Source organism: Silene latifolia, unplaced genomic scaffold (assembly GCF_048544455.1).
Source record: "Silene latifolia isolate original U9 population unplaced genomic scaffold, ASM4854445v1 scaffold_296, whole genome shotgun sequence".
In the NCBI taxonomy this organism is placed as follows: domain Eukaryota; kingdom Viridiplantae; phylum Streptophyta; class Magnoliopsida; order Caryophyllales; family Caryophyllaceae; genus Silene; species Silene latifolia.
This window is the reverse complement of record NW_027413233.1, coordinates 105,980-178,068: the sequence shown is the minus strand read 5'-3', so window position 1 is coordinate 178,068 and position 72,089 is coordinate 105,980. Positions and strand designations below refer to the sequence as shown.

Here is a 72,089-nt window from a genome sequence, read left to right as displayed (position 1 = left end):
ACTCTCATATAGGTTATAATGTAATCTACGTGATAATTTAGAAGGCAATTACATACCCATTTATTAGAAAATGTGGTTACTTCTGAAACTGAAACCGTGTGTTATTCCATTATTGCTCTATTATTATCATGTGTTATTTCATTGTTACTCTAATATTCCGCACAGTTCTCATATTCCGCAACTGAAGTTTGGGAATCAGATTAGCACAGTTCTCATATTCCATTATTGCTCTATTAGATTAGCACGGTTCTCATATTCCGCACAGTTCTCATATTCTATTATTGCTCTATTATTATCATAGAATCGGATTAGCACAGTTCTCATATCCCGCAACTGAAGTTTGGGAAATTGTTGCCAGTTTGTATTACTGAATGGTGGTTTGTTATGTGAAGTTAAGACTTTTCATTTTGAGGATTGCTGATGATATTTTCATGTGCTTCACTAATAAATTTGTCGGTTTTATTCGTCAAGTAGTGTTTGAGTATTCCCTTGTCCATTCATTTGTTTACCTTAAATTAAGATAATGCTCACAAAGAATAAGAAAGGTAAACAAATGATTACGACGAAAGGGGTAATACTAAATCACTACTCGATGATATCCATTCGAGTTCCCGGAGAAATATCGAATGAGCTAGAATCGCTAGTAGAATAACCACTGTTTTCTTTATATTCCTCAATACAGAAATTATACGTTATTTGTTAATTTGTCTTGAATCGGGATCTAAGTTTTGAGACCGTATACCTACACCCTGTGTAGTTCAATATGTGCAAGCTCACGAGATACCTTGTGCAAAATTGTATTTACATCATCATAAAATGTATCTAGAATTTATGTAAATAGCATATCTATAATAGTGTAAAGTGTGTCTCGATTTACGGAAAAAAAAAAGCGTATCCGACATGTATTTTAATGTATCTAGTAACTGGAAAAAAAAATGTATCTAGATTGTTATAAATGTATCTAGAATTCATGAAAAAAGTGTATCTACGAGTGTCTAAAGTGTATCTGAGATTTGGTAAAAAAAAAAAAAAAAAAAAATGTATCCGACATGTATTTATGTATCTAGTAGTTGTAAAAAAATTTGGAAAAAAATGTATCTAGATTGTTATAAAGTGTGCCTAGAATTCATGAAAAAAGTGTATCTACGAGTGTCTGAAGTGTATCTGAGATTTGGTAAAAAAAAAAAAAGAAAAAAAAAAAAGGTGTAACATATATTTTCTATTGTATCTAGTTCGTTCTCACCGAGTGTTCGTTCTCACCGGATCTTATCTCTTACATATATATATATATATAGGAAGGATCTCATAAATCCAACCTTTAGTATTGAGTCCCAAAGTCCTCTTATAGGCCCTTAGATCTAAAGATTGAATGGCTGAGATTAAACCCAAAAAATGATGTTTAATTACTTTCTCTCTCATATCCACCCTAATTAATCATTAATCCATTAACCCACCCTAATTAAATCCCTCACTTTCTCTCATTCCTCTCATTCCCACAGCCCACCCCCCCCCCTCTCTCTCTATAACACTCTCTCTCACTAAATCCTCTCATTTCAAATACCACAAAAAAATAACAAAATAAATCTCTTCTTCCCACCGCAACTATCCCACCGCCAGGCGCCAACTGTACCACCACATTTCCCTCTAAAACCGACACCCTCTACCTCCCCTCCACCACCACCCGACGCCACCTTATGAGCCGCCACCACCCAACGCCATATCCTCTCTCTCCGACGCCACCACACGCCTTCCTCCTCCGTCCTGCCGCCCCGACAACCAACAACCAACAAACCTCACTTCCTCTTATCTTCCTATTTCCGGCCACCCACAACAACTCAAACTGCCACCACCGGCGACCAGATCTGCTTCCACTCCCCTTTCTCAAACCGCCACCACCCACAACTCAAACCGCCACCCACGCCTTCCTCTATCCTTTTTCGGTTTCAGATCTGTTTTTCTTCCAATTTTTTTAAAAAAAAAAAAAAAATAGGTTGTAATGATGGTTGTTCTAATGTCCATGTTGTTGTTGGTGGTGTAGAGATGCTTTTCTCATTTTGTTTAAATTCTCCTGTCAGTTTTGTTTCTTGTTTTGTTTCTCTGTTTCTCGTTTGATTTTTTTTTTTTTAAGATTTGTTTATATGCCCTCGTTTTTGTAGTTTTAATCTCGTCTTAGTATCTATTTTTTCAAAATCTCGTCTTGTAAATTCGTCTTGTTATGTATTTTTTTTAGATCTAATACTTTTTCAGATCTAATTCGTCTTATTATATTTTTTTTTTAGATCTAATATTTTTTGTTGACGAAGTACTGTTTTTTAAGATCTTTTTGGTAATTTTATTATGAGATTTCCTTTGTTTTGTATTTCAAATATCGTTTTGTTAGATATTTTTTCAAATCTGGTATTGTTTAACATTACGTAACTTCAATGACATTATGTGAAATTTTATTACACATTTTGACAAACTTTAATGTCATTATGTGTAACTTGATTACACATTTTGTGTAACTTTAATGTCATTATGTACAACTTCAATGCCTAATATGCGCAACTTCAGTGACATTATGGACAATTTCAATGCCTAATTTTCGCAACTTCAGTAGCATTATGTAAAACTTCAATGTATATTATGCGCAACTCCAATGACATTATGCGCAACTTCAATGCCCATTATGGGCAACTTCAGTGGCATTATCAATTTATATAAACCTGTTATAAAATTTTGGACTAAAGTTATACAGTTTTGGACTAAAGTTATACAACAAGAACTAAAGTTGCAGTAAGACAAATTATATAAACTTGTCTTGAAATTAAATAAATTTCAAGTAATTTTTGACTAAAGTTACATAAATTTGGACTAAAGTTGCACAATTATGAACAAAAATTATACAAAAATGACTAAAAATACAATATGACTAAATTAAATAAATTTCATTAATTTATTAAAAAATACTAAAGTTACATAAATTTGTCTAAAGTTACACTCTTAAAACACAGGAGTTATACTCTAAAAAATACTAAAATGTCGTAAACTTATCTTAAAATTACAAAAAGTCAAAAAATATCCGTCAAAATCACCTTTTAGTATAAAGTTACACTATTTTTTATTAAAGTTTTACTCAGAAAACACGAAGTTATACTCTAAAAAATATTGAAAAGTCGTAAACTTGTCTTAAAATTATAAAAAGTCCAAAAAATATAATTCAAAATCACATTTTAGTATAAAGTTGCACTATTTTGGATTAAAGTTATACTTGTAAAACACTGAAGTTATACTCTAAAAAATACTGAAATATTGTAAACTTCTCTTAAAATTACAAAAAGTCAAAAACTATCCGTCAAAATCACTTTTTAGTATAAAATTGCACTATTTTGGATTAAAGTTATACTCCTAAAACAAAGAAGTTACACTAATTAGCATTAGAGTTATACTCGTAAAAGTGTCTTGTATAAAGTTCAAAGCATAAGAAGACAAAAGATTAGTTTTAAGTGGGTAGAATAATAGATTAGTGCATGTTTAATTAAGTCTAGAGAGAGAGAATGCAATTAATTAGTGTTAAGTATGTTTTTGTGTGTCAATCTCAACCATGCATCTACAATTTCAATGGCTTGGATGAGAACTTATGGACGCAATTCTTTAGGTGGATTTACTAGAACTGTTCTCTTTCTCTCTCTCTCTCTCTCTCTCTCTCTCTCTCTCTCTCTCTCTCTCTCTCTCTCTCTCTCTCTCTCTCTCTCTCTCTATATATATATATATATATATATATATATATATATATATATAGGGGCGGGATAACCAATGTACCATACGAATTGTACGAACTGCCATAAATCAATAAAATACGCGCATAAGAGCATCCACAATGGTAAGCTAGTTGCTACTAGCTTACCTTTGGCACATCAACTTTTTAAGCCACAACAATTTCAAGCTACAATTTGCTCCAATGGTTAAGCTAATTTACTTGTAGCTTAATTGAACTCGCTTAACACACCCTCTATTTTTCTATTGGCTACATTCTTCTTGTAGGACCATTTGAGCTACTAGCTCCATGGAGCTACTAGCTCAATTTAAGTTAGTTTATGTAGAGTGCTCCAATGGTTAAGCAAATAGCTTGAAATCTTTTTTATTTGCAAGCTAGTCCTTTTAAGTAACCATTGGAGATGCTCTAATTCCCTTACTCCAACACCAAACTCAACGCCCTGACTTCTTTTCTCATTCTTATCCGCCATTACCACCACACCCGACTTCTCCCTTCCTCATCTACTACCACCACTGCCACCACCTGTCGGAGCTTCCATACGACCGTCGGAAGTGGTGCTATCTGTCCCGAGTTTCCTCTACACTAATTCCATTGTTACACCTCCATTATCAGAATTCAGAAAAGGTAAGCTTTAATTCCGACTTCTATTTCCTTCTTTAATTAATAGTATCTAGAAAAAATTAGGTTTTACTAAACAATTGGAATTCGAAATATTAGGGTTTACTAATTGATTTGAGATCGTATTTTGTCAAAAAAAAATTGTGATTTTGATGGTAGATACTGCTAAACTCTCATGGCTGCACTGAATTGTGATCAGTTGAAAGAGGCGTGGTACTGATACGAATTATAATATGCGGAAGCGGAATAAAATACACGAACAGAGTTTGAGTTTAGTAATTGTAAGGATCGGATAGATAGTTGAAGAATTAGACCTATAATTCTACAACGACGAACGAACTCAAGACCTATTGAGTACGAACAAGTTAAATATTCAAAGACGCGTTTGAACAATTAACAAGGAACAAATGCCAACAAGCAATTTTGTGAATTTTGATTAAACTTCTGAATGATCTGAAAAACCATGAAATTGAAGACTATAAATAGCCTTTCAACTAGCCGTACAAGGCTATAAACAAAAGCCACTAAAGACAAAACAAATCCTTAATTTAGGCCATAATTCTAGCAGCTAAAGGCCATTAAACACGCATAAACAACACTCACGAAAACAGGGAGAACAATCCCTTAATTAACTAAATTTAAAGTGGAACTTGAATATTGTAGGAATCTTGTAACTAGGCAAATCCAACGTATGAAATCAAGCTCACGAACTGAGACGCCGAGCTTGAAAATAACGAGACTTGAGTAGTGTCATTTGGAGTAGTGTTATTCGGATCCGTACCCGTATCATCCCCTCCCCCTTCGAAAGGAATTGACCTCAATTCTTCAAGACCGTCATCATCGACATATGGGGACAAATCACCCACGTTAAATGTGGCATGAACACCGTAGTCTCCGGGCAATTCGACCTTATAAGCATTGTCATTAACACGAGAAATTACCTGAAAAGGTCCCTCGGCACGAGGCATGAGCTTATTTTTCCGCTTACTCGGGAATCGTTCTTTCCGTAAATGGACCCACACTAAATCACCTTCTTCAAAAACACGAGGCCTTCTATGCTTATTGGCCTTTCGTTGGTAGGCAGCATTAACTTCAATAATTCGGTCACGGACTTGTTGATGGAGCTTCATCATAGTTTTAAGTTTAGAATCAGCATCCTTATGCACTAGTTCCCCTTTCGGCATTGGAATGAGATCGAGGGGCAAATAAGGATTAATACCATATACGACTTCAAATGGTGATCGACCTGTCGCATATGTAGGGGCACGGTTATAAGCGAACTCGGCATGAGCTAGCTTAATATCCCAATCTTTTTGTGTCTTACTTACCAACCCACGCAATAAAGTACCCAAGGTTCGGTTTGTGACCTCGGTTTGCCCATCCGTTTGCGGATGATGTGAAGTGCTAAACAAAAGTTTCGTACCCACCTTTCTCCACAAAGTATTCCAGAAATAGCTCAAAAATTTAGAATCACGGTCGGAGACGATTGTCTTGGGAATACCATGCAAACGAACCACCTCCTTATAGTACAAATCCGCGACATTACCAGCGTCGTCGGTCTTGTGACACGGAATAAAGTGAGCCATTTTCGAAAACCGATCAACAACCACCATAATCGCATCCTTACCTCTTTGAGTACGGGGCAATGCAACAATGAAGTCCATAGAAACGTCCTCCCAAGGTCTTACAGGGACCGGCAATAGAATATACGGGCCTGGTTTGAACGCACTCTTGGCTACCTTGCACGTCACACACTTAGCTACGATTTTCGACACATCCCCGAACATTTTAGGCCAAAAAAAATGTTCTTTAAGCAACTCCATGGTCTTAGCTACACCAAAATGTCCCGCCAAACCACCCCCATGAGCCTCCCGAACCAACAGTTCCCGAATTGGATGTCTCGGAATACAAAGACGGTTCCCCTTAAATAAGAAACCATCTTGTAAAATGAACTCACCATTGACTCCAACCAAGCCTTTGCTAAATAATTCCCCAAAATCCACGTCTTTTCCATAATAAGTTTTCAACATTTCAAACCCAAGTAGTCTAGCATTAAGCATGGTAATTAAAGAATACCGTCGCGACAATGCGTCAGCTACGATATTAGTTTTCCCATTTTTGTACTTGGAAGAAAAATGAAAAGCTTGCAAAAATTCAACCCATTTGGCATGACGAGGACTTAAATTTTGCTGCCCGTTGATGTATTTTAAAGACTCGTGATCGGAGTGTAAAATGAAATGATTAGGCCGTAAATAATGACTCCAATACATGAGCGCTCTAACTATGGCGTAGAACTCCTTATCGTAGGTACAATATCTCAAACGAGCACCCCCAATTTTTCTGAAAAGAAGGCCACCGGCCGACCCCTTGCTTTAAAACAGCCCCGATACCGACCCCGCTAGCGTCACATTCAACCTCGAAAGGTTGCGAAAAATTGGGTAAAGCCAAAATGGGTGCCTGACTCAATCTTTCTTTCAATAATTCGAACGAAGCTTGGGCAGCTTCTCCCCACATAAACGTACCCTTCTTGAGACATTCCGTCATTGGACTTGCAATGGTACTAAAGTTATGAATAAAACGGCGATAAAACGAAGCAAGACCAAGAAAAGACCTTACCTCAGTGACTGAACACGGTGACGGCCAGGTCCGTATTGCATCGACCTTGGATTGGTCGACCTCCACTCCATCTCCCGACACCACATAACCCAAGAACAAAATCTTTTCTTCCAAGAAGGAACATTTCTCGCGTTTCCCATATAGTTTTTGCTCTCTAAGTGTCTCGAAAACCATCCTAAGATGCTCTAGATGCTTTTGTAAATTCCGGCTATAAACTGAATATCGTCAAGGTAGACGACCACAAATTTGCCCAAAAACGCCTTCAAGACTTCATTCATTAGGCGCATAAACGTACTCGGAGCATTAGTGAGACCGAAAGGCATGACGGTCCACTCATATAACCCGTACTTTGTCTTGAACGCAGTCTTCCACTCGTCACCCTCACGCATACGGATTTGATGATATCCGCTTCGCAAATCAATCTTAGAAAATAATTTAGAGCCGTGTAATTCATCAAGCAAGTCATCAAGTCGTGGAATTGGAAACCGATATTTAATAGTGATGTTGTTGACCGCCCTTGAATCAACACACATACGCCATGACCCATCCTTCTTTGGTACAAGTAAGACCGGTACCGCACACGGACTCATACTTTCACGCAAATAACCACGCTCCATCAATTCATTAATCTGCCCTTGAAGCTCCTTAGCTTCCTCTGGATTACACCTATACGCAGCCTTGTTTGGCAATGGCGCCCCGGGAACAAGATCGACTTGATGCTCGATCCCTCGAATAGGAGGTAAACCTGGTGGCAAATCGTCGGGAAAGACATCCGCGAATTCCCGTAGCAACCCATCAACGGATCGCCAACCGACGTACCCCGTCCAAAACCGATTCCTCCTTGGCTAAGAGGAGATAAACAAGCTCCCCTCGATCAATAGCTTGCTCAATTTCCCGCTCCTTAACCAACATCGTTGTCTTCTTCTTTTTGGTGCTCATGGAACGAATAGCTTGAGAAGACATTGGTTTTAGAACAATTTTTTTACCATTGTCCCTCAACACATACTCGTTGCTTCTCCCTTGGTGCACAACGTCTCGATCAAACTGCCACGGTCTCCCTAGTAAAACGTGACAAGCATCCATAGGGATGACGTCACAAAGTACTTCATCGACATAAGAACCCATCGACAAGCCCACCCGAGCCTGCCTAGTCACCTTCACGCTGTTTCCATCGTTCAACCAATGTAGCGCGTAAGGCTTAGGATGCGCAACCGTGGTTAAACCCAACTTAGAAACCATCTCCTCCGAGGCCACATTAGTACAGCTTCCACCATCTATAATTACGCTACACCATTTGTTTTTGACTTGGCATTTGGTGTGGAATAATTGTTCCCGCTGATCCGAATCAATAGACTCGACCTGAACTTGCAACGAACGGAGAACTAACAACGTGTCATATATCGGAGCCTCATAACCCTCTTCCACCTCTTCTTCTCCCTCACCCTCATCAAAATTAAATATGTCACCCAGCCGCTCCTCTTCCTCGGCCACATCATCTAGATACTCCCTAGCCTCCCTTAATGTCACTACCCTTCTGTTCGGGCACGCACTCTGAAAGTGACCGAACCCCTGACATTTAAAACAACGAACCTTCGACAAACTCGTCTCCTTCCCTGACTCGGTGGTTTTTGGTGTGGCTTTGGGCGAATTTATTGAATTTGGAGTAGGTGTTGTTTTAGGGGGAAAAACGGGTTTGGAATAAGTATAGGGACTACTGTATTCTTTGCTTGACCCTCCTGTTTTGAACTTCCCTTGGGCTTCGATTTTTAGGCATAAGGTACATAGGGTATCAAAATCTGAATACGGGTATAACTCGACCGTATTGGCTATGTGATTTGCTTAAACCACGAAGAAATCGTGACATTTTTTGTTCCTCATTCTCCTCTAATTCCCCCATTAAAATTAATTTTTCAAACTCATCTATATATTCGGCAACACTCAATTTTTCTTGCATAAAATCCGCAATTTTACGATAAACACTCGCTTTATGCGTAGGCGGTACATACCTCTTTCTCAATTTTCGCTTTAGGGAATCCCACGAAGAAATCTTGTCCTTCCCAGCGCGAGATCGTTTCGCCTTCAATCCCTCGTACCAAAGTGACGCCCCTTTGCTTAATCTCAGAATAGCATATTTGCATCTCTTCTCGTCACTGAGATCTTTAAAATCGAACAAGCGATCGATCTTCCTTTCCCAATCCAAATAATCCTCCGGGTTGGTCCCACCAACGAACTCAGGAAGTTCTGAGACTTTGAACTCGTCCTGTTTTGGGCGAAGTCGGTTTCCAGTAGGGTGATTGCGGAGCAGGTCACGAACTTGATTGAGAAGCATGTCATCATCAAAGTCTGCCATTAGAACAGTATGTGCCCTTTTTTTTTTTTTTTTTTGATGAACAGTACCGTCACACGTGAACAGTAAATTTTTTTTTTTTTTTTTTTTTTTTTTTGAATAGAATCGAAACTTAGGATCGTCTCGATTTTAATGGAAAATCAAGAGCCGAAGCTCTGATACCACAAATGATACGAATTATAATATGCGGAAGCGGAATAAAATACACGAACAGAGTTTGAGTTTAGTAATTGTAAGGATCGGATAGATAGTTGAAGAATTAGACCTATAATTCTACAACGACGAACGAACTCAAGACCTATTGAGTACGAACAAGTTAAATATTCAAAGACGCGTTTGAACAATTAACAAGGAACAAATGCCAACAAGCAATTTTGTGAATTTTGATTAAACTTCTGAATGATCTGAAAAACCATGAAATTGAAGACTATAAATAGCCTTTCAACTAGCCGTACAAGGCTATAAACAAAAGCCACTAAAGACAAAACAAATCCTTAATTTAGGCCATAATTCTAGCAGCTAAAGGCCATTAAACACGCATAAACAACACTCACGAAAACAGGGAGAACAATCCCTTAATTAACTAATTTTAAAGTGGAACTTGAATATTGTAGGAATCTTGTAACTAGGCAAATCCAACGTATGAAATCAAGCTCACGAACCGAGACGCCGAGCTTGAAAATAACGAGACTTGAGTAGTGTCATTTGGAGTAGTGTTATTCGGATCCGTACCCGTATCAGGTACGACTGGGGATATGAGTCCAGTCTTAAATTTGCAGGTGGATTGAGTGATGGTGTTGCTGCTGTCCGAGACACTGACGTTGGGCTACTCGACAGTGGTTGAAGGACTGTTGGTGAGGCGCCGACTAGAGGAATGCAGAGGTGCGAGCTCGGAGATGGGGGCGATGATTCTGGTTCGTAATAGTGTTTGTCTGTTTTGAATGGAAATACATCCAGGACGAGTATTGCCATTAATTGAGCAAGTCTCGCACCTAAGTCCCGCTTCGTCATCTGTATATTTTGTACCTGTTTCTTCGATTGAGAATTGGTTCGACGATCGTTCAGATCAAGAATTACTGTTATTAATTCCGTTTCTGTAGAGATTAGCCATGGTGGATGATGTTCGACCACCAATTGCTTAGAAGTTCAGCCTCAGATCCAAAATAGCTTCAGCTATTTACCCACCTTCAAATTTTGGTCACGCCTACTGAAGCTGTCAAACTGTCATTCTCGTCGTCTTCTGGGAGAACTTGTTTGTGCCAAAAACTGTGAGATTGTAATCAGATACTTTAGATTAGAACAAAATTGAACATTGTACTCCATAATCTGTTGTTAATTATAATTTATCTCATTCTTTCTTGAAGGATGTCATAATTGATGCGGGTGATTAAACATCTCTGATCACTAGTTTCTTCACTACTGATGTAAGTGAATAAATAAATGAATGTAGATGCATCCGCACCGACATCGGCACCGACATGACTGTAGTGCTTAAATTAAAGTTATGTAGTTTTTCAGTTAATACGAGCTTACTATCTAATCTAAATGTTTTCCACTCTAAACGTGTGCCGAAATGTGCAACAACTGCAGTCTTAAGACCTTCACGTTAGAGATTGGTTCGGAATTATAGTGTCGGCTTTATTCATCCATTATATCTTAAAGTCGAGTGATAGCAAATCTTTCGCTCGATTGGAGTCCCGGAAAAAAAAAAAAGGGGGCAAGAGATGTGTATCTAGTAACTTAAAAGATTGTATCTAGTTAGGTTGAGATATGTATCTTAACAATTTACAGGAGTGTATCTAGCTAATTAGAGGTATGTATCTAGCCATTTAAAGGAGTGTACCTAGCTAACTAGAGGTATGTATCTAGTAATTTAAATGAGGGTATCTAGCAACTTAAGGGAGTGTACCTACCTAACTAGAGGTATGTATCTAGAAACTTAAATAAACATATCTAGTTAGCTACAAATATATATAGAAACTTAAATGAGTGTATCTAACATGCTAGGTTTGTATCTAGCAACTTAACGGGATTAAACGAGGGGGGCGTGTATCCTAAATTTAGGACGGAAAAGAGTTTAATTTAATGTTGGATTAGAGTGCATCTAGCATTCTAGCAAGATAAATGAGTATATCCAAAAAGCTAAATGAGTGTATCTAGCTATCTAAGAGAATGTATTTAGCTTGCTAGAGATGTGTATCTAGAAATGTAAAATAGTGTATCTAGAAATGTAAAATATTTTTTATGAGGAATATTTTAAAAATAAAGATAAAAATGCATCAAATGAAAATACACTTAATCTTAGTTTGAGCCTTGAGACATAATCCATGTATTCAACCAAATCGTTCTTCAAAAACGGGTGTATCTAGTTAGTTAGAGGTACGTATCTAACAATTTAAAAGAGTGTATCTAACTAGTTAGAGCTATGCATATAGTAATTAAAGATGTGTATTTAGATAGCTAAAGATATGAATATAGAAACTTATAGAAGTGTATCAAATTGCCACTACTGCTGCACTGAAGAAAGACACGCATTTTTTTTTTTGGTACAAGAACTAGCCACTGACATTGCCATTACCACTATAACGAAGAAAGACCAACATTCGAAAGTAACAAAACGCGCGTTAAACAAAACAAATACGGAGTACTTATCTAGGATACTAGTTGCAATTACCAAACAAACCATAGTCACAAAAAACCTTACATCAATTCCGAATCAAGGTTGCTAAGATAAAAAGACGTACAAGAAAAAAATTATTCAACTAACCATTCAGGCTAATCTACAATACTCTTTAAAAAAAAAGAATAAAAAAACTAAAAATCCATAACACAAAATCACAACGGAAACAAAAAAAACAACAGGAAGACGAGATAGCCGAATTATGGGTATAATTAACCATGACGAGACTGGAAATCCTTCATAAACGCAACCAACTTCTAAACACTGGCAATAGGCATAACATTGTAGATAGAGGCCCTCATTCCGCCGACAGACCTATGCCCTTTAAGAGCCACCATCTTCTCCTTAGTAGCCAGCGTAATAAACTCGGGTTCCAGGTTCGAGTTGGCAAGAGTAAAGGCACATTCATGAGTGACATGACTGACTTTTCGACAAGTCAGCGAAAAAATCCTGATCACATATCAATAGGTTGTTCTTTTCAACATGTGCCACCACCCTGCGCAAAGAAATCCTCGAAAACCAGACCGCACATGTAGATACCGTAGTATGGAGGTGTATTTTAAAGCAATTTGGTCTCAACGTGGACCTTATAATCGAGCATAATTGGAGTATTAACCTGCACAAGCCGATAAAATCGTTGCCAACAATAACAATAGTCACACCAGATGATCCTACATTCTTGTGCGCACCAGCACAACTAATTGCCCTACGAAGACCCAAAACCCACCACACACAACCTCCGACCAACTACTGAAACATCACTCGATGCCGACGATACATTTGGTATTACTACAGGATACACATGTATCCCGTACTAATACCATATATATCCGGGATAATATTTTGTGTATCTACCGCTCCACCAAGCCCACCACCGTCCACCACCACCACTTATGTCGTTAAGACCTTTACTACATTCCACACAACTGCAACCAGCCCAACACAAACCAATAGTAATAAACAATCTCGAAGTCAATTGTTGTCACCAGAATTTTATAACTTTCTCTATCAGGCCAACAAAGTGGTGGTTCTTATCCTGCAAAACCTGTAATACTAAACCTGGACTGCTAATCTGACATACCCATCCATAAGATTCGTCTACTACCAGATGACAAATATTTTCAAGCTTCTACTCTTTTAGCATTAACTATTTAACTGTAAATATGGGTATTGTGTTCTCGCTATCGAATTAAAAAGGTCAAATCCAGTGAACCGTATGTATTGACAGTCCACATGAATAATACTTCATGACCTCAATTACTTGTTTCATCTCATAAAACCAATTAGAGGTCCCACATATATTGATCATGGTGGCGTAAATAGCACCATTATATCTTGGTAATTAGGAAACCTGTTTTTGAGTGCTTGCTTCATTGACGATTTTTAAAGCGAACAGTGGATTTTTCAGCTGTCTGATGAGCTGTGAGAGCTGAGTCGGATTCAGAAACGTTGGCCACCTTACAACCATGACCACATGAGAAACTGACAAGGTGAGTAAGAGGTATCCGAACTATGAAACTTTCATATTCTCAAAAAATAAAAGAAAAAAAAAATCCCCAATTTAGATCGATCATAAACGCTAGGGTGGTCCGACATAGCTAGGGAACTAGCATACTCTACGCGAGGGTGGTCCAATTAATCACACCCGTAATAGTGACAAACGTCGGAGTAAAAATACTGTAAAGTTGGATGGGGAAATATTTACTTTCATTTGATGCTCATCAGATGAAAGAACAAAATTGTTAGCACTATACTCAAGGCTTCTTCTTTCTTCGACATCCTTTTGCGAAAGACCCTGACTTTAAGCACGAAAGCCTTACCGAACATTGTAGCCATATGCCCAAGGCCACCAAGGCCAATCACCCCAAGACTTTTACTAGGCTGGTTCATGTTATGGCGCATCATGGGCGTACAAACAGTAATTCCAGCACATAATAAGGGAGTCGCTAGATGTGAGGAAAGGCTGTCCTGAATCTTGTAACAAAGATTCTCGAGAATTCAATTGAAAAGAATTTAACATTCCGAGTAGAAGCAATTCAACTCCAACATCATTCAAATCAACACTAGTAATAATTGATCCAACTCCTGTTGTATAAACCTTAACTCCTAAAGTGGATGAATTGTTAGCATTCTACCTTCATACACGTATTGGTACTTAAATACACAAATACACCTGTTATTTCTACTAGATACAAGTGGTATCTTTATTGTATCCAGCAGTAGTACTATATGTATCCGGACTGGTATTATGTGCATCCAACGCTCGATCACCACCTGGTAAAGAATGTTATACGCCAGGAAATATACCTCGAAATTGGGTCACACACCTAATAATGGAGCTCATTATTTACATAGAGAAAGCATCAAATCGTAGCAAAAATCAAATCGAGCAAAAATAGCCAGGAGTGGCAACACCCTAATAACACTATACATTATACAAAATCAAAATGTGACACGAACCCTTATCATATACCACAAGAATTACATGCATGACATTATATTAGTCTCATACTTAACATAACTAATACAACAGACTTTGGAAATTAATCAATTACACCATACAACATCGATGAAAGCATGTTAATGAGCGCAACATAGTTTAAACTTGATTTTAACAGTCCTTGTATTAGATCGCGACCAGACCCTGTACAACCCCTCGAAACACCACGTTAACGCTACTTTTTACCACGTCCAACACAACCACGTCTTTTCCTACACTACCCTCTATGGTTGTACCAAATATCAGCCTTATATGAACACCCTAACCCTGCTAAAAGATCTTTAGAAAACACTCTGTCCATAACCAAACTGCCCAGAAAAGTGCAACAAACCCGTCTTACCAGCACCTGTAAACCGCCAATTTGACCACCCTTAGAGCAACCCTTGACCATACCTCTGACCATATTTGAAAATTTCACACACCGACTCCAACGAGTCCAAGAACACCCACATTAAACTTTGTTTGCACCTTGCTAGTGTTTTCGAAATACTTAAATGTATATATTATGCATTACCACATGTCCTAATTTCCGTCTCCTCTAACTCGTTTTTGTTTTTATTTTATGTACTTCGTGTCTAAATAGTAAGAAACCAAGATGATAACACTATAACTACGGAATAATTGCAAATTTTCAAACACAAAAAGGAAAAGCAATGGATATAATAGTAAGTCTCTCTTAAGACCGTCAAGTGTTACATATCTCCAACACTTATTAATGCTCTTAATAAGCAGACATGAGTTGCTTTTGATCCGTATCACTCCTACAACCGTCTCAAATAAAGTATTTGTATTCAAATAAAGAACAAGAAACAAACTTTCAAACTCGTAAACAAAAGAAATTCACCTTTTTCCCTTCACTTTGAACCAAGCCTCGGCGCAATGCGAATGCGCAACACTAAGCTCGCCCTTGCAACCACATATAAGCATCATAGAATTATTTTTCTCCTCAACGAACTTGATTTCGATTCCCGCCGTAATTCGATGACAAATCCTACAAACGTTTTCCCCTTCAAAAACCTCGTTATCTTCTTCATATTTCACATCAATAACACATGATTCCTTCTCTTCCTTATTTTCCACCACCTTCTTCAAACCCTCATTTTTAATCCCAAAATTCTCCCCTAAATTACTTGATTTGTTCCCAAATTTTCTCTCAATATCGAACTTCAACTACACAACTACTTTTACCACTAAAACAGTAACTCTTCCGAACTACTTGCTCATTATTTGCACAATTAAAATTTAACCCATTATCATTTTTTGCAAAACCTGCTTCTTCATTAGTTACTCATCAAGTAAAACATTCTACAATAAACACTTATACTTTCAGCAAGGACGTAGATATAGAGGACGAGTACATGAAGCATGGGAAGAATATGAATTTGGAGATATCGTGTGGCATCCATTCCATCAACAATCACCTTAACTTTAAATGTGAAATCTTAATTCCTCGCCGTGTCCGTCTCCATACCACCACAATATCATGCCTTTGACAAAGACAAATTTGGCAATTAAATCGCGCCCGCCCACTAGTGGACGATATTCGACCGTCAACAACATTTTCTGACTCAAAATGTTCCGATTAGGACATTATTACAATTATTTACTTGCAATTCTACCTCGGATACACACGGTATTATTACTAGATACACGTGGTAATACTACTGGATACACAAATTGATTTGCCTATCTAGCAAGAATACCATGTGTATCCGGCCTGGTATTTTGTGTATCCACCGCTCCACCATGATCCATCAAGCCCACCACCGCCGCCGTCACCACCACCACAACCACTGCCACCTACCACCACACCCACCCATTAACCACCGACAATACCACTCCCTAACCCATTAACCACCGACAATACCAAGTGAATAGGCACGAAAACAATTGTATGATAAATCAGTTTTGAAATCAGTTCTGCAGTCGTCGAAAATTAAATTCACCTTAATCGCCGTTGACAATCAATCCTCGGTTGTCGGAGTAATCGCCGGCGTCTGCTCTTGGCACGAGTAATTAGAATAGTGTATGGTGATGTGAGGATGAGTTTGTGGCGGTATGTTGTGTGAGATCGTAGGTTGCAGAGTTGGTGCGTCGGCGACAAATGCGGCATGCTCCGGCGAGGTTGTGGACGCCGACAACATGGGATGGGCGGGGATGCGAGAGGATAAGGGAGAAAGTTGGGGTTAGGTTGGAGGTAAATGTGTTAACAGGAGCAATTGGGGTGTAAAATGGGGACCGTAGATTTTTTTAATCTAAGGGCTTGCTTGGATTGAGGGTAGTAGGAGAGAAATGAATAGGGGAGTAATATGTGAGGTGTATTTCCCATGTTTGGTATGCGGGTAATTATTCACCTCCTGGAATTATTACCCTTGTAAAAGGGTAATACATTACCCACCCTCCCCCCTGGGTAATGATTAAGGGAGTAAAAGATCTACTCAGTAATCATTACTCTTATGTCAAATATATCATTAAGGAACTCATTACCCCACTAATTAATTTTCCCAGTAATTATCGCCCAATAAAACTTACCCCCTTAATAATTCCATGGATTCCAGGCAAGCCCTAAGGGTTATTAACGAGTTCGTAAGTTCGCACCGAACTCTCAGTTCGCACGAGATCCTATTTCTATATATATATATATATATATATAAGGTCGGGATCCGGTGAGAACCACTAGTATAATGAGAACCATGAGAACCACTATTGTATCTAATAATATACGGAGAACTGTGTACAGCTATGAAAATAGAATTTGAGAAAATCAAACGTCATTCCCCCAAAAGCTTCTAATCTCTGTAATTTTCATATTTTTCGATCTCTCTCATCTTTCTTTCTCTCTCTCTTCGACTGTCAACATCTTCGACGACGGTAGATGTTTCTTTCTCTAAGATCGATCATCACATACTGAACCATCAATCTCTGCAACCATCTACCGATTCGACATTGCTTTAATCAATGGAACTTGTTTATTCGAGGTAAAATTTCGAAATTGCTGATTATTTTTTATGAAATTAGGGTTTATATTTTGATCTTTATGTAATTTTTTAATTATATATATATATATATATATATATATATATATATATATATATATATAATATATATAGAGTGGTTCTTCTAAGGCCCTTACATCCATTGAGTCCCTAAGTCCTTATAAGAGCCTTTGGATGGAAGGGATGGAGGGATGAGATTACATCTCAATGGATGGCCATAAATCTCCCTCCCTAATCTCCCTTCCTAATCCATGTACAACTCCATCCTAATTTGTATAACTCCATCCTCCTTGTAATTCTCCCTTCTCACTTCCTCATAATTCACCCTCTCACTTTCTCTCTTTCACTCATTCTCTCTCATTTCCTCTCATTCTCACAAAACAAAAAAAAAAACCAAATTAACAAAAAAAAAACCAAAAATACCCACTCCCTCTTCCACACCTCCTCCCGACCACCACCCAACCCGGCCACCACCTTCCTTCCTCTCCTCTTTATCACCCACCACAACACCTCACGACCTCCCTCCCTCCACCGGACCCACAACAAACACCACCCTCGCATCTCACCACCTCAAACCGTCCTCCTCTACCTCACCGCCCGTCACACAACCCACAACCACCCCCACGCTAACCCGCCACCATCCACCACGCCAACAACAAACCGCGACAACCATCACCCCACCACCAGCCACTACTCACCCCATCGTCACACCTCCTCTTTCACCCCATATCTCATCTCCTTCACCCCACATTTCAGATCTCCCAACCAACGCGACAACGACGACGACGACAACAACCACCACTGCCGCCTACCTCCTCCGCATCACGGCCTACCTCTGCCAGATCTACACCACCCCGACACACAACCACCATCCTCCCGCCGCCTTACCGAACCCTGCGATAACCACCCCCTCGCCGCCTGAGTATTTGACAGTTGGTTTTGCTATTTGACAGTTGGTGTTGTTGCTTTGTTTTTTGTTGCTTTGTTTTTTGTTTTTTGGGTCTTTTTTTGTTTTTTAGATTTACTTCACTGGTTTTATTGTTAATTTGGTTTTTTTTTGTTTTTTTTTTATTGTTATTTGGTTTATTTTTTTGTTATTTGGTTTTTTCTTAGATATTCGTGTTTTTTTGTTAGATTAGCAGGTTTTTTCTTAGATATTCGTTTTTTATTATTGTTATTTGGTTTTTGTCATTGTTATTTGGTTTTTTATTGTAGATCTAGTTTTGGTTAGTTTTTTTAAAGTTATACAATAATCAAAATTTGGGACTAAAGTTACACAAATTTGGGACTAAAGTTATACATCTTGTCTATTAAAGTTATACACTGCGTGCATTAGAGTTATACACACGATATTTAAATTTGGTTTTGTTATTTGGTTTTTTTTTTTAGATTTTAGATTTGGTTTTTTGTGATTGTTATTTGGTTTTTTGTTTTGTTATTGTTATTATTGTTATTTGGTTTTTATTATTGTTATTCAAGTTTTTTTATTTGTTTGATTATATGATTTGTGTTATGTTTTGATTTTATTTTTTTTATTGTTTGATTTTTTTACTATTTACGACTAAAGTTATACATTTTATGACTAAAGTTATACATTTTATGACTAAAGTTATACATTTTATGACTGAAGTTTTACTCTTATGGAATAAAGTTATACAATTTTGGACTAAAATTACACAAATTTGGACTGAAATTATACAACTAAGGACTAAAGTTATACAAATAAGGACTAAAGTTATACAATTTTGGACTAAAGTTATACAAATTTGGACTACAATTATACAAAAAATGAATGAAATTATACAAATAAGGACAAAAGTTATTCGGACTGAAGTTATACAAAAATAAATAAGGACAAAAGTTATTCAAAAAGGACCAAGTTATACAAAAATAGACCAAAGTTATACAAAAAAAGACTAAAGTTATACAAAAATGAACCAAAGTTATACAAAAAAGGATTAAAGTTATACAAAAAATTGGACTAAAGTTATACAAAAATGAACCAAAGTTATACAAAAATGAACCAAAGTTATACAAAAATCGACCAGAGTTATACAAAAATGCACCAAAGTTATACAAAAAATTGGACTAAAGTTATACAAAAAATTGGACTAAAGTTATACAAAAATGCACCAAAGTTATACAAAAATGAACCAAAGTTATACAAAAATTGACCAGAGTTATACAAAAATGCACCAGAGTTATACAAAAAATTGGACTAAAGTTATACAAAAATGAACCAAAGTTATACAAAAAAATGAACCAAAGTTATACAAAATGGACTGTTATACAAAATGCACTGAGTTATACAAAAATGCACTGAGAGTTATGCAAAAGTTAGTCCATTTTTGTATAACTTTAGTCCATTTTTGTATAACTTTGGTTCATTTTTGTATAACTCTGGTTCATTTTTGTATAACTTTGGTTCATTTTTGTATAACTTTAGTCCATTTTTTGTATAACTTTGGTGCATTTTTGTATAACTCTGGTCGATTTTTGTATAACTTTAGTCCATTTTTTGTATAACTTTAGTACATTTTTTGTATAACTTTGGTGCATTTTTGTATAACTCTGGTCGATTTTTGTATAACTTTGGTTCATTTTTGTATAACTTTGGTTCATTCTTGTATAACTTTAGTCCAATTTTTTGTATAACTTTAGTCCATTTTTGTATAACTTTGGTTCATTTTTGTATAACTTTGGTTCATTTTTGTATAACTCTGGTTCATTTTTGTATAACTTTAGTCCAATTTTTTGTATAAGTTTAGTCCCTTTTTTGTATAACTTTGGTGCATTTTTGTATAACTTTGGTCATAAAATGTATAACTTTAGTCGTAAATAGTAAAAAAATCAAACAATAAATATGAAAAATATGAAAAAAAAAAAAATAATAACAAAAACCAAAAAAACTCATAATAACAAAAACAAAAAACCAAATAACAATAATAAAACCAAAAAACCAACAACCCAACCAAACCCGAAATCTAAAATAAACCAAATAACAAGATTTAAAACCCGAAATCTTAAAAAAAAGTATAACAAGAAGAGATTTGAGAAAATGAATAAAAAAGGAGAAGTAACAAAATAAAAGAAAATAAAAGACAACAACAAAAAATGAATGGAAAAAACAACTCAAAACATGAAAATAAAGACCAAACGAAAAAAAAAAAAAAAAAAAAAAAAAAAAAAAAGTTGGCGGCGGTGTGGTGGCGGCGGTGGTGGGCGGTGAGTTGGTGTCGGGTGGGATAGTGGTGGGTGGTGGTGAATGAGGAAGAGAAGAATGAATGATTTATTTGGGTTTTTTGATTTAATTGGATTTTTTGGGTTTTTTGATTTAATTGGATTTTTTGGGTTTTATTTATTTATTTGGGTTTTGGGTTTTTTATTTATTTGGATTTTTTGGGTTTTTATTTTTTGGGGTTTTAGAGAGAAGATGAGTTGTGTGATATATGAGAGAAGTGGATGAGAGGAAAAGAAGTTATAGTGAATTAGTGATTAATTAGAAGGATTAGTGAAGGAGGAGAGAATGAGTGATATTAGTACATAAACACACTTTTGGAGGTTGATCTTGGCCATCCATCTCCCTCCATCCAATGGCTCACAATAGGACTTATGGACTTATTATATCTAAGGACCTTAGTTGATCCTTCCTCTATATATATATATATATATATATATATATATATATATATATATATATATATATATATATATATATATATATATATATATATATATAGAAATAGGATCATATGAGTTTGGTTTTTTGGTGAGTTACCCCTCTAAATCTGAACCACTAATCTAATCTAAGATGGATGGCTGAGATTAGATCTTACCCAACCTACAAATACCCACTTTTTCCTCAATATCCCCCATTATTAGAAAAAATCACTCTCTCTCCTCCTTCAACCTCTAAAAAACCAGAACAAAAAAAAAAAAGAATCGATAAGAATTATGAAATTCAATCTTCATCAATTTCGTTCAAGTTCTGACTACAAACTCGGTCTTCATCATACTCATTCAAATTCGTCATCAATTAAGGAGATTTCGTCGTCACTTTCGCCTCATCTTCGTATTTCTCTTCAATTTCACAATAGGTAAGTACTAATTTTGTTTTTCCGGATCGATTTGTGCGTTTTCATTATCGTTCTTATCTAATGTTCGTTTCATTTTCGTTGATTCATTGTATATCTGCTTGTTCTTATGTCTTTGTTGTTAAATTACTTGTTCTCTCATTGTTTTTGCCAATAATTTCTAAGGTTTTGAGTTTGAGATGAGAATTCTAAATGATTTGTGCATTTTCATCTTGTTTGTAAGGTGTTTGAGTAGGTTTTTTTTTATTCAATTGTGTTTTTGTATCTTTGATAATATCTCTAATTCTCCTGGTTAATCTGTTAATAGCGAGTTATTGTATTACTTTAACCGAGTTATTGTATTATTCAAACTCAGTTATTGTATTTTGTATTTTGTATTTACTTATTGTTTGCTATGTTTGAATATATTCTGTTAATAATAGTTATTGTATTGTTTTAACCGAGTTATTGTATTATTCAAACTTAGTTATTGTATTGTTTTAACTTAGTTGTTTCAAATTAAAGTTGTTGTAAGATGGCGTATTCTTATATAACTGCTTAGGTTGGTTATAATAATATTACACCTCAATTATTGTATTGTTTTAGCTTAGTTATTTCAATTTGGAGTTATTATTGTGGTCTCATATAATATGCTTATAGTCGGTTATAATAGTATACTTTACTTCTCTAAAATATCCAAATATTATTTTATAGTTGTTTTACTTTATTGTATTATACAAACTCGTTATTGTATTTTGCGCTTACTTTTTTTTCGTTTTAATCAACAACAACGATTATTGTATTGCTTTAACCGAATTATTGTATTATTCAAACTTAATTATTGTATTGTTTTAAATTAGTTATTTCAAATTAGAGTTGTTGCAAGATGACGTCTTCTTATATAATCTGTTTAAGTTGGTTATAGTAATATTACATCTCAATTATTGTATTGTTTTAACTTAGTTATTTAAATTTGTAATTATTGTTGTGGTCTTATATAATCTGCTTATAGTTGTATAGTAATTTATAACTTACTCCCTTTTTGTTTTTATTTCTTTCGGTGAACTTTTGTTGTCCTGCTAGTTCACCCACATCAATAGGCAAGACATGGTTCTCGTCGGGAAGAAATATCGGTGGAAGAAACGTGAACACAACGGCAAGACACGGTTCTCGTTGGAAGAAATATTTTTAGACGTTGTAATAGAGATAAATATATGTAATATTTGTGATGTACTATTGTTAGATGTATTATTTGAAATGCTTAGATGTAATGATGATGATGTTTAGCTATAATTTGTTGGAGATATTTAAGTGTAATGTGTTGGAAACAAAATAGTTATATAATAAAAGTAAGTGATTTGTTTTAGCCATGTTATATATGATTATTTCATTTTTCAGATTTTGCAATTGCATTAACCAATCTCAATGATTGATTGAATGGAAATGACTAGTTATTCAATTAAAGAAGATGAAAACAAACACACGATAGATATTTGAATATATTTGAGTTTCATCTTAATACAATAACACAATTTACTCATTACAATAACCGAGTTTCTACATTACAATAACTACAAATACCGAGTTTTACATTACAATAATCGAGTTTCTACATTACAATAATCGAGTTTCTACATTGGACTAATTACAAATACCTGAGTTTCTACATTACAATAGCTGAGCTTTTCTACATTATAATAACTGAGTTTCTACATTACAATAATTGAGCTATTCAATTAAACAAGATGAAAGCTAACAACAAATGACCAAGTATATACATCAATTTTTCCATTGAACGTCAATTATCCGCGTCTATCTTGATTCAATCAAAATCACCAAAAAGAAGAATATAACTTAACAGAACATCATATAGAATGACTCGGTCAATATATTATAATAACTAGACTATAAAATAAATCGTAATTGAGTTTAAATAACTAACGAGTGAATAATCAATCACATATAGAATAACTAACTTTATTCATTACAATAATCGAGTTTCTACATTACAATAACTACAAATATCGTAGTTTCTACATACCATAAATCGAGTTTATACATTACAATAACTGACATCCTACATTACAATAACTGAGTTTCTACATTACAATAACTGAGTTTCTGCATTTGAATAACTATTAAATAACCACGTTTCTTCATTACAATAACTGAGTTTCTATATTGAACTAGACATTATAACATACAATTGGTGTGCTAAGTTATATTACCAACAATTTTTCAGGATTATGATAATAAATCACCAATCAAATGCCAACGGTATGATAGACAAGCATATTAACGGAGTAACAATTGAAATAACTCGCAAAATAACATATATTCACTTACATAATCTACACTTACCTTCGTTTTGTCAATTTGCGCTAGGGTTTCTGCAAATTTTGGGCAAAAACTGACGATTGATGCGTGTATTAATCAAATTGAATGAAGATAATGAATTAATTTTGTGTTTTCAACTTGAATTACTCAAGTTTTGAGAAACTTTGATTGGATTATGCCATAAATTGGAAGAAAATAGGAAAAAAGAGGGGAAGAATGAAGAAAGGGAGGGGAAAAAATAGTAAGCAGGGTAACATAGAACAAGAATGAACTGGAAGAGAGAGAAAAATTAAGGTTGTGTATTTTTGTGTGGGTTAATCTCAACCTTTGATCTTGTTAGATCCAATGGTATATAAATGCGGGGGTAACTCACGAAAAGTGGCAAACTCACCGGATCCTGCCTATATATATATATATATATATATATATATATATATATATATATATAGAGAGAGAGAGAGAGAGAAGAGATCAACTAAGGTCCTTACATATATTAAGTCCATAAGTCCTAATGTGGACGGTTGGATCAAGCAAAGCAATGGCCACGATTTGGCAGTCAAACCCCACTAAACCCCATTAAACTAATATTTTTGATTTACCTCTCTCCTCTTACCCACTAACCCATGCATGCAACACTGTTTGTCCATCAGTCAATCATCATTTCCCTCCTCATTTTCTAGACAATTCAAAACAACTTGCGGGTATTTTTCCCTCTATTTCCTCATTTTCGTCTTCCTTTTCTTTCTTCACAATTCTGATAACTCCATTTTCATCACTACCAATTAACTCCATCCTAACAAACGCCATTTTCATCACTACAAATTAATACCAACTCGCGTGCAAACTACTTTGTCTCCATTTTTTTATAAAGGTATTTTCTCCATTCCTTATTCAAAGATTTGTAGTTTGTTTTTTTGTTAATTATTGCCTTTGTTAAACTATCATAAAAAGAGTTCATTTGATTTTTCAATTTTCAATTATGGGTTTGTTGATGTTTATTTGTTCAATTGTTAATTATGGTTGTGCAGATCAAATTCGAGGTCATTTGATAATTAACAATGGTTTTTGCCAAGAAAAATGCCAAGAAATCTTCCAAGAAATCTGAATCGAAGGTAAAAAATCTCGTGTTGTTGGTATAACTCTTATAGAATGATTTGTAACTTCAATTAAATATCTGTATAACTCTAATCCCAATTGTTTGTCATCTACAGATGGATGTTGTAGAAAGTATTGACACGGGAGTTGATATCCAGGTTAAAAGTTTCGATTTTGATTTATACGTTACTAGATGTCTAACTCTGCTTACTAGATGTATAACTATAGTACTCAATATGTATAACTCTGGGTAATTAATGTAAAACTCTGGTTAATAGATGTATAACTCTGGGTAATTAATGTAAAAAACTGGTTAATAGATGTACTCAATATGTATAACACTGGGTAATTAATGTAAAACTCTGGTTAATAGATGTATAACTTTAGTACGCAATATGTATAACTCTGGTTGCTAGATGTATAACTCTGGGTTCTAGATGTATAGCTCTTCTGATTCTGTGACAAACTCCTTCTTTATAATGTCAAACTCTAATTGTTATATGTATGACTATACTTTTAATTAGTTTCCATTCATAGAGTTATACAATATATGCCTACAATTATACAATTTATACCTGGATATATACAATATATAGCTAGAGTTATACAATTTATACTTTGGAGTTATACATTAGATGCCTGGACTTATACCGGAGTTATTCCTGGAGTTATTCATTATATCGTATATGCTTACGCTTATACATTGTAACTCTGGGTAATTAATGTAAAAAACTGGTTAATAGATGTATAACTTTAGTACGCAATATGTATAACTCTAGTTCCTAGATGTATAACTACGGGTTCTAGATGTATAACTCTTCCGATTCTCGTGACCAACTCCTTCTTCATAATGTCAAACTCTAATTGTTATATGTATGACTATACTTTTAATTAGTTTCCATTCATAGAGTTATACAATATATGCCTACAATTATACAATTTATACCTGGATATATACAATATAAAGCTAGAGTTATACAATTTATACTTTGGAGTTATACATTAGATGCCTGGACTTATACCGAGTTATTCCTGAGTTATTCATTATACTTGTATATGCTTACGCTTATACATTGTATGGCCAGAGTTATACATCTAGGACTAGAGTTATACATTACATGACCAGAGTTATACTTTTTATTGCTAGAGTTATACATTTTATCGCAGATCATTTGTTGTATAACTCGATTACATGTTGAATAACTTGCTGTCATAATGTATAATCGAGTTATACAATATTTGGTTAGAGTTGTACACTTTATTCCTGGAGTTATACAAGATATGCCTAGAGTTACACATTAGATAACCTTGTTATTATATGTATAACCTGCATCGTTAATCTGAATCCCTTTTTTGTTTGTCACCTACAGATGGATGTTGTACCAAGTACGAGAAGGAGCGATTCTCGGGTTCAAAGTTTGACCCTTTTATAATGTTGTCATTTGTTGTATAACTCGATTACATTTTGAATAACTTTTGTTAGAATGTATAACTCTTGATATTTCCGATTAACTCTATTATCAGAATGTATAACTTTTCTTATATTTTGTATAACTCTGACTATCTATTGTATTACTTTAATTCACAGTATGTCTATTTCTTTGTTCCAAATATCTCTAATTGCAACTACAATATGTCTAATTTTGTGTGTTGTCCTTGCTTTTCCCCAGATGGTTGAGGCCAAGCCAAGGGTAAAGAGGGTGCATGAAGTAACGGTTTCGTGTCGACCTCAAAGACTTGTCTCTGTCATTGAAAAGCTTAATGAGGATCAAGTGTCCGCTGTTAAGAAAATTGGGTTTGGTGGCCTTTTGGAACTCAAGATTAGCGACTTCCCACTTGCACACGTTACGCCTGTTCTTGGAGTCCTTCTCGACGGGTCATATGTGTTCGGGGCTTCGCGGAAGAAGGAGTTTATGATCGATAAGCATGACGTGCATGATCGTTTCTTGTTACCTTTCGGACCAGCCCTCTCCCTTTGGTGCCTGTGAGCTCGCGAAGGGGTCCACCGATCCCGAGAATAAGGAGTCAAGGATAAATGGCGGCAAGCGTACGGGGTGGCCAAAGGGAATAGTTCAATACCCTTAGGGAAAGTTTTCAAGCAACTTATGGAGTACGAGGAGGCGGACGATCAATTTTGCCGCCTATTTGTTTTGTTCTGTATGTCTTCATTCCTCGCACCCACCCCAAACAACGGGATAGATTGGAAGTCGTTAAGGGTCAGAGAAGATCCCAAGCCATCCCGCATTTTGACTGGTGCTCTTATATTTTGGACATGACGGTGAAAGCGGGGTCGACAGTAAAAGGGGGTAACATTGTTGAACGGGTGTATCCCCTTCCTCATGATAAGCTACTTTCAGCGATATGATTACAAGGGTAAGCCTTGTGAACATGATCTACCTTTGATTAAACATTGGGATGAAACTGCGCTTGTAGAGAGGGTAAAATTTGAGGTGGGTCAAGGGGGATTGGGTACTTTAACCTTGTCTAAGACCAGGTATCCAAGGTGCCTTCAAGACCCCTCTTATGGAAGGAGTGTGGACGAGTGCACCTCGGCGCCCGCGTGAACCCAAACAATCTGTTGCTAACAGCCCCCACCCCCTCTCTCCCGCCCAAGTTCGAGAAGAAGTTCCTTCGATAGAACTACCAAGCAGTGTCGAGGATGACCAGGAATTGAAAGCTAGGGATGTCGATGTAAGTGCAAACTATTATATATTTCTGCAGATGGATTCTGCTTTGACCTTAACGTACCCATATATTATAATATAACTAACTTAGTGTACTTCTTGGATTCAGGGTACTCACGAGCTTTATCTACAAATGCAAAGGAACGCTATTGTGTTCTATTCATGGTACGCACATGCAACCGCACGGATCAAAGTCAGAACTAGTGATCCGACGGGCCTAAATCCTAGTCAGGCCTCTCAAGAATTCTTTGAGGGTGAAAAGATTCAAAAGTACGTCGCTGAAGCGAATGCAGTTGCGAAAAGGTCAAGGTTTCGTGGGTAACGCTCCTGCATTTGGAGAGGTAGTTACCGAGCCTCCCAAAAAATCTGACGGAATCGATGCATCTACGCGTCAAATAAGTGAAGTTCGTCTCTAGTCTCGCCAATGATGCGGGTGGCAGGGGTGGTAACCCCGTGTTGAGCCGCGTCTAGAGTCCGTCAAAGCCGAGACACCAACGAAATCGATTGCGCTTTCATGGTCAAAGATTATGGAGGAAGTGGGAGGTGATACGGTCGTTTCTAAGCCGTTGTCACCGATAGCCCGGGGTTAGAGGATCAAGTTGTGTGCACCCCGCCCCAACCGTCGAGAACTCGTTGTTGGAGGCGCGTTACACCGAGGAGGAAATTGACGAAACTCTTGGACCGTCAAAGGACGATGAGGCTCGTCTCTGGAAAGGTGATGAGGGGCATGAGCACGTTCATGGGGACGGATTGAATGAAAATGCTGAAAATGGTGGAAGATTGTCGACACACCATGAAGGAGCAAAGGAGACATTGTAGGCCAAGCGACGGACGGTCGAGAATGCTTTGAATCTCGCCCGTGGTAGGTGATGAGGTGCATGAGCAAGTTCATGGGGAGGGATTGCAAGAAGATGTTGAAAGATTGTCGGACAATCAACCGTCGAAAAAGGCGATGGAAAAATCTACGGTCCCGGTGAATGGGTTTGGACACACAAGAATTGATGGAGTGTCTGTTTTCTACTGCTGAAATGAAGGAAGCTGCATGTGGACTTCCAGCGTACGGGAGTGGTCCTGGTGGCGAGGTAAGTTTTTTAATTTGCGATAAATACTTTTTATACAATGGTTTTTTTTTTTTTTTTGTTTATTGGTAGTGTATAACTCTATGTTGATATAGTATAACCTTGTTGAAACTTATGTTGAGGCCTTGTAACTGTAGTATAACCGTAACGGCGGTTGGTACAACTCTTAACCAAGATATCACGACTACGATTATACGGATATGACTAGAGTTATACAATAGATGCTTTAGAGTTATACATTAGATAGCTGGAGGTATATCTAGAGTTATACAGTAGAGTTATACATTATAGTGTATATGCATACAGTTATACATTATATGGCCAGAGTTATACATTTTATGCTTACAGTTATACATTTTATGGCCAGAGTTATACGTTTGGCGTTTAATTTTGTTATTTTTCATTCAGGCCACTTTGAAAAAGGATGTAATTGAGAATGTTGAACAACATTCTAACAATGGGGGAGTAAACGTAGATGTTGTCGAGGGTGCGGAGATCACCCGGGAATCCTTCAACCGAATGTCTTGAAATGAAATCCCCCTGACTTTCATGAGCACGGCAGAGGTGAATGAGGCATTTGCCGGGGTTGAGGAGCGAACGATTGGTGCTTTGCCAAAGAAGGTTTGGTAGTTGAAATCGGCGGTGCTAGGGTTGAGCCGGTTGCACCACCCCCACCCCTATTTATGTTATGTGCGCGATGTGACATGATCCACCATCCTTTCTTACTGCATTCAACCGCCCCCTTCCGTGTATGGACATTGTACCGAGAACCTAGGTTGTTCTCGGGATTGCGGGCACCAACCCGACCACTCGTATGCTCACAGTGGTTGCGATTTAACAAGGAACGTTTCAGGACGGTGTTCAGGGTGAGGAAGGATGTAATGGATTATGTCTTTGATCAATTCCATGACCATAAGAAAATGTAAGTATAAGATAAGGTTTACCTATATTTCAATACGACAGTCAAACAGGCCATGAATCTTTCCCCTTGATGCGTGTCTCAACTTTGCTAATCCTTTGTAGGGAACAATTGGTCACATATCCGACTCCAAACTGCATAACGCGTATTGATCTCCAGTCGTTGATGCCCGGGGCTCAGATTTTGGGCAATGTCATTGACTGCTGGTCTGTTCTACTCAATCAGATTATGCACGCGAACACCGCAGCTGTTTCAAGTTCGCGCTGTTTCTTTGGCCTAGGTCACACTGTAAGTGTGCTCGAACTCCGCCAGTTATTTGTGACAAACTGTACGTAACTTGTGATACAAGCGGCCAACCCCCGTTTATTATTTTTATAGGACCTAGCAATTGCAATTTGGGAAGGCAGGAAGAAAAACTTGGTTGTTGATAATTCTGAAGGCTTTTGTGCCTCGTGGGACATGTGGCAAGAGTCGTGTTCTAGCCCATTCCAACTGGACTCCGATATGGTGAGCTCAGATATCAATATAGAGACATTTACATACTGGAACTATACATTATTTTCCAAGAGTTTAACAGTATATGCTTAGAGTTGTACAATATATGCTTTGGAGTTAGGCCGGAGTTATACCTAGAGTAATACCCGAATTATACACTACACCGTATATGCTTACGATTTATATATTTTATGGCTAGAGTTATACATTCTATTGCAAGAGATATACATTATATAACTCTAGCTTTCGGAATGACTAGAGTTATTCGTTGCGACTCAAGTTATACATTATTTTGTGTAGAGCTATACAAGATACGCTTAGAGTTTCGATGAGTGGCTAACCTCACTCCATAACTCTGGACATATAATGTATAACTCTTGCCATAGAATGTATAACTCTATGCACATAAAGTACAACTGTAAGCATATACGATATAATGTATAACTCCAGGCAAAATGCTTCTTTACCGCACATAATGTACAATCGCAACAATATACTTTGTGTAACTCTAGAAATTGATTGTACAACTCTACTCATATAATGTATAACTCTAGCAATAGAAAGTATAATTCCAACTTCGCACAATATGTATGCCTCTAATCATTTATTATGTTTTATAACTCTTAGATTTTTGGTGCATGTGTGTAGGTTTTCGTCCCGGTAAGCACTGGTGATGAAGATCATTACTCTTGCATTTGTATAAATTTCCGTCGAGCAGACGAGTATCTTGATAATCATTCTTACGAGGACGATCTTCCAAATTACCGTACGGAGGGATTGCGCGTATTCATCGTAAGTCCTATCAAACTGGTGACTAGATTAATTATTATCTCCATTTGTTTTCTTAATTGGTAATCCGCTTTTAAACGCCTTGCCTAACTTCTGCCAGGCTGATGCAATGGGAAAGTATATGGCCTACAAAGGGCTCGACAAAGGCAAGAAAGTTGAAGGGTTTCCTTTTGTCAACATTAAATTCAATCGGCGGGAGCGGGACATACACGCCAATGACTGTGGTCTTTATGTCATGGTTCATATGTTCTTTATCTTGTGGAGAGCCATTCGACTGTACCCTAGGGACTAAGGAAAGCAATGACCTCATGCGAGCGGAAATTGCTGCAACCCTTGTCCTCAGTGACATTAACTTGGACAGGGAAGAGGTGCTATCTAGGGTAACAGCTTTTAAGGAGCTTAAAGACCGTGAAATGGAGGAGGCGCGTGATAAACAGAGGATAGCCGGCAACCCAAGTGGAAGGAAGAGAGGTGTTGGATTCGCCGGAGAGAACGATTACGCTAAACGACCTGCTCAAAGTCACCCAACCTATCAGACCCCACCTTCCAAAGTAGCCCTGGGCCGGACGCCGTCCAGTCGGGCCCTCTCAGCTGTTAATAGCCGCTCCCGGGGTAAGGGCGACGGCCTTGGTTGCACCAAATATGTCGGCGAACTAGACGCCGACCTTACCGTGGTCGCCAAGATGATGAAGATGAACAAGGCATTAACTAGGGACATCCCGGTGTATCGCAAACAAGTGGCTGACTACGTTTTTCTTGATGACTACAAATTTCCAAATGAGTAAGCTGTCTAAAATCCTATTTTTTTATCATATTAAGTTTTATTAATATAGACACATTTCCATACTGGGAATTCTACCGTATTTTGAGTAGAGTTTTACAGTATATGCTCAGAGTTGTACAATATATACTTTGGAGTTATACATTAGAGGCCTGGAGTTATACCTAGAGTGATACATGGAGTTATATGTTTCATCACCGGTTATAAATATCGTTAATGGGGTTACACATTCCTAAACTGCATTATACGTTTCACCGGTGAAGTTATGCGATCATTTTAATAGCGATTACCTTCCCATTTAGTATACGTTATAGCTCGATTAACTCCTGGCATTGTCCGAACTACAATGAACCACTTGTGAGTTATGGCCGGCACGGAACAATTAATAGGTTGAAAATGTTGTCTATGCTCCCCGAGACGCCAATGGATGAAAAAGTGATTGAGTGTTGGTCCTTGTTGCTTAATCGATTGGAGGCAGAGGATTGCGGGCTTTTTCGTTCGTCTTTCTTCGGTATCCGTCATATGGTATGGTCCTAATCAATCCCTTTAATATGTTATAAGAGTTGCACATACCCTCTTTAAAACTTTCACAAGGGAAATTAAGTCTAAAGTTATACATTCACCTTGAGTTAAACATTTTGTTTTGAGGAGTTATTAACAACCAAAATGAACTCGGGCATTCTTCATTATGCTATAAGAGTTACTTTGTGCAACTCCAATGCACAACCCCTATAACTCCACCGGTATCCTCACACATATATCGCTACTTGAACAGAAATAATCTTGAACCTTGTGCGAGACCCCATCCAACAAACACCGGACACCGACAGTTTGTACAATACGTGGGACGTATTCAACCGATCGTGGGATGATTTCAGCTTCAAGGCTGATTTAATCTTCGTACCCATTAAGATTGAAGCCCATTATGCATGTGTGTGTATCAACTTTAATTCTAGGACGATTGATCTTCCGGGATCGTAAGTACTATTCAAGTCCGCGGCAATCGGAGATATGCAAAGCTGGTCACATTGTTGTAAGTGGAATTAAATTGTAATTATGTTCAACAACTAAAAAGTGGGGTCACCGCTTTTACAATCTCACTTTTTGACGTTCTTGCCTCCGCCAAAGCGAGCCTCATGAGCGACTACGTGGAGTCGAGGGTCAAGGAGAAGAACGGAGGGAAAGACATACCGCGTTCGATTCCCGTCGATCCCGTTTGCCTGGCATCATCAAACTATAAATGACACCGAGTCTGGCTTGTTCGCCATGATTCACATGTTAATGTACGAGGGGGAAAGGTTTGATCACGTTGATCTCGATAGGAAGGTGAACCGTCGCTATTTGGTGATCCGGTTGGCGACGCTTCTCCTAGCCGACATGAACATCATCGGGAAGGAGTTCGGACAAGGTCAATGGTTTCATCGGCGATAAATTACGGATCGCCAAGCAATTAGAAGCCGGGCGGACGGAAAGCGGAGAGGAGAAAAAAACCGCTAAAAGATAGAATTTATTTCCTTTTGATTATGTATCCTCTTTTTTTGCAACTCTAGTATGTTGTCATGAAACTCCTTGACAACTTAGACAACTTTTTGTCATAGATTGTTACTATATCATCTTCGTCAGTGATAATTAAAATCCAAGTTTCACAAATAAGTATTAGAGTTATACACTCTGTGAAGTAAAGTTATATAAATTATGTACAGGACTTATACATCACATGACTGCAGTTGTGAAAAAAAGGCAAAATTTATCGAATGACTAAGAGTTATAGAAAAAACATCAACGATTATACAAACCGTGTACCGAGTTATACAACATATGACTGATTATGTAAAAGGCAATTGTTATTAGACGATTATGAGTTTTACAAAAAATAACAACATGATTATACAAAATGTGAACAAGAGTTATACACTCTGTGAAGTACATTTATCCATATATGGGTAAGAGTTGTACTTAAAGCCACTGAAATTATAATTCATTCTTAAAGCCACTTTTCAATATCGGATATGTTGCCATGAACAGAAGTCGTCAAAATAATGTAAAAGAGTTATACAACATTAGCTTGAAACTTCACGGACCATATTACACATGAAGTTATACAAACCGGAAGGTGCAACCCCCTTCAAAATAGACAAAAGCTAGCTATTAACGACCCCTTCCGTCTCACCGGATTTTTACCTTTTAAAGAAAAAAAGATTGTAAATAATTTGTTGAGACGGGGTATTTTTCTACTTGCCTACTACTACAAAGATGTTAAGTTTCTCTATTCTTCTTCTTCGTCGTCTTCGTCTTCTTCTTCTTCTTCTTCTTTCTCTTCTTCTTCTTCTCTCTTCTTCTTCTTCTTCTTCTTCTTCTACGCTTCGAGATCTTTGGTGAAGACGGTGGATGCTCGAGAATGGGTTAGGCAGTTCCGTTTATCGTGGTGTGCCATTTGTTTACAATTATTACACATGCGCTTTGGCTTAGAAGCCAAGGCAATGGCTTTAGCCTTAGCCGACACCATTCTTTTACCGCCTTTGTTTTTTTTCGATTGTTTTGGTGGAAGTATTGTTACCTCGTCACTGGCGGGGCAACCAAGGATTCGCTCAAATTCCTGCTGCTTTGTTAAATCCTTCTTGTACGGTAAAAGTTTCTCCTTGAACTCTCTAATTAACGAGCTTAAGTTCACAACTTCAGTCTCACTCGTGCCACGAAGTAAACCAATGGTTGCATGAACTTCCGACCACAACTTCACCATCGCAACTTCTTTTGCATCAGCGCTACTATTTGTTTCCATTTGTTCACCATCACATTCTGATAATCTGAATTGCAATGCATCCTTTCTCCATCTTGTAGAAACGTAATCAACCTAATTGTCTTCATGCCGTTAGCCGACAAAATCCATACTATATGTCGGCAGACGAAATCCCATTCTTTCAAACATCATACAGCTGCACTGTGTAGTCTGTGTCCCTGTAATCCAATTAAATCATGCCGTCAGTAGTCTTATACATATAATAACAGTTAAACATTATCACGTAGAGTTATACATATGGCAACAAGAGTTATACAGTCTGAAAGCTACAGTTATTCAAACCCTAATCAGAGTTATACTACAAATAGTCATAGTTCAGATTAAAAATTGAATTTCTAATGTTATTCGAAGTAGAGTTATACATTCTCGAAAGCTAAAGTTATTCAATATATAACCAGAGTCATACCGCAAATGACAACGATTCGGTGAAAAATTGAATAACTCCTAATGGCAACAACAATTAAACATATGGCAACAAGAGTTATACATTCTCGGAAGTAGAGTTATGCATATTATCGAAAAGTTATACATTCGAAAACTTTAGTTCACTCGAACAATTGTATAACTTCTATCTTCGAACAATGTAACTTTGGCGCAATATCTACCAACTTTAGTCAACTACCACATAAAGTTGATGCCAAAATGTTGTTACCTGGTTGTACTCTACGTTGAAACTTTTCTGTCGATTGAATCCTTTACGGCAGATCACTTCAACCCCATCTACTTCAAAGATAGCCCCGGTCTTACATGTATCGATTGAGCAAATGACCTCTAGTTGGAATTCCTTGAAAACCTCACGGGTATAAACATTTGCCGCATATTCCTCCATGGGTAAATGCGTGCCCGGTGCCGGTGTTGAGTGTCGGTTTTCATGGTCAAGTCTCTTCTGCGTATGCCGTAGATGGTCCATAGCGCTTTCAAAACGCATCCAAAACTCCACTAACGTGCCGACTTCGCTCGAACTTCTTAAAAACTATTATCGCTTTGCTCCGATCTCTCGGGTTGTTCTCATTACACCACCCATGTTCAAGTCCCTGCAATGTGCCATCACCCATTGTCTCCTTTTATCGAACGCCTCAGAAACCACTCATTGTTCACAAGACCATGCGCGTCCATTATTTCTGCCCACCTAGCGTCAAAGTCGTCTGCTTCTATGTTGTCGTCCCATATAATGTTGTTCAATTTCTGAACGAACTCCTTATAATCCTCCCTTGTCACCCCGACCTTTGATGGCACCTTGTTCATTATATGCCACATGCAAAATCGGTGGCGTGCGGTCTTGAAGGCAAGGGGTACGGCCTTAATAATGCCCGGATCCTGATCCGTGATAATGTACTTGGGTTCCTTTCCTCCCATAGCATTCAAAAACCTGTTGAAAACCCACTGGAAGTATTCATGGTCTTCATGGGCAATCAACGCCCCACGTAATGTCACCGATCGCTTATGGTGATCTATGCCAGTGAATGGCGTGAAAATCATATCGTATTTGTTTGTTGAGTATGTTGGGTCGTGCGACACCGCATCTCCAAATACGGAGTAGTTCCTCCTAGCGGTTTTGTCACCCATATTGCGCACCGAAGGTCGTTATCCTTGTCAACTTCATAATCAAAATAAAACCCCGCTATTCTCGTGCCATATTCTTGAACCGGTCAATGAACAATTGACCGTCCCGTTTATGGATGAAGCACTTCACATCTCGGTGGAAGTTCTTAAAATCAGTTAAGGATGCACCAATGTTCTCGAACCCGTTTACGAACTCCTTACACATGTTGTACGTCCTAGTTGCTCCTATCCTCAACTGCAGGGGACAACAAATCCTTATCGTTAACTTATTAATAACCAAGAATTCCTCAACTATAACCCTTTCAGCTATTCTTATAACTCCATCAAACATATGCATAACTCCGTTGATTTATTGTGCACCTACTTATTATTTTTAACTCTTAGGTTACATAACTCTATCATCTCGGTGAATAACTTTAGAAGTTTGCCATTCAATTAGTGGATGTTTGTTTAATAGTAAACTAACCCTTGAGTTGTACATTATCAAGTACTTGTGAAAATCTTCTATGTTCCGCGACATCTTTTGAAACTGACGATCCTCACTCGATACAAGTTCGTGATTATGCCCCATGTGGAATCGGTCAATTACTAGTACTCCATTCTTCATAAATAGCCTGACATGTGCTTTACACCCTACCCTCTTGACTGTATATTTCTTCCGGTTTGCAGCTTCTTTTTCCCCATTGCATTTCTTCTTCCCTAACCCCTCTTTTTTTTTAATTACCGCCTCTCCTTTTGGGACATATGTGAATCCCTCTCTGTTGCAAACCAGCAACTTTGTCTTTACTTCACCGTCGCGCCATTTTTTCGTCGAGTACTTCCGAACATCAAACCCGGACGCCAATGCATAAACTTTATAGAATGTCACTGCCTCGTCGATTTCAAAAATTGTTGCCCTACACAAGGTGTAAACTCCGCCAAATGCTTACAATACTCAGCTTCCGCTGCCTTACGACCACCTGAGCAGAATCAAACATCCATGAAATGATTAAGAAATACATAACTCTACGCATATACTGTATAACCCTAGTCATTCAATGTAAAACTCTAGTCATACAATGTACAACTCTAGACAAACTCTGTATAACCCTAGTCATTCAATGTAAAACTCTAGTCATACAATGTACAACTCTAGTCAAACTCTGTATAACCCTAGTCATTCAATGTATAACTCTAGTCATTTAATGTATAACTCTAGTCACAGTATTTATAATTCTAGTCAAAAGATGTAAAACTCTAGTCACAATTTGTATAACTCTAGTCATACAATGTACAACTCTAGTCAAACTCTGTATAACCCTAGTCATTCAATGTATAACTCTAGTCATTTAATGTATAACTCTAGTCACAGTATTTATAATTCTAGTCAAAAGATGTAAAACTCTAGTCACAATTTGTATAACTCTAGACATACAATGTATAACTCGGCATCCGATGTATAACTCTACTCACAAATATTTATAATTCTAGTCACACCGTAGAACTCGGGCACGTAATGTCAAACTTTAGGCGGATAATGTATAACCCTAGTCATCCAATGTATAACTCTAGTCATTTAATGTATAACTCTAGTCACGATATTTATAATTGTAGTCAAAAGATGTAAAACTCTAGTCACAATCTGTATAACTCTAGACATACAATGTATAACTCTTGGCATCGATGTATAACTCGTAGTCACGTATTTATAATTGTAGTCAAAAGATGTAAAACTCTAGTCACAATCTGTATAACTCTAGACATACAATGTATAACTCTTGGCATCTGATGTATAACTCTAGTCCTTTTTATGTATAACTCATTCTACACAATGTATAACTCTGTCCATATAATGTATAACTCTAGGTATAAAATGCATAACTCTATGCATACTTTATATTCTAAGAGTATACATTTAATTAAACGGCACAATATCTGGAATGCGAAGGGTTATAAGATTTGAAGCAGGGATATGGCACAACTTCCTAAACAAAATTCGTATTAATTTAAGCATCAACCACCAAACATATTAATTAAAAAACCACTCACACATTACTAATTATAAATTCATTCCACTGCCTCAATAACCAGTCCATTATATCCCTATCTCCACCCTAAACTCAAAAACCTAAATTCTTAAAACCTAATAAACTCCAATCTTCCTTCAAGAATGAATGATACCATTCGTTTAACATGCATTATGACCGAGTACAACAAAAGTTTCATAAGTCGCTTGAGGGAAATCGAGAGGAAGTACAGGGAATTCCTTAAGGATGCTCGGATCGCACTCAAGGACGCCAAAGAAAATGGCTTGTCAGAGCAGCAGATACTGCAGCTGTTATAAGATATTGCATCTGCGGAACGAAACCTCCAAATAGCAAAGGAGGAGAGGATGAATATCATAGAAGAGACTGCATCCCTATATGAACATCTAAGAACTGTTTTTTTAGCAATGCATTAGGTTTATGTATCTATATATCTATTAATTAAGTTCATCTATGTTAAATGTTTTGGCAATTTGTTTTATTTTATTTGTTTTATTTTATTTAATTTGTTTTGGTAATAAACTCAGGAAAACTAAGCGACTAATAATTACAGAAAAAACCATGACGGAGAAAAATACAAGCAAAGAACATACAATGTAAAACTCTAGACACAAATCCGTATAACTCTAGAAACAGCATGTATAACTCTATGCTTTTAATGTATAATCAAGGTACAGTCTGTATAACTCTAGTCATACGATGTATAATTTTAGGTACACAACGTATAAGTCTAGTCATACAATGTATAACTCTAGCTATACAATGTAAAACTCTTAGCATATAATGTATAACTCTAATCATACAATGTACAACTCTAGAGACAGCATGTATAACTCTATGCATACAATGTATAACTCTAGCTATACAATGTAAAACTCTTAGCATATAATGTATAACTCTAATCATACAATGTACAACTCTAGCTATACAATGTATAACTCTAGCTATACAATGTATAACTCTTATCATACAATGTATAACTCTTATCATACAATGTACAACTCCATACACAAATGAATAACTCTAATGATACAATGTACAACTCTAGAGACAAAGATGTATAACTCTGTGCATTTGATGTATAATCTAGGCACAATCAGTATAATCGTAGTCATATACGATGTATAACTCTAGGTACAAAACGTATAACTCTAGTCATACGATGTATAACTCTAGCTATACAATGTAAAACTCTTAGCATATAATGTATAACTCTATAAACAATCGATAACTCTAGTCACACGATGTATAACTCTAGCTACATCATGTATAACTCCAGGCATATCATGTACAACCATCTTCACTTAATGAATTTATAACTTCACTATAACATGAATAACTATATCAAAATTGGTTCTTTAGTAAGATTTTTACGCACAATTTAGGTTTTCAATTACCCCCTGTTACACGAATCATAGAAATATTCAAAGAGTTTTACTACAAACCTCCGGAGTTATAATACTTTGTATTATTGAAGTTATACATATTTGGGTCGAGTTTTTCAAAAACGCACCGAGTTATAATTCCTACTTGATCAAGCTTTTCAATTTCGATCATTTTTTGCTATCAACAACAAGCTACCAAAATGAAAGAACAATCTTGATGAACACCATGAAAGTACAACAGTATTAACAATAATAACCTAGACACAAATAAGAAAGTAAACAACTCACCTTCGACGACAACTTCAATCTGCATATGATCCACTTCACAAACACTGACTGTCATTTCCTGCTTGTTTCTCTGATGAAGAATGACAATTTTTTTAACGGATGAACAATAACGTACTTTATCTCATAACAATTTTTTTATCCGACGATCACTGACGTAGTTTTCCATTAGCGCTGATATTTCACTTATTTTTTTGATGATTTATATTGTATTTTACAGGATTTAGGATCGTTTTTCTGGGGATTTTTATGGGTTTTTGCTTGTTGAGAGGTTTTGAATGGTGAAAAGAGGAGGGAAGCATGCAAAATGATATAGGAGGCTTTGTTTATTCATAATGTCCGCGGGATTTGATATGGTGGCGATACATAAACAAAGGAAGTGGTCCCTCTCTCACACAATCAACATTTTCTTTTTTTTTTTTTTTGCTCAAAAAACACGCCCTCTCTCCTCATCTCATCCCTTCAATCCCTTCATCCAAGGGCTCTTATAAAGACTTAGGGCCTTATAAGGTATGAAGACCTTATAAGAACCCTTCTCTCTCTCTCTCTCTCTCTCTCTCTCTCTCTCTCTCTATATATATATATATATATATATATATATATAGATTTGGGATCCTATGAGAACCACTAATATAATGAGAACCGTGAGAACCAATCACATCCGTTAGATCTCAATCAATAGAAGGGCTGAGATTAAGTCAACAAAATTTAATAAACCTTCTTATCCCGTCATTTTACAAATTTCCCAATCTCACTCCTCTTTTTTTCACACTGATTGATTTCATACTGTCTCTCCGTTTGATCTTCACATTCCCGACGCTTCTGAATATCTGATTGAACTAATTCATCAAAATCGGATTGCCAACAATTTCGCTCTTCATATTCGCTTCCATCGCCATAATTGAGTGTTATTCCTACAAATTCAGGTAATTTTATCAAATTAATAACAATTATAGTTCATTTTTTCCCTAATTTATCCATGCTTGTAATTATTTTCAGATACATTGTGCGATTAACCCTAATTTGTAGTAGTTTCTTTAATTTAAGCTAATTGATTGTTACCTTTTGACAAATTCTTAGTTTAATGTAAATTACTTGAGAATTATGTTTGCCTCTAAGCTTAGTAAGAAGAGGATACAAATTCATGCTTTTATGTAATTAATGACGATTGTGTATCTAGTGTTCTGTTAATTTGGGACAGACAAAGTGTGATACAGTTTCGCGCCAATTGCGACTATTTTGTTCTTGGTTTAGAAACTCTGTTCTGGTTTTTACTATCTGTTATCGACTTAAATACGTTTTGCTTAATGAATCTATCAATTGGGCTTGCTCTTATAAGCCGTCGCTTTAGTAACATTCTGAAAGCTAGTTCTCCATTACTCTTAGTGTTCAATTTGGTTGGCTCATTTGGTTAATTAAGTTTGCGCCTTCGGTGTTGTTTATCTTTGCTCGCTCGTAGTTAGTACTGGGTAAGCATTTGTTCATTCCGAGAGAAGGAACTGAATTAATTCATTCATCTCCTTTCACCATGTCTCCCTTTAACTGAAATTGGTTGACTCTGCTGAGAGAGTCTTGCCTTGGGTCGATGGTTTAAATTTAGCTTGTTTGTGACGTGATTGTGAATCGGAGTATCTTATTTTATTGCGTGGGTATGAAATTAAGAGGATCCCAACTCCAGGATGGATAAATTAAACTGAACTAGACTCGAAAAACAGTCTAATTTGATCAGGATGGGTCGTTTCAGGTCCTGTTTAAGTTTTTCGTTCCACTTTCAGGCTGGATTACTCTAATTTCCTCTATCATATTCCTCAATTATGAAGCTTAGGGTAAAATAGGGGTGGTTTCATATCATTGATATGGTTAGGCCCTTAGGCTTTTGCAAAAGTTAGTATTTATTTGGGAGAAGGGGACTTATTTCTCTTTAATTCACGAGACTATTGCTGCTATATCTCTGCTGATTCTGTTCTGTTCTGCTATTCACAATTTTAGTTGCAATTAAAGTGTCGTTTCCTTGTTTTCTTGATTGTACTTTTCTTTCTTTTGCTGACATCTAATACAAGAACTGCTTCAGTATAATTCTCTATTGAGACAATCTTGTGCATGGCCCTGCTTCTCCAGATGTCGCTTGATATGTTTTCCGCGCGTGTGCACTAACGTATGTGTTTCAAACAGGTGGCTTATATGGCGACAGTTGGATCATTCCCATTCAATTCTTTCTTGTCTGGCGTGCTTTTTTGTGTTGGGACAGATGTTCTTGCTAGTGTATGTAAGTCTATCCTTTCACTATTAATTGTTGTTTTTCGGACTATTTCTAAACAGTTTGGAAACGTTGTTTTGTAAACCATGCCTCAGTGTGTCTCCACATTCAAGTTAACAAGTAGAACAAGGAATTCAAGGTATGGTTCGCTAACCTGAAGTTCTGTAGTTAAGTGAAATTGATATGCTGTGTTTGCTCAAAGGTCGAACATATGCGACAAATTGCTATTCATATTGAGGTTGAGCCGGTCAGACTCTTGCCTACAAAATGCTATCTAGCTCAAAGCTATCTGACTTCTAAGTTCTAACTCTTAGAATTAGCTATTGCCTATTAGGACTTAAGTAGCATTATTTGACTGAGATCGGTGATATTATTAGCTATTGCCTATCAAAAACTGTAAAAGAGAAATTTAACTGTCAATTTGCACGGGTGTCTGCTAGATGAGAAGAATATGCAGTGCTATGTTTAGAATAGTAAGTTGTTGATGTATAATTTAAACGCGTGAAATAAGGTTCTATGTGCATGAAATATGTGTTAAATGTGCATAAAATAAGGTTCTATGTGCATGAAATAAGGCTCTATGTGCATGAAATAAGGTTCCATCTGCATTAAAGAGTTCTTCAGTTGCATCAGTTGGTTATATTATGATACTAATTACTGTTGGCTAAGGACGCGTTAATTTTATATGGCCATGAAATAAGATTATATGTGCATGAAATAAGGTTTTACGTGCATGAAATAAGGTTCTATGTGCATTAAAAAGTTCTTCAGTTGCATCAGTTGGTTATATTATAATACTAATTACTGTTGGCTAAGGACGCGTTAATTTTATATGGCCATGAAATAAGATTATATGTGCATGAAATAAGGTTCTATGTGCATGAAATAAGGTTCTATGTGCATTAAAAAGTTTTTCAGTTGCATCAGTTAGTTATATTATATTATATGATACTAATTACTGTTGGTTAAGGACGTTAATTTTATATGTGGATGAAATAAGCTTCTATGTGCATGAAATAAGGTTCTATGTGCATTAAAAAGTTTTTCAGTTGCATCAGTTAGTTATATTATATTATATGATACTAATTACTGTTGGTTAAGGACGTTAATTTTATATGGCCATGAAATAAGCTTCTATGTGCATGAAATAAGGTTCTATGTGCATTAAAAAGTTTTCCTTGATATGGGCATGAAATAAGGTTATATGTGCATGAAATAAGATTATATGTGCATGAAAACGTAGCATTACAGGCTAGATTATGAGCCATACTATAAGGACATTAATTATATCTTTTGATTTATCTCTTTGGAGCAATTGTGTTATGTACGGTGTATATTAAAGGCTATTAGCTCAATGGTAGAGCGAGGTGCTAATTTTGCACAAAGATATGGGTTCAAATCCCATATAGCCTATCAAACAACAAATTCCATGTTCTACTGTGAAACTTTGCTTTCCATCAGAGTAAGATTCTCTACAATGGTTATATTATTGTCAGTTTATGAGTTGTAACTCTTTGTGATAGGAAGAGCATGATATAGCAATCATTACTCAATGCATTCAAGTAATTAGGCTACATATCCTAGCCTGTTAGTTTTGTAGGAAACTTGTATTTGGATAAACCTTAGTTAGAATTTAGAAGGGCTAATAGAAAATTTTCTTGACTGGAAAAAGAAAGTAAAATAAAGAATGGTATTTCATAGCCAATATGGGAGTCGAACCCACATTTTGTGCATAGCACAATACTCTACCATTTGAGCTAATTGGCTTTCGAATAAATAAAATGTATATATTCGTATTAACTGTGTACTCGTAAGAATTAACTATGTGCAAACCCAATCAGACACGACAACCCAATCGGGCGTGATGATCGGGGCCGTCACCGTGAACTCGGACTTACCTCACCTGACTTTGATACCATTTTATTCCGGCTGAACTTTTCAAGCGAAAATAATACTCCTCAAAAAGAGAGAGAATAGAAGCATTGCAAAACTACTTCTGAGTCTTTTGTACACTGCTCAAATACGTCCTCCCAGCTCTCCAAATCAAGAGCTCTTAAGTTATCCTCATTATTAGCCCACCCGGATCAAAAACAAGGGAACTAATTTGTCCAATCATCGGCATGTCGCAATTCAAAGTAACATATCTCCATCCATATTCATTACTGCAGGTTGTCCTCCGTAAGTCAAAAGTTATCAGAACAAGCTTGAACAATTCCAAGCAAACATCCATTTGCTCTAGCCCCTGAGCTTGCACCCGAACACCTTGGTGATCCAACGTTTTTGTTTGATTTTGTTAACAATTCTAATACAATCATAGTTATATTGCCAGGGTCCCAAATGAAAACTTGTATGATCTCACCTCGTCGTGACTTGCAATCTGAGAAGAAGGCATTACACAATAAGGGGCTCTTTTCTAGCCTAATATGACGCTTTGTCTTCATATACTCCTCTGGCCAAATACCATTGTCATTAGTTGGTGTGAAACTATGGATACTTGTACAATACATCGGGTATAATGTGCTCATAACACTAGTTGATCCTGACAAATCGCCAATATCACCCGGGTCGAAAATCCAAACACTAGTAGATTCTATACAAGTAGCAACTCTCAACAGGCCAATTAAGATCTTAACACAAAATTTGTTATACAACCCACCCGGGTCAAAACAAAGACAGCTACACGTCATAGTCATGAGGATGCTGCCATTAGTCGCAAGATGATCCCCGATACATATCAAAGCGCACACTCTCCACCATAGAGCTGAACCCATGTCATTTCTCACCTCCTCAAAATCACCCTTGTCCTCAAGGGAGAGACAAGAAATCAAGGCTAAGATCAAATTTGCAAGTACAGAGCATGTTTTGAAGAGAACTAGTGTCAACGTTGTAGTGTATGATTTAACTAGCACAACCAAAGAACATGTTATCCACTAGTAATGCAAAACTCGAATATTAAACTCGACCATACACCCGTCGACTTCGAGGATGAAATCAACTCTTTCAGTGTACGAGGTGCTAATTCATTAATTATCGTGATCACATTTATCATTGAAGAAACAGATTTTAAGCCCGCACAAAATTGTGTATCATAGAATTAATTCTCTATCTAGTCTAATACGGAGTAATCTTGCGACTATATGGGATCCCGTCAAGTACGAGAGGACAAAGCAAGGCAAAGATGGAACCAACATTGCCGACACAACTCCAATCGGAGGTCGCATGCCGATGAGCAACCCCTGGTCCTAACCGGTCTTTGATACCACTACTACACATTCTCGTACAGGCGTGAGAGGATCTTGGATTGGTCTAGGACCGATAAACAAACAACTACAAATCCTTGTGCAGCTCGAAAAGTGTAGCTTCTAGACAAAATAAATTTATGGGTTTCCATTATCGTCTCATTTCAAATTCTACCTGATTGCTAATGCTACGATGAGAGCAAAGGTACAGACTAGCTTATGCATACATACTAATAAAACGATGCCGTTTGCGGCAAAGAAAACGAAGCAAGCTAGCGATTAAAGCACCTAAATCAAAGATCAAGATCTACTCGGATAAGGCCTGAATTTTTCGCCCAATAATCGACTCAATTCGCTCCCACAAAATGAGAGTAACATCCTCTGGAAGTCGACCATAATTTTAACTAATTGAACCCAAAGAACGAATTTCTCAAACCCTAATTTCACAAATTCAACAAATTGACGATGCAATTAAAGCAATTAGGGATTATAAGACACCTGAAATTGGAGATATGATGCCAATTTATCCCTCCTTGAATCAATTAGAACACTAGCACACTCGAATTGGAAGCAATAGTCACGTAGAAATCAACTCGAAGCGAAGAAATCGGAATCGAAATTGTGACAACAAATAAGATTGATATGGATTCGGTTTATCGCGGTGGTCGCCACAAAGGGGGGACGACGGAGGTGGAGGTGAGGATGGCATTCATCACAGTAGTAAGCGACGGAGCTCGGACATTCGGTGCTGGTAGAGGTGTGTGTCACAGTAGGGGATGATGGTCGAAGAGAGAGGGGGGAAAATTGGGAAATGAATTTGTTTGGAGGGGTTAGGGGATGCGCGTCGACTATTCTATTAGATTAAGGTGGTTCTCACGGTTCTCATTATATGGGTGGTTCTCACTGGATCCCGACCCTATATATATATATATATATATATATAGATAGATAGATAGATATATATGGATTTGTGATTTTTATTCTTTCAACTTCCAATATATAGGCCTTTTTGTGAAAGAGGACTTATATTAGGGTAAGGTACGAAGGAATAATAATTCCCGGACTTTAATTAAATTAATCGAAACCGATCCATCACGGTGTCCTCTTTTATATTAAAGTCCCTTAATATTTAATATGAATTTAACTTCTATTTAAACCCGAAACACACAGATCCCTCGAATATTATTAAATATTCTAACACAGGTATTGTTCACAATTTCAATTAATGATTCAAGTCAGCTGACTCAAAATCTATATTGAGAATAACTGAATAAGGCTTTGCTGCTATCGTTGTTATCTTAAAATGGCATGCCATTGAAATTCAAAGGCTGTTGATAGGTGTAAACAAAGTTATACCCAAACTAAACAATAGAGCCCTTCTGCTTGCTTAAGTTCAAAACATTACATAATGAACCCCAAATAAAGATTAAAACAAGATGAGGGCACTTCATCTCCAACAGCTAGATATCAAACAAAATACCAAAAGAGATTTGCTAGCGATCCACAACATTGGATGGAGCGGAAAGGGAAGCACACCAAGCATTTACTGAAGTACAAGGATTGGTGGCAATCTGCAACATCGCAATGAGACCGAAAGGAAGAAACCAAGCGTTTCACCTTATCTCATGCTTCTTTCCTTGTGATCCTACAAGTCATAAAAAGAAAAAACAGAATATTATGGTGCCGTGACAGGTGCAAAAATGCAGTGTCCACAGATATTATTTGCTCTTCCTAGTAACATCCAAATCATCAGAAACAGTTGAACCAAAATTAGAAGGGTAGTATCAGAAATACATGCGGGATTCTAGACAAAGTGGGTGATCTCAACTTGTTTGCTTGAAAGTGGAAACTTTAATGAGAGGAGCATGTTGTAATTATGTTAATTGGGATCTTCATATCATGTCATGTACTCATTCCTCACACTAGAGTACTAGTCACCTGGACATAGTGACACTTGAACACTTCATTGTGAGCGAAAACACTAGGCTTTACGTTAAGAGCCAAGTCCGGCACTAGGATACAAACCTATGTCGACTTCTCTTAGCCAAGTCTCGTAACATCAATCACACGTCACCTCTCCAATCAGCTTCTAACTAAAGTACTAAACAATACTCCGCCAAACTTATCATAAGCTGATTCTATCATCGAAATCACAGGTATGTAACTCTTACCGACCGAGCATCATGCACTGTTCGTGTACCTGATGTCTCTCTTTGGGTACCGATTCCTATATTTTTAAAACTCCTGTGGCCAAATGGCTAAGATAACATGCCGTACTTCAAGTCTAGAAATTAATTGCAACTCAGAATATCACAGATTTAGCCAAAATAATGTGCAATGAAGCTACACATACCACACATACGCGCAATTTCAGTTATATCTAAGATAAACTGGTACAGCCAGACAAAGCAAATAATGTTACCTGAAACAGCTGATCCCCAATGCTGTTGTGATTTCGTGGATGACTGATGTCGCAAAGTGCAAGTAGAGAGCGGCTGAGCATCAAAACAGAAAACCTCACCAAGTATTAGTACAGATTTTGAAGACAATTCATGAAAAGATTAGCATTTAGGCTGACCAATGGAGCAGTTATTTTTTGAATTTGGTTTTTGGTTTGTTAATGGCTCCATATGGGTGGTGGAGATTTTTTTTTTTTTTTTTTTTTTTTTTTTTTTGTGGCAAGGTAAGAAAACTAGATTGATCCTCTAGGTCTAGGGTACGACCAACCTATCTCATCCTTTCGGAGATTTAGTTGGTCTCGCAATAGAATGATATTAAACTGTAAATCATGAGACAAATTGTTAGCAAAAATGCATTTTCAATTATATCTATAAACTACTTATAAACATACAATGATCAGGAAAGGAAGCACAACCATTCCAATGAACTACAATCACACCAAAACGTTTGGAAGCAATAAAGGTACACAAACTTGCTTGTTTACACAATTTCTCCATATTCCAGAATAAGATTAAAAAAAATAGTCTTAGTTAGAAATTTTATTCTTCTCATTTAAATTTAATGTTCAAATGGCAGCGAAATCAAACACAAAGTTTCAGACATTTATAGTCATCAAGAAAACTTTCTATATCCTATTTAGGAACCTAGAATAAGCAGGAAATCAAGCACGACAATTTCACAATCACACTGAAACTCTTGGAAGCATTACAGGTACACATGCTTGTTTGCACAATTTCTCCAGAATAAAATGATACTCCGTAAGAAAGAAAAAAAAGTTATTTGTTAAAATCTTAATTCTTTTCGTTTTAACTTTAATGCTCAAATGACAGGGAAATCAAACACATATTCAGACGATTATAGTCCTCAACAAAAATTTTAGATGGATAAAAGCCATATTCATTTTGTTGAGCAACTTCACCAAACCACTATAACAATTAACAGAGATGAAAAAACCAAACTGACGGTCAAAATTAATACATTATGCTCGTCATAGACTTTGAAGTAAAAGACTAAATACAATTAAACATCTCACAATGATAAGTCACTTTCCCATACCTGTAAATGCACAATAACCAAGAAGCACCAACACCTCATCAACCAACGGAACTCTGAAAACAAAAATACATGGAGAATCAACCAACTAAAAGAAATGAACCACTTCCACCAATGAAACAGCGGAGCGCAGAAATTGGAACAGACCCATAACTTACCCATCATTCAGTCTGGCAGTCAAAGTGTTCGCAATGGCCAAAGGCAAATACAGCAGAGACTGTGAAGCAAACAGTAACAAATTAAAAAGATAGTGGATTCAAAGAGGCAAGATCGAAGTCAAGCCACAAAAGGCCAAAAAGCAATACTCAAAATTAACTAATGCTCTAGCAGCACTGCAGTCAATCTCGCATCAAACACCTCCAAGCACATTGATGGTTTGATTTAAGGGAAAACTAACAAAATTCAATGTACTTTCCTCTAAATCTGCCAAACAAAAGTGTCATTTGCTCTTTTGGCCTTGCCAACATCTCTATTATACTACCACCAGTCCAAACACAAAACAATTTTAATCCCAAAATGAATTGAGATAGCTAACATTCTTCTATTTTGAGGAGCTGTCATTGTGAGGTATAGTAACAGCTTCCCCTCAGTTCCAAAACAGAAGCACATTGAACGAGCAATGAAAGGTAAAACAATAATAACAAAAGGATGGGGAAAAAAGGAAAAGAGGGAAAAAAAAACGTAAACAATATATCGAAATAAACAAATATTGTGACTTGGTACAAGAAAAGGGAACTGGTAAGAAATGAGCACAATAGAGGAAAAAAGTGTAGATAAGACAGTTTGAAGACTTTAAAAGAAATGATAAAAACCATTCAAAAGACAACCAAGCAGCGATTTAAAGAGGAAAAGGGTGTAAAGAGATTAAGAGCAATAAGTATTACAAAATACCGATAAAGAGGACAACAAAGATATTAATACTAAAGGAAAACAAATGTCAACAAACAAAAACAGACACAAAATAAAGTCAAACACTCGAATATTCCTCTGCATGAATTATATCCATCCAGTCAGCCACTCAGCCATCTTCCCAAGATACCAGCACCATAATTTCTAATTACCAAGTAAACTTGTCACTTTTCAATCCCCCTTTTTTAAAAAAAAAAAAAAATTAATTACAATCTTATGACTTCTCCAATCTTCAAGCCTTCTAACTAATGCAACAACAAGAACATTACTCAAGTGCCTTAAGGGCTCCCACAAATTGTGGGGCAGGGGGGGCGGAGGTGGATCGGATGTATGTCACCTTACCCTTGTGCTAGCAACACAAAGAGGCTGCTTCCAAATGACCCAAGATGAAAGTTGCGTCGAGAACTGCATAGAATGACTGTGACTTCACAATCAAAAGAAGTGTAGCCAGTTTAGTGAGTCATTCCGCTTTATTTCATCATAATCTTTAATTCCAGTGGAATTTGGAAACAAGCCTTCTAACTAATGCCTCATGAAAATCTTCATTTCACGGAAGAACTTTTGAACAGTCAGCCATGTAGCTAACAGCGTACATTTGTGGGGAACTATCCTAAAACCTGTCTGGGGGTAAAGACAAGCCACATCAGAAAAACAGCAAACAAAGACATCTTCAAAAGGCCCGCATCATTTAATTTTCAGAACATGGTTTTATATGTCGTTGAGAAAACACACCATGCACATGTTAGTTTTCAGGCCCTTTGGCTCATCACAAATGTGTGATAAAATCATCCTTCCCTGCCAGGACATAACATAAAGTCAGCGAATTTTCAAATGATTGAACAAGTTGAGAATTAATACAAAAATAAGCCAGTTACAAATAATTTCAGAAATCAAATAACCACATAACCATTTACTTACCACAAGGAAACCAAATGCAAGTCCAGTCCCAGCAACAACTAGATGGGGATAGGTGCCGATCAAATTAATCGGAGACAAATAGTCCCTGTACAACCATTAATGTTACTATAAATAACAATGGATTCTAACCAATCTTAAATACAATTAATTAACAGAGAAGAGAACTATACCAGGCAAGGACTCCAAGTAAGAGCACAGCAAAAGGATAAAGCTGACACCATTAATGACAAAAGTGAATAGCCAAATTACATCATAGAAAGTAAGAGATGAGAATAAAAGTGGAAATGGGTACCATAGCTAATGCTAGCATCATACTTCCCTTTCTTGACTTGACAACACGATGAACATTTTGTATGCTGCAAAAAGAGAGTTAAGATTGGTGAAATATGAGGGTTCAATGTCACAATCAACAAGGAAAAAAAATGCAAACATCAACTATATGACAACTTGCAATAACTTGTGAGGTGTGCTAAATGTCGTTGACAAATTACTAACATACTCCTCCGTCCCATTCATTCGTTTTAACTTTTTTATTCATTGTGAGGGTACTTCAATCAAAGGAAAACAAATGATAAGGACCGAAGGAGTAGTCGCCTTTTTGTCATTATATTTCCCACCCTACCGCTTCCCCTTTCTCTCCTCCACTTTCACTCATAGGGTAAAATTTGCGTCCCTGTTTAACTTGGGACGTGAATTTTTGTTCTCCTCCCTTTTTTGTGTTCAATTCCACTTGTTAGTGATCAATTCGTTCCTAAACCAAGAACGGAAATTAATAACGTGATTAACGACTTTTTTATTTATAAAAAAAAAAAAAAGAAAACCTCTAAACTATCATTTAGGCCTTAAAACAAAATTGACATGTTATCGTTTTAAATTTGCGTCAAATTTGAAGTAGTAGTTGTTAGTTTTACCGTATGTGCTGTTAATTCCTGGTTTTGACTGAAGAACAAATACAACATTAATTAGCAAAACTGAATTTCAGGGGGAAAAGGGATAGAAAATTCACGCCCAAACCTAGGCTAAAGCGTGTAAAATCTACTCCTGAGGCTCGTGCATGAATTTTCCATGTGCAGTTCTAGGTTTGGACTTGATCCACATCTCAACCTAGGTTTGACCATGGATTTTCCACATCCACCCTAGGTTTAGCGTGAATATTCCACGTCCCAGGCTCTTTCAACAACAACATCAGAGCCTTAATCCCAAGCTCTTTATCAATTTTTTTTTTCAATATTCCACGTCCTAGGGGTAGAGGGAGACCGAGACAGACATGGTTGAGAGTGATAGAGCACAATATGAGATCTTTTTGGGATTAAGGCTCTGATGTTGTTGTTGTAATGACTTGAAGTCTCGTTGGTAATCATCATCTAGGATAAACTCAAGTTATTCATATAATAACCACAAGAAATGGAGTGAGTGGAAGTATGGGAGAGAGAGGGGCGGGAGTAAAGACCTTAGTTTGAGAAGGCACAAGATGCACTGAGGCGATGGGGAGTCCCAACTCCCAACTCTCAAGGCTAGGAGGCACAAGGCGCGCGCCTTATGGATACGAGGTGCATTGATTATCAAACGAACAATTATATTTTTAAAGAGAGCCAACATGGATTTATAAGCGGAAATTAAGCATTAGGTAGAGAAGAGAAGGAAAAAATAACAGAATTTGGAAAAAAAAAAAAAAAGGATTTAATAGAAATGCGCTTCAAGTGCACCTTGATGTGCCTCACTAGACACTAGTTGTGCCTTGGGCGCTCATTTTACTAAGGTAAAGACGAAAACGGTGTCAAAAAGGTGACAACATAAATAATCGACGACGTTTAATAATTGGGCAACTTAATTCTTCCAACACTTTCGTATAATAACTTGCTGCACAAATGACCAAAAGACAAATTTAAAGTGCCAAAAATGTGCACGCATGAATCGAGACACATTCCTTTGTTTGCGACGTCTAGAGCATCATAGATTAGTCGGGATAAGCATAATGAAATGTAAAGCTGAAACTACGGTTAATCCATGATGCGAAAAACAAGACTCCAACAAAGTTCTACATTACACCAGAAAAATAAAATAAAATAAAATAAAATAAAACAAAAGCTCACTTGAATGTAAGTGTTGGTATCACAAAAAAATAGTCATCGATACAAAGATAGCTTGAGAAGTTGGGATCCCTGAATAGGGTCGTGAAATATTAGATTCTTAACACATGCAATCAAAAGGAACATGTAGAGTATGAGCTACAACCAATCAATCCGTGATACAAGAAAGGTAACTTAACAGGAAAGTAGAAGCCAACTAAGTAATAGCTAAAACAAAATAGAAATGGGATTGAGCAGAAAACCCTATCAGGCAACCTCCAATTTCACTTGAGCTTAGAATTCTCAACTCCTTACCCCTGGGATAGCATATCGACAGAATGCCATCATATGATTTTCCAGTTTAATATTCTTAGGTCTCAACAAGGCGATTATAATTTTTACGGATACCAAGGGCCTAAACATTAACTTTCGTAGTGGTTTTGCACAGGTTAGATAGTCAGCTCAAACGTCAAATACCCATCAAGAGCAAAGGTATATAAGGTAAAAGAAAAAGAGACTTCTAAGCAATGTTGGATTTCTCACCGACCTTACTTCTGCGTTGCTATAGAGCAACACAGAGGTTGCTCCGATCTTCCGGATGAACCAACATGAAAATCGCACAGAGATTTGTGGATTTGCGTCAAATGACTGCTACTTCACAATAAATCAATAAATAAACTAAAAAAATGTAATTTGTTTGGTGAGCTAGCCACTTTGCTTTACTCCGTAATTAACAAACACAAGAGAAATAGAAAATGTCCTATCAATTACTCACCAAATAAATATGGTACCCAATTCAAAAATGGAAATGATGCTCCAAAGTGCTGAGCCCACCAATGAGCACCTGAAAACCAATAAGATTGTACACAAGAGTACTAATGACCACCATTTATACATCAAATACATGAATAATCGACAATCATCCAGGATCAATTAGTAGTAAGATGTGGCCTCTTGACAAAACGATGATGTTTAAAAGGCACTTAACCTTCCCATTGTTCAACAAAAATTGTCCGAAATTGACAAACTGTTGGCATACCTACAAAGGCTGTAAAGAAATGAGCCACGTAGATCAGCATCAGCCCCTCAGTTGGTCCATTGACAACAGGAAGAACTAGTGTGTTGGTGAAGAAGTCAAGGTTATATAAGCAAAGCAAAGTCAAGCCGCCAGCTAAGTTTCAGATTTCAACAGGATAAAGACGAGAAAAATTGAGAGAATTAGGGGAGGTTGAGGGTCGCAGGAAAGGGAGAATAATCATCTCCACTGTAAATGTTTGTTTCACCACTTTTTCATTTGTTTTGCCCTGCCCTTACCCTCTAGCCACTCTACGCCAATTTCCCCACCCTTTCAAGGTAACCTGTTCCCTTACCAGCCACTAACCCAACTACCAACACCCACCCAACTTTCTCTCCCACCACCACCTCTGAAATATCAGAGGTGGGGAAGGGGATTTCGGGAGTGGGGGAGGGGTTTTTTTTTAAGGATGGGCCTTTCGAAGGGAAAGGGCGGTAAAACAGGGAAGGAGTGGGGGAACCACCCGATGGTGAGGGTGTCACCAACGCTTGTCGTATGGACGGGTGGTTAGGTTGAGTGGTTTGGTGGTGGCTGTGGGGTGGTTTAGTACTAATTGTTGAGTCGTTTTTATTCCCTTTCCTGATTGTTTTCCCTTCCTCCTACGCAAACAAATGCACCCTAATAATACACGGACAAGGATATTAGACGGTACATAGGGAAATTAGGGACAACAACAACAACAACAACAACAACATCAGAGCCTTAATCCCAAAATGATTTGGGGTCGGCTGACATGAATCATCCTTTCGAACCGTCCATGGGTGCACGCACGCCTCAAAATGCGAATAAAAAAGGGAAGATAAAAAACAAAAGGGAGAACGAAAATGTAATGGAAAGTCAAGGTGAACTTAGGGGTTTTAAAATCGAATTCCGTCTTTCTTTTATAAAAACTTAAAATTTAAATCGAGAGAAAAGATTAAAACGATTTTTAAAAACCGAAATAGAGTTAAGGATCCGGAATGAACCAGGTAAAATCTATAAGAAAGTGGTTGTTGAAAAAGTGTGTAATAAAGGGGAGAAAAATAAATAAATTAATTTCTTTAAATTAAATAAATAAATAAAAGCACTAAATCACAAAAAAAAACATCAAATACTAAAAATCCACATGTATCCTTTCCCTCCATTGTGCCCTCTCCGTCACCATACTCTCCTCAAGCCCCATAACTCTCATATCATGCTCTATCACTCTCAACCATGTCCTCTCGGTCTTCCTCTCGCCTCTGGGACCTTTTTCTCGTTCTCCAAGTCTCCACCTCCTAATCCGGTGCGTCCATAGGTCTCCTTCTCACATGGCCAAACCATCTTAGTCGGTTTTCCATCATCTTGTCCTCTATTGGCGCCACTTTAACCTTTTCCCTAATCACCTCATTCCTTAACCGATCTTTCCTTGTATGTCCGCACATCCACCTCAACATGCGCATCTCCGCCACACTCATCTTTTGAATGTGACAATGTTTCACGGCCCAACACTCGGAGTCGTAAAGTAGGCGAGCCTAATTGCCGTGCGATAAAATTTTCCCTTTAATCTTTGGGGCATATCTTTATCGCATAGAAACCCCAAGCACTCTTCCATTTCAACCAACCCGCTTTAATTCGTGAGCCACATCTCCGTCTAACTCCCCATCTTTTTGAATAATAGATCCTAGATATCCAAGAAATCAAACCTCAACAACATTCCCATCAAAAATAATACTCCCCGCCTCTGTCGATCTCAACCCCGCCACCTTAGTGAACTGACACCTCAAATACTCAGTCTTACTCCCAGAAATTAGGGACAATAAAGAAAATTTTATAAAGATATACCACTCATAAGAGTCAACCACACGGATGATCTTGATAAATAATTTCCTTTCTAAATCATTAATTTGTTATGGACGAGTTATATAAACTAAGTAAAGTCGTTGACATCAATAAGTTATGTACATAATATGGAAGGTAGATATCTCATATTGCCAAAACAGAGAAACAGATCACATACTGTAAGTAGTTAGATATCTACACTGAGACAATGTAAACGATAACGTAGCAGTGTCTAATCACATACTTCTCCCACGTAGCGCCATAAAATGGGACCGCAGCAATCACCCAAAACCGGAAAGTTGACCTTCCACACATAGCAAGACTCCCAAAAGCTAGAGCTTCAAGTCGAGAATTTAAATTAATCATTTTTATAACTAGCTTCACCGCATGTAAAAGTACTCAAATCGAACACACATACCGCACGACAAGAGCATCACATCCTGTAGCATGAAATTAAAATTGTCAAGAACATCATACTATTATAATGAGATTTAAGATTTTACTTTAATGGATGGCATTTAGAAAGGACATGGGCAAAAATACATTTAATTTGAACTAATATCACCAACGTCAAAAAGCTCGCCCAGAGCTCGCCACTAATATAAACAAGAACAAGAAATCACCGTGGTCAAAAAGCTCGCCCAAAGGACTTGAGGAATTTGTGCGTCTTGCCTGCTTTCCATCAACTGCATCGAAAGTCTAGGGTGCAAAAGATAATATAAGCCATAGAAATTCAAAGAAAATGTAAGGAAATTGCAAGGAAGAAACCAAACCAAAGCGTTCGGAATTACGTCAATTTTGAAATACAAGTGTCCACAATTACTAAATGCACATAACTACCAAGTTTCAATTATATTATCAAAATTATATTCACATTAAACAGAAAGTGAGGAGGAAACAACGCTCTCATTTCTGCATCAAAAGCAAAGAAGAGTGACCGACAAACAGATGCTAGATATTACCGAGCATGCCTCAGAGTAAATTGGAGTAAATTGTAGTTGTGAACAAATTAAGCAATTATCCTTTAACTGATTTGAAGCCACCCTCCACCCACCCACACACACACACACTTTGTTCCCTCCTACCTTTTCTTTATTCTTTCCGGTTTTTTTACCTAGCTAACTATTTCGCCACCCTCAATCGAAGTCTATTGGTCTCCCGCAAACCAATTACAATTTTGCTCAAAGAAGATTGTCTTGGCATAAGTCATACTTATTTTTACTGTATTCCTCCTCCGAAAAGCTTTACCTAGAGACCTATATCTTCTTTTCCCACCCCTTCAAAATGAGCCTCATCGGCAAATAATCAGAAGCTTCTTGCCAATAATTTAGTATATATAGGATGAATCTAGAGCATAAATTCATAAGCTAACATTATCTATGTCAAGGCCATAAAATATTAAAATTATAATTTTGATTACCAAACAAATATCACTTGATGCATATAGAATTTCAACCCATCTAACTAATAAAACATCAGCAGTTAAAAAGGAAAAGGCGTCACCAATATATATACAATATACCCACATGAAAGTTGAAGTTTGATATTCTGGTCAATAAAACAGATTTGACAACAAAGAAAGAGTGCAATATAGTGATAACATCACTTGCCGACAAAGAAGCCCTCATCAAAGAATGTGATTGGTAATGAATGTGAATGAAAACAGAATATTAGTCATAAGGAACAGGAAAGAGCATTGGCCATAAGTATGGGTGAAGTAAGGAGTAACATACGATTAAAAATTCAATAAGCATGACCCTAAATACATAAGAGGTAGCCTTTGGCAATAAGAGAAACAAACCTGGTACAAAAAAAGCAAGAGCCCATGCATGAAATGAACCCATCGTGGTGGAGGTGAATCTAGATGAGGTGAATAAACCTGAAATAAGTAATTTTAGCTACCGAGACAAAAAAAAAAAAACATATTTTAGAGAACCTTCATTGCACTATTACAATTCTACATTCCTTATGTGAAGCAAGAGCTTTAGAATGACATAAAACAAACTCATATAAATGTCACTCACTCATGGTATTTTTCCAAAGACCTTAATATCTATATAGTTCAATTTGTGTGGAGAAGAAAAAACAGAAGGACAACTTAAGCTACAAGTCGCTAAAACTTCAGCAAAAGCATCAAGGCATGTGTCGTAATTACAGTTACTGATATTGAAGAAGTTCAGAATAAAATTCTTAACATAATTCTGAAACCCTATCCTTTCAGTTTCTGCCTAAGGTACCCACTCAACTATCACACTATTAGTTTGTCTCATTTCCTTCGCTCTACAAATCCTCTGCGCCTCCACAACCTCATGTCAAAGGCTACAGAAAAAGCCTCCCTGTCTATTTAATTTGTGCTTCCTCAAGTCATTCACTAATCTGAACAATACTACATGCATATTCCTTGCTTTTCAATACTCCCCTACTCATTGTGATATATTCCTGATCTCTCTTGCACCTTCAGTCTAAGTTACCTCTCATTATATCCTGGAATTCTTATTCACCATTCTAAATGAGAAGCTCCCATTCCACCACAGTCAACCCATTTAAAGGCTTTATAATAATGAAGATGGAAAAACTTTTTACTTGATTACCATAATCGCTAATTTACTTTTAAATTGAATGTAACAAACAGGATTGGTAACATCATACACATCCCGTATTCACATCTTTCCTAGCTGGCTAGCCGGAGTAGCCGCCACTTATTCGCTGCATTTTACTATCATCAATTGCTAGAATAAAATGATTTCACACCCATATTGGTTAACTAGCATTCCTAAGTCAGCTTTTGACTTATCTTGTTGAGCTCAACCATTTGTGTGGGTTAAGAAAGGACGAGGATGCGTGCAAATAATACACTTTTCAGGAACCCTAAGCCTTTGTCTTTCCTCAAGTCATAAACTAACCCGTCATGTTCAAACTTTAATGAAGATTTTGTGGAATCAAGATCTATATACATTCTTAGCTGCTCTCTGATTAGCTACCAGCCTAACATTCACTAAGCAGACTGAGGTTAAAAGAGAAGTACAGGCTCAAATGCCTTGGCTTTCCCAACATTTGTATACCAATCGAGATTACAAGACTGCTTAACATGATAAATTGATAATGTTGCCAAGGCAATTCGAAATATCTCTCCGATAATTTGTATAATGTCTTCAAATCAACACAAGATGCATCTTGCTATATAGTCTAGTATAGGCAGTGTTGCAAATATGTAAAAGCTACTGTAACATATTGCAACACAAATTAAGAATACAGTAAAGATTTAGTGATTCCTTCACTTACATATCCAAGCAATGCAGACGTCGATAAAAACATGAACCCTATAAGTGTTATCTGCAAGAGGCATAACAAAGAACATTACCACATTTGGACTTGGTATTTTATAGGAAGGTAACAAGATTAATTGGACCTGTATGCATTCAAAAGAGGCATAACAAAGAACATTACCACATTTGGACTGAACAAATGTCCCCAACCAGCGTACACGAACCCGGAAAATAAAACAAGAAGAATCAGCAACTCTAAATTGGAATCAGTAACAGAAACAGAAATTAGAGAAAAGAAAAAGGAAAAATGGAAAAGTTACGGCATCCAGAGTGGGAAAAAGGTAACGAATCTGGTCCAAAAGGGCTGTAGAACATATTTAGCAACATAGGAGTGATCGACACCGCTATATTTGTGTTTATGCAAAGCTTTAACACCGTGCGCACCAATATAACCCATACTTAACCACCAAACCACCTGTAGACATCAATAAAAACAAATGAATTAAAAGTGAGCTTGCAATTGCTATCGAAACCCTGATCTATTGTTACATGAATTAAAAATGAGTGGATTACATTTATTTACAAAAACATCATCATCCCTAGATTTAGATTTGGATGTATAAACAATTGATTGATTGATTGATGAATGAAAAGAAAACAAAACATACCAGGTGTAGCAATAAGAATGAAGACGAGAAAATGGAGTAAATAGGAGCATAAATGTAACCGTGAAGGAAGGTAGGTTACTGTAGATATGAAGTACTCCCTCTATTCTTTTATATATATATATACACGACTTTCTCACATTTTGAGACATCCCTTCTCTCTTCAATATATCTTAAAATAGAAGACTAAATATTATGATATGTATACTCACTAGTTTAAAACCTGTGCAAAATTGCACGAATATATATGTCAAGATACAGCTCACCCACGATAAAGGTACATGTGAGTATCCCACATTGGAAAAAGAGGAGAGAGTTGTCTATCATATAAACCAACGAGTTACTCCACCCATTGTCAATTGGTTTTGGGATGGAACCTCCTTGGACTTATAAGTCGGACTCTCTCTCCTCCATACGGGTACGGCTAAGTTTTAAACTCTTAAAATGTAACATTATATTAGTTGAATTTGACAAATAGAAAATAATAATTGGAGAATTCTTGTAGCTATGAATTATGATTATGAATTCTCGAGCATGGAATGTACAAAAGAGTTGTGCTTCATTGTAAAATATTGTGATATTCTACGGTGTACCCCTGAATTTTTCGGTTTTCCATGTTGTACCCCTTCTTTTTTTAATTCTACATTGTGTCCCTAAACTTCTTACTTATTTCTCTATCATAACTTCGTATAACTGTTCATTAACTTTATCACTATCAAACGACCGTACTTTGACCTTTATTATGACTTATGAATGTTGTATCACCATTATATATGAGAAACATCACAGATCACTTTTAATAAGCACCAACTACTATTAAAAACATCTGTTATGATTCATGACATGATAAAGGAGATTTTTTGAACTTTTAGTTAGTTTCGTATACTATTTCTTGGGCTAATGATTAATTCAACGAACTAATAAGTAAATGAGTAGGCTATCGAGTAATTGAAATGATAAATAGACGATTTAATAGGTCGTTTAAGAAACTAAGTTAGCAATGACAATAAATTAGGTCATGGTATAGACTAATGTATAGAGTTTAGGGGTACACCATAGAATATAAAAAAAGGAGGGATACAACGTGAAAACCGAAAACCACGAGGGTACACGGTAGAATAACAACTAATTTTTCTTAAGATGGAACGTGCTTCAGTGTAAAATATTTCTAATTGTAATTATATTAACAACTACCGAGTAATTTTTATTAAGACGGAGGTATCCGTCTTAATATTAAAACGGATCAAATCATCATACAATCTACATGGGCATTTATGACAAATCTCTTACTTTTCCTTATGCATTCTTCTTTAGTTTTATTCATCTCATATAAATCATATTTGACCCGTTTTAAGCTTAAAAAGATTTCAAATGCGAATTTGCCTTATATTAATGGTTCGTATCAATCAATTTCAAGCTCCCCAATGTCACTGTGCATATGTGCTCACATTATATAGCTGGTGTTAATTGCAAAGTCATTCACTTCTCAAAATTTTTGCTACTTTAAGTGTAGGGTATTAATGCTTCCATTTCTTAATCATTTGAGTAAACAGCCTAAGCTCATATACATTGTGAACACAAATTCTTGTTTCAGACCGACACTTTTGGTCTTATTTGTCAGACGGATAAAATGTTGCCATTTTTTAAGAAAATGTAACCAATTAATTCACAAAATGTTATGACTAGAGGTGTCATTTTTTACCCTGAAAATGATGTGAACAATAATGGTAACATGTTATCAAAAAATAACAACATTTTATTGTAAAATGATGACATGTTACCCGTCTTATTTCAGACCAAAAGCCATGGTCTTAAGAAAAATGGACCGCATTGTGAATATTAGTGTCCGTTCACACTTTCCATTATTGATCATGAAGAGTCTATCACATCCGAAATACTCGAGAGGGGGGGGGGAGGTGAATTGAGTATTTAAAAATTATGCCTACTTTTTATTTTATATCAAGGTAATTAATTACTTAAAGTTTATTGATTAAACTTTAACTAATTAACTAAATGATTATTAACGTAATGAAATGACCGAAACGAAAGATGCAAGGACACACGATATTTGAAGTGGTTCAGCTTCACACGTCGAAGCCTACGTCCACTATTCTCAATTAATAACTTTAGTACCTTACTCCGGATTACAAAATTATCAACCCAACTCGTATAGTTAACTCTAACTATAACTCGATTTGAATATCACTAGATATTCGATTTGACTATCTTAAGTTACTAAGAAAGCACTTGATTGTTCTTCTAAGTGTTCACACAATTGAACGAGTAAGAAACAATATGAAGTACTATTATCTTATGACGTAATCTTAAGAAAGATAAGCAATTTAAAGAGCACGATTTTTCGCAATATTTTCAAAAACAAAATAATAAGACAATTAAGAATTAAACTCAAATATGTTTTGCAAGGATTGTTGTTGATGAGTCATAATTATATACATATTTATGCCTCCCCTTAATTGCTTTTGATACGGTTTTCGTGCTAGTTTATATCATTTACATGCCTTTTAAGTTAGAATGTCGATACTTCCGACTTTTGATGTTTAATGCAGGAATGATGCATTTGAGGATCAAAGGAATGAAATGGGCATCGCGGAGTGAGCATGAAGGGATACACGAAGCATGGCACGAGAATCCATAAGAACGAAGGAAGAGAAGTTAAGAAGAAAACACGAAGAAAAGAGCTTCTTATTACAAGTGCCTACTTTGAAGAGCCATATCTCGAGTTCTACAACATATTTTCAAGTTATTCAAATTGGAGGTGAAAGCCTATCCTCTTAGCTTTCCAACGCCTCAAAAATCGCTTGTTTCGACAAGTAACGAAGAAATGGCGGTCGTTTGAAGAAGTTCAGTCATGCGAAGCGGGAAATTGGTGCCTCGATCGAGTCAACCTTGACTCGATCGAGGAACTTCATGCTCGATCGAGTCACTCTCGACTCGATCGAGGAACCAACCTAATCAACTAAATTTCGCAATGTCGAGAGTTGGGTGTTCTTGAACTTTGGTGCCTCGATCGAGTCATCCTTGGCTCGATCGAGGAACCTTCCGATTTTATAATTCCCGTAACTTTCCTTAAGTCGGTTATGTATTGCTATAAATACCAAAACTCGTACCCTAGGTTATGGATGCTTTATTTTCAGTAGGTTTAATATAGCTACCTTAGAAAACTCTCTAAAATACTTAGTTTAGTTTATTTATTGTTCTTACTTCCGGATCTAGCTATTTACGGTATTGTTCTTAATCTTTCCTTTATTATTAGTCATTTATTTCATTGTTCATCTTTTATGCTTGCAATCATGTTTCTTATTAATGTTATTGTTGTTATTCTTTCTATTATGCGTAGCTAAATCTCTTATCTAGGGTGAAAGGGGATCTAGGTTGTTAGAAAAGGGATTATTATGAATTGATTGCTAAATTGCTCTTAATTGTTGTTTGATTATCGTACTACTTCTAATTAGTTAATTACTTATCAGAATTGATTAATTAGTCTTGCATAAACTAGGATTATCACCGACCGGGTTAAGACTAGTATAGGCCACGATAATTGAATAGAGATAATTTAATGATAGCGACCGCATGTTAAATTAGATCTAAAAGAAATATTGAATCGACCGATCATATGACTTTCAACAATATACATTGCTCAATCAATGAATTAAATTCTACCCTTTGACGACGACCTAGTGAACCCGATCCCTAGACCTTTTAATATTATTGTTATTCATCTTTTATTTACTTGCAATTAGTCGATTAGTGGTCATTTTATTTTTTTATATTAGAGAGATGTTTTTTAGTGAGAGAAAGCTCTGAGGTTTCCCTAACATCTAGCAATGGCTCGGTCTAGGAAAACTTCGTCCCCCTTAAATTCACCTAATAAAACTAAAAAAAATATTAATTCATCTGGTAATAAATCACATAAATCTAGTATTACGCCAAATAATAATGAAATTCATGAGATTATTCAGAATCGTCATGAAGCTGAGTGTTCTAAGGATGCGGAATTGCGCGCGTTTGATCTAAGTAAGGAACTCTCTGTCATCTCTGAGGACAAGTCCACTGATGATGAGGGTTGGCAGGAGGTTAGCCGAAAATCGCGATCGAAGTCTCCGATTGTGACGTCAGGTACTGTGCCTACTCTCAAAATTGGTGTTGATGATGTTAAAAGTGAGGTTGAATTCTGGTCTTCTTCTGTTTTGTGTTATGTTATGGGTGCAAATCCTCCTAGCCATGTGGTTGGAGGGTTTGTGCGAAGAATGTGGGGTAAACTTTCAATTGATAAGGTTGCATTTAAACCTAATGGCATTTGTATTGTTCGTTTTAAGAAGATGGAGGATAAGGAGGCGGTTTTGAATGGTGAACACTGTTTCTTTGATAACAAACCTTTTGTTGTCAAACCCTGGAGTATTAATGCACCTGTAATTAGGGCTAAGGTGGATATTGTTCCTGTTTGGGTTAGGTTTTATAACCTTGACCTAAAATTGGGAGTCGCTCTCTAGCAAAAATTGCAGGTTTGGTTGGTAAGCCAGTGTGTTCTGATAATGTTACTAAGGAGAAGGAATTCCTTGACTATGCTCGATTCATGGTAGAAGTTCCGGTTGGGCAGCCTTTGCCAGAGGTCATTGAGTTTTTGATGAGTCCGGTGTGTTGATATCTCGGTCAGACACTATGAGTGGAAGCCCATTATCTGCTCTAGTTGTAATGGAATGGGACATGAGACTGGGGCTTGCAAGAAGGTTGTGCCTAAGAAGAAGGTTGTGCCAGTTAAAAAAGTTTGGGTGCCTAAACCAGTGGTTCAACAGAGTCAGGGTATGCAGTCTCAGGCTCAGGCTACTGATAAGGAGGTTCAGGTGGAGCTGGTTCAGTTACCTCAGATTGATCCTAATGCTGTGGTTACTCCCATGCCAATGAGGGGTAATCAGGTGTTAAACTCTATGTCACCTGCTAGGATGTTTAATAGACTGTCTAAGAAGAATGAGGGATTCTCTCAAGGAGGGCCTTCTTTTGTTGAAGTGCTGAGCCTTTCTTTGAGGAGGAATCTACTTAGCAGTTTGGGGAAAGGGAGACTAACTCACACTGGTGATCATGGTTAGTTTTGGATTTTGGAATGTTCGTGGCATTAATAAAGTGAATAAACAAGGTGATGTTAGAAGGTTTTTGCATTTAAATAATGTGGGTTTTTTTGGCCTACTGGAAACTAGAGTCAAAACTCCTGCTATTAATAAGGTCCAGCTTGGTCTTGGGGATCATTGGAAGTTTTTAAATAATAATGATGTTAGGGAGGGTGGTAGGATCTGGGTTGTTTGGGATAATAGCATGTTTGATGTTATTGTCTTTGGTTAAAACCGCTCAGTCTTTGCACTTGTCTCATTTACATGTCTTCAGTCTAACTTTACTTGGCAATGTTCTGTTGTTTATGGTTTTAATAAGAATGCTGATAGGAAGGAGCTTTGGCAGTCTCTATTAGACTTCCACTCTTCTATTCAGGGGCCTTGGATGGTCATGGGGGATTTTAATAATGTGTTAAATATGGATGAAAGGATTGGTGCTCCTGTTACTTTGGCTGAGGTTAAGGATTTCCAGGAGTGTGTTGATGCTTGTGGCCTTTATGACTTAAGTTCTACTGGTGCCTATTTCACTTGGAACAACAAACAAGAAGGAGATGAGAGGGTCTTTAGTAGGATTGATAGAGTCTTGGCAAATGATACATGGATTTTGAATGGCCCTGATGGGTCCATTACTTTTATGCCCGAAGGCTTATATGATCATAGTCCTTGCCTTATAGAATGCTGGAATGCCCAGATTAGACCAAAATCAAGTTTTAAATACTTCAATATGTGGGGTAAACATGAGCAGTTCAAGGAGATAGTTAAGGAAGGTTGGATGCAGGATGTGTATGGGTGTAGGATGTTCCAAGTGGTCAAAAAATTAAAATGGTTGAAGTTTCCTTTGAAGCAACTGAATAAAGAAAGCTATGGTGATATTGAGAATTCTGCTAGGGTTAGTAAGGTTTTCCTGGAAGATATACAAAAGAAACTTCATGCGACCTGCAAATCCTCTTCTTCAGATGGAGGAAAAGGTTGCTGCCTGTACTTTTAAGGAAATGGATGAGGCTAGGTCTGAGTTTTTGGCTCAAAAAGCTAAAGCTCATTGGTTTCAGAGTGGGGATGATAATACTCAATTCTTTCATAGTTCTCTAAAAGCCAGGAGAGCTCAGAACAAGGTGTTGCAAATTAGGGATAAGAATGGTCATTTATGCTCGATAATGCTTCTATTGAATGTGCTTTTTTGGACTATTATACTTGATTTACTTGGTAGCTCGCTCCCGTTACCAAAGTATGCTCAGGGGTGGTTCATAGAGGTGCTGTTCTTTCTGAGGAGCAGGCCAGGGAGTTAATTAAGGAGGTTTCTGTGGATGAGATTACTCATGCTCTCTTCTCCATCCCCAAGGAGAAGGCCCCAGGCCCTGATGGATATTCATCTCAATTTTTCAAAGATGCCTTTGAGGTGATTGGGTCGACATTGTGGCTCTTTGTTAAGGAGTTTTTACCACTGGGAGTATTCTCAAACAGTCAATGCTACTTGTTCTATCCCTTATACCTAAGAAGAATGCTCCTGAGTCTGTTCTTGACTTTCGTCCCATTGCTTGTTGCAATGTTATATACAAGTGTATATCTAAGGTGATTTGTTCCCGGTTGGCTTCTGTTCTACCTAGTGTGGTTAGCATGAATCAAAGTGCTTTCATACAAGGAAGGGAGATTGTAGATAATATTTTCATTTGTCAGGATTTGGTGAGGCTCTATAATAGAAAGAATTGTTCCCCAAGGGTGATGATGAAAATAGACTTAAAAAAGGCGTATGACTCCATTGAATGGAGTTTTATTGAGGGAATGCTGATTGCTCTTAATTTTCCTCCTAAGATGGTTCAGTGGATAATGCAATGTGTCACTTCTACTTCATTCTCTTTATCCTTGAATGGAAATCAGTTTGGGTATTTTAAGGGTCGAGGGGAATTAGGCAAGGAGACCCTATGTCTCCTCTATTGTTCACTTTGTGTATGGAGTATTTGACTAGGATTTTGGATTTGGTCACCTCTTCTAATGATTTTCACTTCCATCCTCGGTGTAAGAGCCTCAGTCGTGTCACCTTTGCTTTGCAGATGACCTGCTCTTGTTTTGCAAAGGTGATATTACTTCTGTTAAGGTCTTGATGAGGGGGTTTCTTTCCTTTTCTGAAGCTTCTGGACTCTGCTTTAATAGAAGTAAGTCAGATATTTATATGAATGGGGTGAACCAGGTGGTTAGGGATCAAATTCTGCAGATGTCTGGATTTCAGCAAGGGACCTTCCCTTTCAGATATCTAGGCATTCCCATCTCGTTTAAAAGATTGTCTAGTGCTGATAGCAATATCTTGGTGGATAAAATTGTTAAGAAAATTAGAGGTTGGGGCTCCAAGAAGCTTAGTTATGCTGGTCGTTTAGTTTTGGTCAGGCATGTTCTTTCTCAAATGCACTCTTATTGGGCAAGGATCTTCTTGCTGCCCAAAGGAGTGATTGCTAGAGTTGAGGCAATTTGTAGGAATTACCTGTGGTCTCATTCTGAGAATTTTGCCAAAGTTCCTCTTATTGCTTGGGATCAGTGCTGTTTACCTCAAATTTATGGTGGCCTGGGTATTCTTAATGCTGGTCTCTGGAACCTTGCCATGCTTGGTAAGTATACGTGGTGGGTGGCTCAGAAGAAAGACTCTTTGTGGGTCAAATGGGTGAATCACATATATATTAAGCATCAGGATTGGTGGGAGTATCAAGCACCCTGTTATTCCAAATGGTCTTGGCGTCAATTATGTAAAGTGAAGAGTAGGTTGTTACCTTCTGGTTTTTTTTCTTGGTCTCTCGGCCCGATACGGTAGGGTGGGATATCGGTGGCTTTTGGGTCAAGATCGAAGGTTCGGTGGTTCTCCTATGTTTGGAATAGGGTGGCTCTCCTAAGGTCTCCTTTGTTAATTGGTTGTTCATCCATCGATCGATAACAAAGGATAGATTGGCCAAGTTTGGAATCCCGAATGATGGCTTGTGTTTTCTCGTGGGGATACTGCTGAGTCCACAGCTCACCTTTTCTTTGAGTGTGGGTTTAGTAGAAGATGTCTCCATTAGTTCATTGTGGCTCCTGCTCCTTGGCAGCCAAATGTGATTGAATGGATTATTCAATGGAGATGTAGGTCTTTATTGAAGAAACAGGTTCTAATGGCAGTACTGGCAGGTCTTGTGTACTTGATCTGGGATAGTAGGAATGTTAGCCGTTGTGAGCACCGTGTTATCAGACCTGACTGTCTTCTTAAGAGATTGCAGAGTCTAACAGCTTTACGAGCTAGAGGATTTGAGCAAATTATGGGTAGTCATAGAGAGCATGTTTGGTTTAAGACTCATATCCTAGTGCATTGAATGTAATAGTTCTAGTATGCTTGGTGATTGTATGGTGATGATAATGTAACTCGATTAATTATTAATACAATTTTCACATTTCACCAAAAAATTAGTCGATTAGCATACAAACAATCAAACCCCCAAAATTGGTTACCTTAAGACGGAATTAAATATAAACAAACTAGATAATCACCGCCTCCCTGTGGATTCGACCCTGACTTACCGCTAGCTATTTTGTTAGTAGTAGTTTAGGTTTACTTTGATTAAGGTGATACGACTTTAACCTTATCAAATTTGGCGCCGTTCTTGGGAGGCAACAATTGTTCATTTATTTTTGTCTTTTGTTTCGGGGAACTTCGGTTCCTTGAGGCGATTTATCTTTTCTTGTTGTTTTCATGTATGCCTGTGTCTAACGGGTTAGAGATTATACCTTTTGATCCCGAGCGTAAAAGACTTTTCGGTGCAGCATTTAAAATTTCAAAGAGAAGTAAGTCAAGTGGAAGACTTGAGTACACTTGACTACGAGCGGTATACTTTTGCAGAAGATTTATCCTTAGAAGAGGATACACTTATTTCTGCAGCTGTGACTTCTACAACACCAAAGATGCCTACATTAGCAAGTCACTCCGAACCCACGATCGCTTCAATTCCTAAAGGCTTCAAGCTCCCTACCGCTGATAAGGGAACTTTTGAGATCAAGCCTTCTTACATAAGCTTGATAGAGAGGAATTTATTTGGAGGAAAAGCAGGAGAGGACCCCGCAAAGCATATGGAGAAATTCGTTACTTATTGTTTGTTCTATTCCTTTGACAAATGGGTGTCTCAAGATCAGGTCAAGCAAACTCTCTTCCCTTTCTCTTTGAGAGATGATGCAAACAGTGGTTAAGGGACTTAGACATGGAGACCGACGCAATTACCAACTGGACTTCTCTAGCTCTTGCATTCTACAAGAGGTATTTTCCACCACAGAAAACTAATGCATTGAGAAGTCAGATTACAAGTTTTAAGCAAGGTCCTACTGAGGATTTTAATGAAGCATGGATACGGTTCAAAAGACTAGTGCGGTCCGTCCCTCACCATGGTTTTGAGATTTGGTTCCTTTGCAACCAGTTTTACAACGGGTTGTATGATGATCATAGAGCTTTACTTGATTCTGCTGCCAATGGGAGATTCCAAGATAACACCAATGATGGTAATGCTTGGAAGTTGATTGATCAGATAGATACTCACACAGCTGAGTATGGTAACCCCAGAGGAAGTAAGAGAGGAAGTGGCTCAGATAGTGCGGTTGCGGCACAGTTGGAAGCCATATTGGCTCAAATAGCTGAATTGAAGACTACTCAGTCTTTGGGTAAGCAAGAGATGGTTCATATGGTTCAACAAGAAGTGTCCTGCGAGAGATGTGGGATAGATGGCCACACTGCGGCCAAATGTATGAGTACTATTGAGCAAGTTCAGGCCTTCCAATCTTTCAAGCAAGGTACACCATATTCTAATTTCTTTCAAGCTCCTCAACAAGGTACCTATATTATTCCTCCAAATCGTGGTAATCAGCCACAAGGAGGTTATCAAAGGCCAAATCAAGGAGGTTTTCAACAATTTCAACCTCCTCCTTAAGTTCCAAGTAATGAAGTATCAGAGTTAAAAGCTCTATTGCAACAAACTTTGATGATGCAGCAAAAGCAAACGGCTCAAATCTCCGAACTTATGGCTCATAATAAGATGTTGGATACTCAAGTTGCTCAAATGGCGACTCAAAATCCATCAAAACAGTCCGGTCTTCCTCCTCAAGGTAAACAAGCTCATGAGCAAGTTAATGCAATTTCTTTAAGGAGCGGTACTTCTTATAACGGTCCGGACATGCCCATTAAAGATGATGAAGCTCCACACATGCATCCTAAGGGGTTGGGAAATTTGGAGCTAAGTGACGATGAAAAAGAAATTTTCAAAGATGAAACACGAGATTTGACGAAAAGCAAAAAAGACGAAGGAGCTGAACCTGCAAAGGTTCCTCGATCGAGCCAGCCCCGGCTCGATCGAGGAACCAGCGTGCTCGATCGAGTCACCTCTCGACTCGATCGAGGCACCTCTTCGACAGATGGCGGTGTTTCAAAAGTTGTTTCTAAGGTCAAGCCAGCCGAGCCCATAACTATTGCACTACCTTTTCCTCATCGACAACAAAAATCCAAGCCGGATAAACAGGTTTGGAAGGTTTATGGAGGTAGTAAAGAATCTTCAAGTGACGGTGCCATTTACTGAATTGGTAACTCAAGTGCCGGCGTATGCTAAATTTTTAAGAGAAATCTTATCAAAGAAGCGGTCTTTTGATGAAGTGGAGACAGAGTATTTACTCGGGAGTGCGCGGCGCATTACAAGCTACCTCACCACCAAAGCTTAAGGATCCAGGGAGTTTTTCTATTCCTTGTCATATTGGTAGTATAGCTATTGATAGAGCCCTTTGTGATTTAGGGGCTAGTGTTAGTGTCATGCCGTATTCAATTTGCAAAAAGTTAAATATGGGTCAACTCCGTATTACTAATATGACCTTACAAATGGCCGACAGATCTTTAAAGAAACCTATGGGTGTCTTAGAGGATGTGCCCGTTAGAGTAGGGAAGTATTTCATTCCAGTTGACTTTATTGTTATGGATATGGCTGAGGACTCTCAAGTACCCATCATTCTTGGTAGACCATTCCTTCACACTGCAGGAGCACTCATAGATGTTAGGGATGGTAGTCTGACACTAAGAGTCGGGGATGACACTATTAGATTTGTTCTTGATAATACAAGGTCAGTACTGAGATAAGACGCAGCAATAACAACTACAACTAACAACACAATACGATGCTAACAGTCTCGCACACGCAATCACAACAATCCAACCAATCTCTCACATCGACCGTCCACGGACCCGATCCCCGCCAAATGGGGAACCGCAGCCGTACCCACCAAATCCCCGCTCATCATACCGAGCGATAACCCTGTCCATTAATGTGCACATCCCCTCCCGTGGCGGGTTCCACGGAGGGCGAAACTAGGGCGTGAAGCCACTCCCGCAAGTGACCCCACTCAGCCGAGGACACGCCTCGAGAACCACAGACAGCAGTCACAACCACATACACAATCATCACAATACAATTACTATGTCAGACAATCACAATACTATCACAACGACCGACACACTAGACGATCTACAGAAACTGAGTAGGCGAACCTACCTTTAAGCCATCGCAACCAATCCACGCCGACGTATAACATGTCCAAATGACCAAGCAACGCCTATAACCAGGATACAATTCTAGATTACTAACAAGCAAACCCTAACTATGAAGAACAAGAACACGGATGATGATTATGACATACCTATAGGGAGAAACTCAGCAAAAGACCGCTACCCGACTCAAGAGACGCTCTCCTAAGGCACAAGGATCTTCACAAAGGTTTCCATGGAGGTTTTGAGGTGAAGGGAAGGGAAGAGGCGACTGAAAGATAGGAGGAAAGTGGCGGGAGTGATATGCGGATTTAACAAAACGCGATATAAAACCCTCGCTGAAAACTAGGTACTCGATCGAGTACCCAACATACTCGATCGAGTAGCCCCCTACTCGATCGAGTAACCTAGCTACTCGATCGAGTAGCCTCTACTCTATCGAGTACCACTCCTAACACGCACCCCAAGATGGTTTTGGCATACTTTTCAAGACTACTCCCGCTCCCAAAGTCAGTCAACGATGGTCAAAGGGTCCCTAAAAGGGCGGGTATTACAGTCTTCCCCCCTTAAAAATAACTTCGTCCCCGAAGTTCAACTCACCTATCTCCCGCTCGAGGCACGGGAACAACACGACCTCACCACTCTTCCCGCTTAAACCACAACTCCTTGGAAATACCATTCCCCCCCCCCCCCCCCATGTCATCATCATCACCGTCTACACTTATACCTATCGATTCTTACCACTATCATGCAAGCATTATCACTGTCAACCGTTACTCTATATATTTATATATATATATATATATATATATATATATATATATAAAACATCAAACTCGCAATGCGAATCACCACCCACGATCACCCAACATGCAGTAACAACTATCAAACTATCAATCTAGAACATGTCAC

General features: G+C 37.3%; 2 long non-coding RNA genes and 1 pseudogene across 2 annotated transcripts in view; 2 read left to right on the top strand and 1 right to left on the bottom strand.

Moving 5' to 3' along the window:
- Positions 1-10,706, top strand: part of LOC141639192 (uncharacterized) — a 12,108-nt gene extending 1,402 nt beyond the window's left edge. Inside the window, exons 3-4 of the long non-coding RNA XR_012542402.1 lie at positions 4,575-4,588; positions 10,080-10,706. This is a non-coding gene — a long non-coding RNA (uncharacterized LOC141639192). The remainder of the gene's footprint in view (positions 1-4,574; positions 4,589-10,079) is intronic.
- Positions 10,707-24,960: 14,254 nt separating this feature from the next.
- On the top strand, positions 24,961-25,340 carry LOC141639197 (uncharacterized). Its single transcript, XR_012542403.1, has 2 exons — positions 24,961-25,036; positions 25,136-25,340. It is a non-coding gene; the product is annotated as an uncharacterized LOC141639197 (long non-coding RNA).
- Positions 25,341-46,553: 21,213 nt separating this feature from the next.
- LOC141639194 (choline/ethanolaminephosphotransferase 1-like) lies at positions 46,554-59,620 on the bottom strand (annotated as a pseudogene).
- Positions 59,621-72,089: the final 12,469 nt, after the last annotated feature.